At 38.1% G+C, this 70,703-nt stretch overlaps 1 protein-coding gene across 2 annotated transcripts; it reads left to right on the forward strand.

Annotated features, from left to right (window-relative positions):
* Nucleotides 1–30,317: 30,317 nt before the first annotated feature.
* Nucleotides 30,318–57,619, forward strand: AGTR1 (angiotensin II receptor type 1). 2 transcript variants are annotated; one of them, XM_065844791.2, is made up of 4 exons: nt 30,318–30,529; nt 36,119–36,236; nt 39,170–39,308; nt 51,037–57,619. In XM_065844791.2, exon 4 carries the CDS (start codon nt 51,058–51,060, stop codon nt 52,135–52,137), a length of 1,080 nt encoding a protein of 359 aa, XP_065700863.1. In that variant the 5' UTR covers nt 30,318–30,529; nt 36,119–36,236; nt 39,170–39,308; nt 51,037–51,057; the 3' UTR covers nt 52,138–57,619. The 2 variants fall into 2 exon arrangements, with proteins under 2 accessions (XP_065700863.1, XP_065700862.1); XM_065844790.2 differs by having other exon boundaries at nt 30,320–30,529; nt 51,005–57,619.
* The last annotated feature ends 13,084 nt before the right edge of the window (nt 57,620–70,703 follow it).

Genomic DNA, 70,703 nt, shown 5'->3' on the forward strand with positions numbered 1-70,703 from the left:
AGAATAACTTAATGAAATCTAGAGCAGAAAATTGACCAGATATACATACAGAGCTCAATGTCTACATAAGCATACCCACCTGCCACCCTTCGCATTTTCATGTTGCCAGGAACCAGCAACACTGCTGGCAATGCTGATATTTTTCCATATCACATTTTTCCTCTCATGAATTGATGCTTATAATTTCTCTCTAAGTAACCTTTAAAGGAAGAAGAAGAAAAGAGGAAAAAAAAAAAAAAAGAAAAAGGCAAAGTACCTGATCTATTAAGTTTCCATTATTCTAAACTTATAGAGGAACAAAACATAATTTTTGCCTTTAATATTAAACAAAACAAACTTTTAGTCCATTACAATGGTGTACTTGAGAGTCCAACCATCCCCTTACATCATTGCATCTGATTAAATACAACCTGATTTAAACAAATATGAGGGTTGGAACAGATCAAGATTAGCAAAACGTACTAAAAGCTCTGTGGAACTGAACTGGAAGTTGCATAGCCAAGAAGCAAGGAGAAATTAAACAAAAAAAAAAAAAAAAAAAAAAAAAAAAAAGAGACAGAATGACTTCAGTGATGAGTTTAAAAGAAATTGTCATATTTGCTAAATGACAGAAGTTAAGAGACCATCCACATAGATATTACAGTCTTCTAATTTTTCACTCCTAAAATAACAAGCATGCCCTTGCCATTATTAGTAAGGATACTGATGTTTTTCAGCATAATAACCAAAGTTTCATTAGATTTCACTGAAAAAAATTAATTACAAAAAACAGTAGCTCTCGAACACTGAACCAGTCTCACTGAATTCAAGTAAGGAAATAAGTAATTAACTCTTTAGGTTTCTCCAGATCAAGGGAGCCTTTCCATTACTTCAAAGGAAGCCAGATTTAACTTTCACAGACAGAGTTTAGGTGGAGGTTGGGCACTAAAATCCCCTAATACACACAGATGAGATGTGTCTTTTGTGTTTATACCAAACACGTTCCATAGAAACCACTCAGTGATTGCAAACTGTAGCACTAAGTAAATCTGGGGACACACACAGAAAACTAAAACCTAAAAAGAAAACCTTTTTTTCATAGGAAAAGAAACTAAATCATTAATTTGGTTCTAGTTTGGTAAACTACATCCAACAATAATTTTTTAAAATATCATATGTCTGAACAGTTCATTAGCTCATTGGCCAACATTTCACTGTGTTAACAAATTGATTCAGTTTTGGACACACTGCCTTCGAAGATAACAATGCCTTTACAAGTACTAAATCAGCTGTTACCACACAGCTAAGAGAGGATTTTCACCTCACTCTTATTCTGAGCTCAAGGTTCAAGTTGGGTCTCCCATTCTGTAGTTCAAGACTGTCTTGTTTACTGCTCTGGGATATTCTGGGGTAGATCCCCTTTTCCATGAAAAATAGATCATATAAATGACATAAAATCTATAGAAATTACCTGGAGATAAACAAACAAACAAACAAAACCAGTTTCGCTGAAAAAATACCACTGATCACACAAAGCCAACATTAACTTCTTACAAAAAAGAAATACTGTCTACCCTTATTTAGAAAGCATAGCTCACCAAGAATGCCTTTTCTAAATAACTAAGAGTAAGAGATCTCTTGGGCCGAGAAGGAAAACACATTATTTCGAAGTTGTCCGGGTCAGTGGAATATGGTTTTGGAAAGATGTCAACAGTGTAGGAAGAATGAAATCTTTCAGTCCCCTTTACATACTTCAGTATATTTAACTACGGTAGGCTAAACTTGCAATGCAAAAAACTTGTCGGGCGTTCTCTTTCCGAGTCATTTCTATTGGTTGTCTTTTTATTTTTTTTTTTTTTTTAATGTTTATGTCCCTCCCTGCAAGTGTTTCAATTCCACTATAAAAATTAGGTGTTGTTTCACAGACAAAGGATCCTAGTCAAAATAACTACAAAAACTCCTGGAAGAAGCACTTGAAGAGGCTATAAGTGCCAAACTTCCTCCTATTTCCATCCTCAGGGGGGAGCTGGCTGGACACACCGGGCTACAACTGTGTGACACTCCTCCACAAGAACCCCAACCTGAAGACCCTTATAGGATTATTGTGCATTACTCCATCAGTTTGCAAATCACTCTCTTCTTAAATGGGAGACTGGGGGCACGTGGCGTAGAAATCCATAAAGTAACCACGTGCTGAACAATTGTTTTTCTGTTAGCTGATGAACTACAACACTTCCATGGATACTTCTTAGTTTATTTTATAGATCTGTCACTAAAAGCAAAACCTCCACAAATAGATTTAGGTTGGTAACACGAGACAGTAAAGCACAAAGCCCAAGAGAACCAGATGCAATTTCATCTTTAAAACATCTCAGTTAACTTTATGGATTTTAGAATTTACTACTTGATTTTACTGCACAGCAACAAGGATTACGTGTGAAGGAAGAACTGTTTCATAGAAGTCTGAATGTATCTTTTGGTACCATTTGAACATTGTCTTTGTTTTAAGAAGAGTATTAGTAAAAAGGCAGATCATTATATGGAAACATGTATCACAGCAAGTAACTCTAACGATTCTGAACTGAGAAAGTCAAAGACATGTATGTTCAAAGGCCTCTCCACACTTAAATCCATTTAAAACTTTTGTAGAAACTACCTTAGCACATGCAAAGAACCCTTAAAAGGTCTCCTGGCCAGTAAATTATGTTGGCTGTACACTATTGACTACAGACAACTGTACCATATGACTGCAGAACAGAGTGCACCTCCTTGCCCTCTTTGTATCTATCTCATCTTTCCAAGGCTGGTATATAACTTTCACATACGTAAACCACTTCACATTCCAAATAAGCATACAGCTAGGGCTTTTCTTTGGCAACATGGATTTTGGCCAATGTAATGTTTACAGAACCAAGCATTTGAAAAGTTTTATTGCTGAATATATTCCCAGGAAGAAGGGAAACTTTAAACCATGCCTTGTACCAGAGCAGCAGTGAAGCTAAAACACCTGCCTCTGCTCCCTGACTTTTATTAGGCTGGCCTTATAAATCCAGGCCAAAGAACAGATAAGAGAGACTGGACCCATTATTTCAACATGTTTGTTAGCAACAACTTTTCATTATGATTTTTTTCTAGACCATCCATCAACTAAGAAAACCATTGGCAGCTGGTGGATGTACGCATATGTAGGAGAAAACCATTTAATGGATCACAAAATGGAGAGAACACAGTTCACAGAGACAAGAATTGGAATTTGCAGATCTACACAGAAATCCCCCCCACTCACACTGCTGACTGATAGCTGCAATACCCACGGCCTCCCTGCTCTCTTCACAAAGCATCAGACCACACATTCCCTGCCTTCAGATCTGACACAAAATGCAAGGTGTCAGACATGAGGAATTAGGAAAATAGAAGGTGTTTTTCTTTTTTTCCACAAAACAGCATGTGCAAAAAGTGACTAAAGCTATTTTTCATGCAGAAAACTCATGTTCCTGCTCCAAGGCACAGGGTCTCTAATACAGAAGTTCACTAAAATATATCTTGTTTAAAAAAAAAAAAAAAAGAGAAAGTAATGAAAAAACATTCCTTCACAATTCAATGCACAGTTCTAACTGAAGCCTTGTGAGATTTTCCTGTTTCAGGCAAGTAACCATTATGGAAAACAACAACACATCAAAAGGCAGCAATGTTGCAAACATCCTAAAAGAGTAACAGAAAACAAACATCCATCTTGGTCTGTACTGGAAAATGCTCAAGAACAACCTACAGCTTCAGCTCTGCAATAATTCATTTGGTACTTCTGTCAACAAGACCAAATTCTTGGTCCTATTGAAGTCAGTGACATAACTCCCATGTCACTACTCTGCACAAAGCTCTGTGACCCCAGTTTAGCTTGGGGATATTTATTTGAAAAAAGGTTTGAATGTTTCAAATGTACCTATTATCAATCAATAGGACATATCTATATTTCTCCTAAATGCAACATTTGGTATTAACCACATAAAATAAGAATAATTTACCCCTTATATCCATTCAGGAGCTAAATGGTTTGTCCTGGAAACACCAGTCTTATCGTGTTTTGGGGTAGAGAAGAAAGCCTTAAAATATTAGGTTCTGAATTGAATTTAGACACTTTCTGAAATAAAATCTTGCCTCCTTTACTGAATTTAGTGACCAATCCAGATATTTCTCTTGAAAGCTATTTTTCTCCTGCCCCAGACAGAGATAACAAGCATCCTGAATCATCCATTCATTTCTTCATTTTTCACACATTTAAACTTAAATCTTATAAGAGTTTAGCACTGACGCCAAGGGGAAATGACCATACAAGTCTGATTGTCAAAGAAAAAACATCACTTTAACTTTACAGTGTTCTCTGAGACCAAAGTCTCCTTCAGAGGCTTTGATAAAGGTCACAGGTTTCATTTAGAAATAGAAGATGTTTTAAATTTACAGTCTTAATTAAACGAGTGTGTTTCCCTTAATAATGCAGGGAAAAAAAAAAAAAACAAAACACCAACAACCTATCAGATTGTCTTCAGTGTATGAATTACCATATCTTGTACAATGAATAAAAATTAGCTATTGTTTTAGGATCCTGATAGCAACTAAGAAAGAGAGATCAGAGGCTGGGGCAGGAAGAAGTATTTTGCTTTACAATAGAAGCACAACAATAAATGAGTTCCTTAGCCTAATTAAAATGTCAAGCAACACTAAAGCTCTAATAAATATTACTGAAAACGAGAGTCTAGAATTTGGAGGGGATTAACCATTTTGTGATGCGATTAGTGCATTACATGCGTAAGGTGGTGTTTCGTGCACACAGACCAGCAGCAGGGCATCACCAGCCATAGTGTGGATTCCATCCTCCTGTCAGCTGGGAAGGACTGAAGTATCCCAGTTAGAATGGACCATTCGTAAGTTCTGTAAATTGATTAAACTTCTGCATCTTTCAAATAACAAGATTGCTTACCTAAAGGCTTTCTTTCACCCTTCACAACTTTCATCTGTTATGCCACTGTTCTGCACAGTTACACAGCACAAACACAGAATTTTACTATTTTCCATAGGTGGGTAGCGGCTGTACCACACTTAAGGTACCTACAATAGAACAAGAAATCCAAAGAACTTTAATTTCTTGCCCTTTTCCTAATAACATATATGCCTCGTACCTCTTTTAAAAGCAGTGCCGCCAGACAGCTTACATTATTCTTTCAATGCCATTGGTCCCATGGCTCTAAATCTTTATCTGCATCACTACACCCAAATATATTACTGACATTTAATACTTATGGGAAAGGAAAAAGCCACGACCTCTTCCATCAGGAAGTTGTTCATCACTGGATTTTATCCAAGGGGAATGTTAATGATGACACAGAAAAGTGCTTAACCATTTTTCATAAACATAAAAGGCATCTCCTGTTAAGGATATGTTTCTGGTTCACTGTGGGAAAAACACTAAGAGGTAACATATTAACCTCGGTTTGTTTGTATGAACTCTTATCTTCAAATGTGGACAAATGAGCTCCAAAATTATTCTACCTGACAGCTGAGGAACTGTTTCCACTTGTCTACCCAATACAAAAGTAAGATTTAAACTGATTAGGAGGATTGAACCAGATTCCTGTGCATATATTCTACTGCACTAACATACTCCACACAGCCACACTACAAGAAACTGTGGTGAAGAGCACACAAGCACATTCGCTGCATTTCCTCTGCCTTCTCCAGGACCTACAGCTCACCTTGGTTAGGAGTGCCCAAGGTCACATCTCCATTCCTTTCAGCATCTTAACAGGTACAGGCACTGGCCTCTGGCTTCCTCTCCATAACCTTCCTGAGGATGCCTAACATTTTGTTGGGGTTTTTTTGGCAGCTGCACATTGATACGGCGATTCATGGAACTGTAAACAATAGCTCAAAGACCTTTCCTGAGTTTTAACTGCCTGAGTTCAAGATCATGCAGGCATGTTCCCTCCACAACGCATTATCTGCAGTGCTTACACTGAAGCTTATCCACTGCCTTTTTGTCCACTCAGAGATTTGGATGGTTCCTCTCTATGTGCTCTAAGAGTCAACGAACTCAAAGCAGTGTTGTTGTAACACAGACACATTCAGGAATATCTGGTAAATGAATGGCAAAAATGGATAAAGTCAAGTCCAATGGGTTGTTCTGGTTAAAAACAAGAATTGTGTTCAGAATGATAATAGGCATTTATTTGGATTTTGTGATTCAGATTGGCAAACTAGGAATTTAAATGAAATACAGTCATTACTTTCATGTAGTAAGTGACTAAGACTTGCAGTCAACAGAATAAATTAGATTTGTTATGTCTAGAAGACACAGAAACCATAAAAATCAGTTATTTATTTCCTTCTATGAAATTTCAGGAGTGACATGAAGGCATTAGCCTGGAGAGGGAGAGACAAGACATCTGTTACTATTATACTCTTTATTTGGCTAGTGTTGGGAGAACTACAGTTCCCTTTTGCAACATCCATGGTGTTCTGTAAAAAAGTTAGCATCAGCTCCAGGGCTGCTTATGCAGCCAGTACCTACAGGTACCTTAGTCGCAATGTCCTGACTTCGGCCACACTTCTGCTGCACCACTAAAAGCAGCTTGGGCAGCTGTTCACACACAGCACAACTAAGTCCAAGTAGAGTCAAACATAGATCCCATGAGGTAGGTCTCCAGAAGCAAGGAGTCAAGCATGAAGAATGTGACCTATGATGTATTAGATCTGACAGCATTTTATATCTTCATCTCTGTGGCACCTATGCAGTTGGAAAGGTAGAGTTGGAGTGACCCCACCTGTGCCAGGAGTCAGCAGAACTGCAGGGACATCTTGATGCCCCAAGGTCGGGGTCCTCTTGTTTGTTGTTTTCTTTGAACAGCAAGCCTGCTCTCATACCAACCATGCTGAAGCACAGAGCAGAACCACAGAAGACACTCAATATCAATATTCTTCAAATAACTTAAAAAATAAAAACCTTTTGATCCATTTTGGAGATCTCTTGGTCTCCCTCTAGCACTTTCCTTTTGGTATCCATCTCTGATTAACAGGAAGCTGCTCTTTGAGTCATTTGTAATAAAAAATGGACCAAAACAAAATCTCCCCCTTTGCCATCCTGGAAATGAATTAATTTTGCACAACTTCAGAGCAATCAGCAATTTTATGGGTGTTAAATGAAGTTAAGTCCTTATTTACCAATGGAGCTGTTCACACAAATGAAGACAGATTACACAATAAAAATGTCAAAAGTTATAATCCTAAATAATGTCCAATTACCATTAGGTTTTACTGTTTCAGACCTATTCTGCAGAATGGTGGATACTGTTGTATTAAAATATATTTTAAATGTTTCACTTTATGAAATATTACTGATAGTGTCTCCTGTATTTCAGAATTGAATTATTTAGAAACTCATTAAATAAATCCGATAAATCAGATTCTAGCACAGCATGTAGTAGAATGGACTCCAGTCACTGGTATTTATGATGCTTTGTAATTGAAAGCAAACATGCCCTTCCCAATTCTTTTTATGAGCTGCTTTTATTAATAATTTTGTTTATATAAGTAGTAGCTGTTTATACAAACAGTAGCTCTCAGATTATATTAAAATGAATGTATGTATACATGTGGAAGGTGCATATAACAAGGTTTTTTATATATATATACACAAGTATATAAATATATATATATATATACACACACACACAATGCACCTAAATTTTTGGATTAACAGCTTTTTTCCACAGGTTGTTATGAGGTATGAATCTTTATTAATTCACTATTTAGTCTGTATAGCATAAAGCCAGTTTATCAGCCTTCTCAAACATAACAAGTTATTTTATTATTAATGTAAATCATTCACTCTGTGAGCTGCTGTGCATGTCTCCTTTCCCTGATTAGACACAGCCCCATGCAGTACTTTAGAGGCGAGAACAAATGTGTGAAGTGTGAAATATACATAATAGAACACAGATCTCACGTTCCTAACAGCTGTTTGGCAGTACAACGTGTGTATGTGACAGTAATGACAACATACTGCCCTCAGAGGTAATAAGACTCATATCTAGATGAGCACAGAAGATGCGTCATGGTTCCAGGGGCCCCAGGACAGACAACTTGCTGCACAAGACACATCACTTTGGGTTACCGGAAACCAGGGAGGAGACATTCCTACAAGGGACAGTGATTTCCCCACCCAGGTGGGAAAGCAGTATTGATTTATTGTATCACTACCAGAGCAGCATGGATAATGGTTAAAGCTGATGTAATAATATATTATTCCTTGCTGTTGTTAGGTACGAAAACGTAGGTCTAAAGCCCTGCTCTAGTCTCCTTTAGAGCAACAGCATATTTAATCCTACTTCAGTGAGTAAATAAATAAAACAATTAAAAATATAGCTTTTTTCTTTTACCAACAAGAAGCTGCTGTCATTGGTGACAAGGGAATAGGACAATGCAACAAAGTTGTGATGACTCTATCAGAGGAACCTTTGAGAGATTCTAGTGGAGCATGAGAGAACAAGACATCCACATAAAACCTACTGCCAGAAAGCCCAAAAGACACACCCAATATAGAAAGTGAGCAAGCATCAAGAAAGCTTTATTCATAGTTTCTATTATTCCTTCTCTCTGGTGAGCACTTTATGAAAACAATCCAGGTCACAGAAATTTACAAACACCATAAAGACCTATTAATCCACAGAAGTAATCAAACTCATTTGGGAGGAACCATGTTCTCCTCCAGGCAGACTTTGCATTTATTCCTGTTTTGTGAGAACCAACACCTGAGATGACAGGACAGGCACAGTTGCCCAATCCATCCAACAAGAAGGTCACATCCTAATATGCGACAGGGAAGGTGCTGCCTTGCTCAGCTCAGGGATGGGCCTCGCTGGCACTGCTCAGGGAAGGAGCAGTGTCTCATCCTCAAGGACTCCTTACCTCAGGTACCCCCAAGTCCCTTGTCTTGTGAGGGCAGATACAACGCAGAAGGCACCAACGATGGAGTGCAAGACGCGATACTCACCAAATGCATCTGATTCATGTTGCCTAACAAAATCATCAGGGAGCTACACAGCTCCTCAAATACAGAGGAGTTGATTACAGCTCTGAATCATCTCCTATTCTTAAATTTAAAATACTTTATAGCTTGAAGGAAGGAATCAATAATAACGGGGTTTGGGTTAGAAATTTAAAAAGGCATTTTGTCCTGTGTAACTTAAGGGAGGGTATTTGTCAGGTGACAAGTTATTACTTTCTGTTTCCAAGCAGAGGGAATAAAAACCAAGTGCAGACTAATATACATTTGTGCCCAGATAAACAACCTGAAAGTTTCTGGAGGGCCAACATGGCCAAAATATTTTTGTTATTAGCCACACATACATGCTGAATTTCTTGCAAAGTCAGTATTTGATTACACACAGACCAGTCCCTTAGTCCTCACTCATATAAACAGTCAACTAAAAACTATATTATTCTAACAGTAAAAATATAATGAACTCTTCAATAGCGACAGAACCTACATATAATATGCAGAAAAAACAACTGTTCATTTAAATAAATGGCAGACAAAAGTAATTCTTATCTTTCTTAGAGCTGTGCTCTCTTTCTACTTTCCGAGAACACCTTGCTGGTGTTTTGGTCTGATGAAAGTAAATTTGGGATACTGTAAATCTAGATAGTATTCAGTCATTTCTGATTTTTGTGAGAAATCAGAATAATTGATAAGAATCATGCTTTGAAAATTTGGACATTCTGTTCTTTATTTAGTAATATTCTGCTTTATTCTTCACCAATAATCTGCCAGTCAGCCATTGTATTTCAGGATGCCTAAATGGATTCTTAAGAAAGGAAAATTATATTGATATTTAGTGACAATAGGAGAAAGGAGTTCTCTTCAGTACAGGCTCTTGAGGGTGTGCATAGAAAGAACAGATTCAGAGAATTCTGAAAGGTTAAGAGTTTGACAAGTTAGGGGTTTTTTTAAAGTAGATATAATCTTATAAACCATTTGACCAGAATACAATGTGATTCACTTTGGTGTCCAGTGCCATAATTTAACCATTTACAAAGCTAATGTCTTGTAAAATTTGTATTTATCAACACTACTTAGATATGCATTAACTGTCATATTCAGACCATTTATACTTCAGGGCAACTGTCCTTCAGTCAGTGCAGCAAAATGTGCATAGACTAATAAAAACAACCAAAAGATTATTTAGCACACAGGATGTGGCAAGATGCAGTCAGGCAGGCACTTGTTATTCTGGTAGAAACTCACACAACACATTGTGATTTTCTGAAATCTAATTCCTGAAAGCAAGCATGGCCAAAGGAAACCACATGTGTTTCAGCTCAGGATCTTCTCCATGTAGGACAGTAAACACCACACAGTGCTTGCCTACAATACAAGAATATTTCACCATGCAAATGGAAATATTGGGAAGGAGATGGAAAAATAACATCAAAGTACCACACAGGGAAGAATGTAATGTAGATAAATTCTCTCTAATGTATATTTCTATGATTCCTGGATAGAAGATAATCTAATTCCCTAAATAAAAGTGATGAAAGGGACAAAACCAAAGGGACATGTGAAGCGGGCACAGAGCTCTGCTTCCATCTATGCTACACAACTCTCTCAGAAACCGTTTCCTGCAGCCACCTTGACACTAAGCAGAACGGCAAATTCCACCTTGAATTCTGAGACATGTATGGCTGTCCAAGCCATGTTAGCTCAGGCAAAGTCAAGACTCATAATGGTCAGATTTTGCTTTGTTTATTTTGAAACCCAACAAGTTAAAGGTCTGCTGGCAGGCGGACTCTCATCTCTCTAGAATGAGACTGCCTTGCTGCTGAAGGAGGAAAACCACAGTAAATGTTAATGAGACAAGCTAGGACAGACAGATAAATAACCAAAGCAGTCACCCAACATATTCTGCACCTAAAGAGCAGAAGGGGATCCAGAGAGAGGGAGGGAGCTTAAATGAAAATACTGAAGGTAACTGCAAGGAGGAAGAACCCAGGTGACCTGGAGTGAAGGCTTGAGTTTACAATGCAGCACATAGCTGTTTGCTAACACAACGTCCTGAGCCCTATGTTTTAAAAACACTGGTGATTAATTTGCAGCAAAACCTTCATTAAAAAAAAAAAAAAAAAAAAGGATAAATCATCAGATAAGAATGATTAATCACAGCAGTTACAAAAAGGGCAGAATTAAACAAGTACATATGTATGTATCCAAAGTTAACACCCATGTATGGTAGACTAACATATTAACACAAAATAACCTTAATAGATTGACAAGATGTTCTCTGTGTAAAGGACTGCAGAGAAACCTAATATTGAGTAATTCCATATGGAACAGATTTTCAGGAGATGTTGTGAAAGGTGCATCTTCCAAAAAATTCATCCCATAAGTGAGAAGTACTTTTGCCTGCCACTGATTACATCATTCCATCAGGACCAGAAGATTTAGAAATAGTCTGTGACGTACCACCTTCCACAGAAGTGATTCAGTTTTACAGTGTATCCAAATCCACATTCTGCAGAGACAGAATACTTCAATTGTAAGGAATCACACTCATTTCATTACTGAGGTTGAATATTAATTTTCTGAGGCTGAAGAACAAAAGACAGCAAACGCTGTTTATGTATTTCTAATCTTTAGCCCAACTCTCATTTATCAATATTAATCCCTTTGAATTTGCTACTATTTCTCAAAGCGGAACCGGTACCACTGAATCTCTTATTTGGCCCTTGACTCTTGCTGATGCTGCCATTGTCTGATACTGTAGCTATGACCACTGCGTACATTAACACAGTAAAAGAACAGAGTAAAAGAATAATACAACATATGTTTTGACAAAACAGTTGTGAATAAGAGGAATCTGCTACTTATTATGCAATAAACACCATAATTAAAAACAGATACGTGTGTGCCCTTTACCCATTTTAATTAGCAAACTGAGAAATACGCAGGACGTCAGAAAAAGGACAGACATTGATGGGGAGTTTTCTTGTCACTTACCGTAAAAAAAAAAAAACAGATGTGCACTTTGCCACATTTGAGAATTTTTTCACATGCAAACCAAGACACGGCAAGACTGTACTTCAACCTGCCTCAACTGTATTATTCAAAGTATTAAGTAAAACAAATGAGTATTTTGTCGATATTGAGATAGGATATGAAGTTCACTTCGACCAAACTGATCACAGGGCAACTTGGGAAAAGTTTTTCATTAAACACCCCACATTTTCAACACTTCAGATTTTCCCAAAGGACAAACTAGTTATTGGTTTTGTGCTTTTACCACTCCAGTAAATTCAAATAGAAAACCATCTTGTTTCTCTCTTTTCTCCATGATATCATATCTTGATCACTTAATTTCACAGTTATAACAAAAAAGTGACAAGAGAAATACCAGACCTTGTGCTTCATTTTGTTCACAGGCCATTTACACACATGCTTTGGAAAAGATGGTCATATGGGCATCTGCAGTTCTGTTTTCAGTTTTTATCTAACATTGCTCATCAGTGAAGACTGTAAAAAGCTGCTCACTCAATGTCAACTGTGTGCCAGCAACAGAGAAAGCACTTGAAGGTGTTAGACAAGTGACATTTCTCTTCATTAGCGTCATTGAAGGGGTCTTTTTACATTACCTAATCTGAAGCTTTAATTTTGGGAGAAATAGTTAAAGCCAGTACCATCAGTCTCTTAACATTCATTTAGAGTCATTAACAGCATATAGACTTTACAATAAACAATGAAAAATAAGACTTAAATGATGTCTCAATAGCCCTTCTCTATTAACATTTAGCAGTGTTGAGAAAAGAGGATCATTCCTCTATTAGCCCCATGAAGGCTCCAAGGGTTGATGGCCTTCCAGATGGCTGACTCTTGTCTAGCACTGCTAATAAGTTTGAATTTTTAGACAAAAACCTTCAAATTTTACTTTAGAACACAAGAAAAGCAATCCCACTTTGTATCTTTTTGTGAGTGCAAACAAGTGTGTAATAATAAGTGATTAATTGCTTCATTTCAAGTCAAAGTTAGCTACTCTCTGTGTGGAACCAACACTGCCTACTCCAGGAGGCAGCAATGAGGTGAGGTCCTTAAGCAGAGCATTAGTTATTCTACAGTTTGCTACCGCACGGCTCCCAACCCCCAAAGAGTACAAGAGCCAAACATCTCCAAAGAGCCAAAAGACATACGCAAACCTGACATCAAAGTTAGAAAGAAATCGCTTCCCTTTAAACTCTTATTTAGTTTTTGCAGCTTTTCCTCCTCAGAGGCTTTCAGTAATAATCTGAGCTTGTACATATCACTCATTTTACATGGACTTAAATTTTTTCTGGTCGAGTTAAAGGAAACTGCAGTTTTCTAATAACATTGCACTCTTTAAGAATGCTTGGAAAGAAAATGAAAAGGATAATAAATTAAAATAAAGCTAAAATACCTGTGATCTCATATACATACTCAGCTATCCAGATCCTATTCAGTCCAAGCTTCACTATGTATAAAGGGGTTAAAGAAAGTACATATTCTGACAAAGAGAGATCTCTAGCCGCTCAGAGACAAAGACTAATTAAGGATGGCATCTCTTTCACAGATGAGCCAAATTAAATTATTTAAAAAAAAAAAATCACAATGTCTGTTTCTTCACTAATAGAAAAACATGAACTATATTCTCTGGGAGAAACTGTGTTTAAGAAGTAAGTATATGTGCACACCATAATCTCCTTCATTCTTCATTCTTACAAATGGCTACAACATTAACTTCTGTTTCATTTCAGTCTTCCTTGTTTTCCTGCTCTCCCTGCCAGTGTTAGACACTGTTTTCTCTTTACCAGCACTGAGCCAGGTGGGAGCTCCCCAAGGCAAGGCTGATTACCACGGGTCACTTTGCCTTCCTGATGAGGGCAGAGCCCTTTCTCTGCAGTCCTAGAGGTCTTGAGACAACAGGTTGCCACTGAGACATTTCTGGTTGGAGGTTACAAGGACTGTGAACCAGACTTAACAAATACAGAGCAGCTAAAATCAAGACCATAATTTCTGCCAGCTTTTTTAATTTCGGTGTTCTCAGCCCAGCATCAGGTACTACATGACCTGCCTCTGTCTGCAATATCCAGACAGCCCAGGTTGCAAGGTCTTCAATATTGGAGCCGCATTTATAGTCTCCCAGTATACTAATGAGCCAAAAAACACTACAAACAAACAAATTATCATGCCAAGAAAGAGAGACCTACCAAACCGGCTTGTATCACCTCTTCCTACTTCAGCCTCTGCCTCCACCTCCAGTGTCAGGCATCTATCACAGGTGGGGCAGGTAGAGCTAACAGCACTCACAGCACCTCCTTAACCCCAAGTGGGCTGTATTTTTGTCAAAGCTTGATATTCAAGTCTTTTAAATCACCTACTATCCCCATCAATGACAATCACTGCAAGTGCCTTGAAGCCCTTTTCAAACTGATAAAGTCTTTCCAAGATCAACTTCAAGACTTGTGTTAGGGTAAGGGTGCAGAAATTAGCCACACTGACTCTGATTTGGGGAAAAAAGATGGCTATGCAGTTGAGAAAAAAAATAATCTGCTAACCAACCTGATATAAAATGGATCCAATTCTATATTGCTATATGCTTTAGGGAACTCTTACATTTCTTTTTAACAGGGAACATCCATATTAACCTTGAATAACACTGTATGCTCTGATCTCTCAAAGGCAGATGGGGCTTCTAAAGATAGGAAGAGACTGATTAGAATAACAAAATATACTTAAGCATCAATTTCCACCCTTGTGGGCTCTACAAAAGGCAACTGGCGGAAGCAAGTTACACATCTTAAGCTGCAGGCATCAAAATTAATTATTTTACACCAAAGCATGCCTCAAAAGGGACCACTGTAATTAGGATAATAAGCATTAATGCACATTGTGAATTTTATGTGGGTTTTTTTTTTTAAGTTTATAAATCCCTTTTGGACATAATTGTTTTGTTATTGTTGTATGAAATAAAAACACAAATGAGAAATTTAAAATCTTATTAAAATATACGCAGTTAAATACAGACTAAAGTGTATATAAACCTCCCACAATTTCAGACTTTATGGACAGTATCTATCATTCTACATCTTTAACTATATTAATTGCATGGATTTTAAGTACCATTAACATTCATTCAATATTGTTATTCCAGAAAGCTTCCAGCTAGGATTAGGACCTTTTGGAAACAAAATTTAATTTGCAGGGAAGATAATCATAACAATTTAATCTATCTCAATGTATTAAAAAGGAAAGGAAAAAATCAGCTGATACTGTTTTTAAACACTAGAGACCTGGCCCACAGCTTACAAATATTAAAACCATTCCCTCCATTGATGGCAGACTGCAGACCAGGCTATAAATGAGCTGGGGCTGCACTGGCGGTAGTTCACTATGTACTACACATTTATGGCTGCACGAGAGGTGTGAGCTAATGCACCTTTTCATACTCTCACCACCTCATTTGAGGCCCCAAAGAGAGGGAGCAGATGCTGAGGTGGGAGCAGACGGTGCATTGATTGCTTCTTTTAGGATTAGCATTAAAGTGTGTAATGTATAACATTTAACCCCCATGCTCACAAAACACCCTCTGCTCCTGCACCTTTCGATCAGCCACTAGCACACTGCACAACAATAGAAAAGAAGGATTTTGCCGTAAGCCAGAACATTTATAATCATTTGACTTTGTAGGAACAGCCTAGATTAATCTCACTCCTGTTTTTGAATGTGGTAGCTGTTTGCTTCTTAAAGTGCTACAAGGCAACATTACGTCGCTGTTGTCAGATACTATATTTATAATTACATCTCGGAATTATTTTATAAACCAATTTGTTAATATATAAAAGTTGTTGCTGGTAACAGGAAAATTTTTGAAGGGTAGTTCTGCATATGGTCACTATGAAATTCATGGGACTGTTTCTGAAATTTGGGGTTGTTAACCCTGGACTCCAAGCAATTTTTTCCAATTAATTTTTGTTTTCCTTCTTAATTTTCTCCAAAACTTTTATTGTCACAATATGTGCAATTTCCTCCCTCAGATCATTTCATATCATCACAATTAGCTTTAAAACAGCTATCGTTTTCCACTCAGAACTTGCTATGTTTTGGAAGTTAACAAAACAATGTTTTCCTTCTTTCGGATCTGTCATAAGGCCTAATAATTAACATCTGTGAAGCACTCCAATATCTTAGATACAGCCAAAGAAAGGGCTAGTAAATAGTTTTTATCACTGTGTGTGAATTTCTTCAGGAAGAATGAAGGGAAGGAAGTCTTCTACTAATTTCTTTCCAATATTCCTTTCTAATAGAAACATTGTATGGCATAAAATTTGGCAAAAAAGAATCAGTTTTGTTGCTAAGAACTGTGACATGTATTCATTGAAACATCCCCTTGAGAGAGAGGACATGCAGGCTGCAAGCGCTGCCTGAAAGAAGACAGGAAAATTCCACTGAGAATTTAATCTGCCATTTACCATTGCTGAAATAACGGCTGAAAAAAACAATCACACTAACTAATCACACTGTTAACATGTCTTTCCACATTCGTTTACACGATTCCTATCTGTGAGCTATTGCTGTACCCATCTTGGTTGTTTATACATATTACAGATATGCCTCTCAGGACACAAGGATTTATGTGATGCAAAGCTATAGGAAACCTTTTTGTTTATATCAGTGGGCTTTGGGTGAGACATCTGAGCCCACACAAGGACAGAACATGCACTTTAGCTGTCTCGAGCCAGCAACTACCAAGTCCTCATCTACAAAATATAAAAGGAAAACCTCACAAAGGTTAAGTTTCAGGATTAGTATCGCAATGACATAATCTATGGATGCAAAACCAACCTTGACAAGTTTACATGCTGCAGAACTAGAGTATTTCAATTAACTAATGGAAGTTTAAAACTTTTGTTGTTGTAACTTAAAAAAGACAACAGTGTGTGAAGACCTTCAGAAGACATATTTCATTCCACATGTACATGAGGGGAAAGAGGGAGGGGAAGCAAGCAACGCATTGGTGATTATATGACACTTATCAACATATGAGGATACAGGGAAGATAGATGTGACTGTGAAAATTTTGCTCAGCAAAACAAGCATGTTTAGATTTGTCCAAAATGAAAGGAGGGGACTGATTGCAGTAGTGTCTGGCTTATGGAAAGTCTCACATCATAAATGCTTTGGATAAATATCTGGTGGCCAAACCCTAACTTGTTCAGGACTTCACAGTAATCATTATATAGCAGACTTGCTTAGAAACAAAGTTTCTATTAACTTTGGTTTACTTTAGAACCTGTTTGTAGCCTACATACGGGATCCAGGTGTACCAGACTAGTTGAGAACTACAACCCTTGCTCTCACGTCTACCTGAAAGTACATGACTGCCAGTACCACAAAGAGAAAAACAACCTCTCAAACAGGTGAGAGACCTAAAAACCAGGACATGGCAAGTCCTGAGCATATCAAAATTATTGATAAATTTTAGGAAGCAGAAGTGACCCTACTATAGTAACAATGCTTATATTTCATTCTAAAATGGGTGACGACCATCCTCAGCACACACAGAATGTTAGTCATTATAACTTTATATATCTCCTAAATTCAAATGGACAGTACAAACCTACAAACACTGGCCCATAAACGCAAAGCAGAGGTAGCATTGCCATAGGGAAGAACGATGCTCCTATATAAAGCATTTTACAACACAAATCATCAGTACAGTGAAACCCCCAGACATTTACAAAAGAATATAATCAGTCTGTGTAAAATAATATACAATCCAGCTGCCTCTGATAGCAAACTGTACTTCCTACATGAGAAGACCTCAGTCACTTGGTGACTACCACACAGGTAAGAGGGCAAGCTGCCTAAAAACGCTAATAAAAAAATGCATTTTCCTACTGCATTCTCAAGACTCCTGATGAGTTACCAGTTCTTTTCTGGTCATCTCTCTTCTTGAATGCACGTCAATTTGCTACCTATCCTAGAAAACTGGCTTTTTCCACTCCTTCTTGGGTTACCTTTTGGAAACACAACTGCAATTTCTGTACTTAATCACTAGCTACATTTAAAATTTCGAGGAACATAATGGTTCTAATGCAATTACTTCTAAAAAACAATAGAGTAGTAACTTCAATACATTTCACTCATTTTACAAGATCTATCTGGATCACCACACCATCCGCGTGCTTGTGCACCATCAGAATGCTTTTCTTGTATTTGTTGTATTTAAGGAAAGAGTTTCATTACTTTTCTGCAGGTCAGCCCCAAGTCTTAATGACCACATGCCTTCCTGACAGGGTAAGTTTTCCAGACACACTATGAGCAGTATCAAACCTTTCTGAAGTTAGGTACAAGCTTACATTTACTCCAGCCACCTACACCTTTTTTTTTTTTTTCTTTAATTTATGTATTTCCCCACTCCAGAATTGACATTTCGTATGTTCACCTCTTACAAAGCCTGTTTCTTTCCAGTTGCTTGACTGCTTCTCTCTATAACCCAAGTTTTGCAGCTGTAGCTCCTCATCATCCAGCTGAAGTTCAGTCCATTCAATCCCCTTATGAGTTAGAGAATTTAACCCTGAAGAGGTCCTTCTGTTCTTCTGTGGCTGACAACAGTTACTCTCTTTAACAAATCCTAGTTGTGACTGATTTCGGCTTCTTATTTTCACTATCAGAATAGGCACTCACCGGCTTCCTCTCATTTTCCTTACTTGAGCTGTCTCAGTTCTTTGTTCACTCTTACCCCATTGGGTTAACATGTAGATAAAACATGATGTATCTCTAATCCAAATAGTTGGCAGCAAATTGGTAAACTGAGGCATAATTAAAATAAATAAATAAAATAAAAAAACCCACACAACAACAAAACAAGCCACCACTACTACAAGAACCTCCCACATTCTCTGTAAAGCAGCATGTAAAACAGTTAAAACCAAACAAAATTGGTGAGCTCCAGCCAGTAATGACAGGCATCCCAGAGACAACAAGGAAAAGCACAAAATACGTCAGGTGATGGCTCACACGTTTCTTCCACAGAGTCATGCCATAAGAGAAAAGAACATGGAGCATTGATGTCAATAAAGCCTTTGCATTTAAAGACATGAGAATTACACACCGATAGAATTTGAGAGTCTGAACAGGTAGGTATCTTTTCTAGAAATGTTTTGGTTTTCTGATGAGTTCTTTTTCCATTTATGCTTTATTCTTGATCCATTTCACTGCTTTTTTAATAAAATAACATTTTAAATAAAATCCTGTTGCTATTTGTTTCTGCCAATTTTGTTCTACTAAATTCAGTTTTGCCTGCAGCGGCATTTCAACTCTGACTTACAACTTTCACTAGTAAGGCCAATTGAATCTCAAGATATCACTTTCATTTAAGCTAAACAGAATTAAGAGCTTCCCTCAAAGCAGATCGGTTTCTTCTAAGCTGTATTTTAGGTGATACAGGCATGTAAAAAAAAAAAACAAAACCATAACACCAAACCAAAATAATGACAACAACAACAAACAACAACAAATAAGCAAAAAAAACAAGTTACAGATCAGAAAATATTCAATGTCATTCAACTACATTTGCAAGCACTGGGTCTTTTAACAAAAGTCTCCCAAGAAAGGTTCAAAATTAATCTTGGGAGATACCAGGGATAGACTACTGTAAGTAATAGGGAGATTTCAGCAACATAAAGTAGAAAAATGGCCATGGAGAGAAAAAATAATTTCTGATTTGCAGAGCCTCCTAATCAGGACTGCCTGATCTGTCTCTATGAATAAATAGGTATCCTAAGCTCTTACAAGGAGTTTAGGTTATCAACATTCTATTGCACTCAGCTGAACTAATTTTTACTATGAGTTTCCCCACTACTAACAAGCTATAGACACATATCACTAAAAACATGAAGAAAAACACTAAATAGTATTTCAGCTCTCTTATTTTACTCACATTATCTCTGTAACCTGTCTTTAGCAGAGAGACCCTGTGCCCAAGAAGGCTCATTGCCATTCAGCTGAAAAAAATAAGCCAGTTTCTTCTCATTTATTCTAATTTAATACATCTGGGAACCATCCAAAGACACCTGACACTGGTATTTGGGTTCCAATTTTCAACCTGATCAGCCCTACATTTTGGAATTAATTTACTCTATTTTCTCAGCAGATGATAAACACTTCAAAAAGTCATGTTAGAAACATGGGCCTTAATGCTCCTTTAAGATATCAGGGTACTATAAAAATAAAAGAAAACTAAGAGACTTTTTTTTCAATTGAGAATGCATAGAAACGGGCAAAATATCTGTTGGTGAATTTATGTTCTTCCTTCTCTTTCATTTCCTGATTATTGTAGGCTTTACTCCAACGCTAATGCTTTTTTGAAATAGCTCTTAACAACAAACAAACCAACCCTATGTTTTTACTTTCCTCAGAGTACACAAGCAGGAGGGATCCCAAAACAATGTGCAGAGGCAGACAAATTCTGTAAGACCTCCCTCAGTGAAGAAAGGGTCAGAGGTGCAAGGGCAGCAAAATCATGAGGAAGAAAAAGTAGACAAACACATTTAACAGAAGAGGAGAGGAAAAGGCAACAAAAGAGACGGACACGATCACTGCTAAACAGTGGAATATCCTTCACAAATACCAGGCAGGAAGCTGGTTGATGAAGGCTTCCTATCGAGATGACTATGGACAAAAGTTTGAGGAAAGCATGGCCAGGTCCTGCTTTGCCTCAGAGCAGCCTGCCCAAGAGCAACATTATCCTAATGCCCAGAGGGTGACCTCTGTGAGAATCCAGCGTCATTGACCGCTCCTGTCTGATCCCTGCTTCAGGCACAGCCCAAAGAGACAGGAGCAATGTGTCAAGTGTCTTTTCCCAGCTAGGAAAATCTCTCCTGGGGTGCTATTGGTAGTCTGGTAGAGAGAAGCAGATTCACACCTGGTGAACAACAGGAAACACAACTGGTACAGTCTGGCCCAACATTTTCTTAGTTTGAAACCTGCTGTATGCATACTATTCAGTAAGGCAAGAAGCATTCATGCTCTCATATCTGTGACTTTCTTAAATTCTGGATTCTCATAAGCGTCAAAGCTTGCAGGGAGAGTAAGACCTGCCAAATGTGTCAGATAGCTCTTGTCCGGCCAGCTTCTCCACATGCAGTTCTGGGGAGTTCATTACGGCTGAAACTTCTAAGTAAGTAAAAGCTCATCTTCCCACTACTAGGTTCTTCCAGTTCACTCCAAACTGGATCTGGCTTTTTGCTTAAACAGGCCTACAGAAATAAATAGGCAAACTAGAAAAGAAAATACAGTTCTGTGAGAGAACGGCATGTTTTGGCTCTAAACCAAACCAAATCAAAAACAAAAACCAACCAACCAAAATCCCAACAACAAAAACAAGCACACCAACAAAACAAACAAACAAACAAAACCCAAACCAAAACAAACAAAAAAACCAAACACAAAACCAGAACAAAATATACTTTGCCAATTTCATATTGGTCAGATATAAGACAAATCACCAAGAATGTTGCTGATTCTGTGAATTGATAAAGAGTTATTATATCACATAGCTACACTTTCCCGTATGGATTATCTTTATTTTGGCTTAATGTAATTAAACCAGAACAGACATTGTTTGCAGTCATCTTGACCTAATGCTGAAGTAAATCTCCTGCGGTTATAGCTCTCTGCTCAAAGCTTAAAATCTGAATACTGCAAAAGAAATAATAGTTCTGGAAAAATATGCAGAATCTTGATGCCTATAAATAGTTTATTGAAATACGGACAAAGACATGTACCTGGCACTTCCAAACAGAGGTTTAGACAGTAGTACCAGTTCACTAAGATTTGGATGTGCTTATGTTTTAGAGTTACATGCTGCAATGGGGAGGTTTTAAGCATGTTCTACACCAATTATTCAAAGCATTATACATTCCTTCAGTGGTACAACCCTGGCTCCAGCTGGGCTCTGTCATCTCTTGCTTCAGAAAACAGGTATCCAAATCCTTGCAAACTGGTCAGGAAAACACGCTCTGGGCTGAATATAAGCTGGGAATGACAGAAACACATTCTGTTTCCCAGACTGTTCTGAAAATTGACCTTAATAATCAAATGTGTTCATAAATACAACCTCACTGCCTGATTGCCTGTAGGAAGCACATATATTTTATCCAGTACATTTCTAAAAGGATTTATATGTCTTTGTGCTAATATTTTGATTTTAGCAACATTTCAACATGTTGACATCATCCATTAGATGTTTTCAACATCTAATGGTTGCTGTCACTGTATAACACAGACTGATCCTGACCCTTTATGCGTGGTTCAGAGCAGAAAATTAAGAACATTAGTCATTAGGACCAGAATTATCCTTCTAATCATAGTAGTCCAAGCTTCTGCTATAAAGGACAACCACATCAAGAACACAGATGAGTATTCTGGAGAAAACAAAAAAGACTGATTTATAACACATAGTATATTTTTTTAACACATGCTTATGTAAGCTTACAGAGAATATAGGTAAGTATATATAGACGTGTTTATATGTCTATACATTTGTGGTTTAGGCTTTAGAGAACTGTCATTCACCTTCTGCAATTCACATTTTCTAAAGATCAAAGCATTCTCAATGCTGCTACTATTTGGTGTTAAAAACTTAACAATATAAACCCCTTCAATAAAAAGACATTAAAGAAAAAAAAGCCTGATAACCATGCTATGATCCTCTGGTGGTTTGTTTCCTCATCCTCATATTTACGTAAGCTAAGCCAGCCCAGTGCAATAAACCAAACATCACAGTAAACAACCTAAAAATCATCTAAATTATGAACAAACTAACATGTTCCTACTGTTCATTAAGGTTGCCTAGGAACTAGTTCTACTCTTTTGAAAAACAGTCAATGTCTGGGTAAACAAGCGAGCCCCAAAACGTGCAGGGAAAACAGAAAACATCTGCAAGCTCTGACACCGGTGTGTCAGCGGCACACCCTGGCCTGGCCAGGCTGGCTGAGAGCGCTGAGGTGATGACTTACAAACAGGGATGACAGAAATTGCAGGTTCATCTAGATTTACAGGCTTTGGAGAAATAAATTTGTAAACACCAATACAACATACTGAGAAGCTGGCTTTTGTATTGCAAAAGCTGTTACAGCAAAGGCACTTTTTAAGCTATTCACAGGAGTCAAGAAAGTATAAGACCTTCAAAAAAGATGTTATTGATCCAAGGTGATTATTCAAAGTTCCTAATTTTATGCTACAGTCACATGCTGTTTAAACAAATCAAATATTTCACATGCACTGGAGCACTAAAAGGTAAATTCTCATTAGTGATCTTTGTACAACAATATAATCACTCTGAACTGATAAGTTGCTTCAATGAAGCAACTATGTGTTTTTTAAAGTAAAAATAGTTCTTAGTATTCATACTATTCTAAACAACATAGCACACTGTTGTATATTACATTTACCACAACATGTATAAGATTTTATACTATCGCCTTTCAAATCAATTCAGTTATTCTAGGCCAGTCTCTTCCAAACTTTCCCGTTCACAAGAGAGGCCAGCACATGGTTGCATATTAATTGCTTCTATTTTTGCTCTGCCAGGACATTACACTTAGTCCACATATAGCTGTGAGCAATGAAGAGTCAAGCTCTTTGGGTCTGCAGGCCATACACACCTTTTCAGTAGCATACTGGGTATTTTGATTGGATTTGGATTGAAGTGACAGATTTGCAAGGAAGAGTTATTTCTACAGTAGATCAGGTAGCACTCTATACTTGGAAACTTGCACCCATTTTCGACATCATCAAGCTGATGGGCATTGGAATCTAGCTGCTTTTTATCCTACATTATAAAATGTGTGCTCTTATTTATAATAACTTGATTAGGAAGTGCTAATTCTCAGACCATAGTGGTCTGTGGATAGCACTGCTCTGGGGCTCAGACAGTAGTGGGTTTGAATTTTCACTCTGCCATAAGCTTCCCAAGGATATCCAGAAAGCTACTGAGTGATTAAGTGGCCCAATTCCCCTGTTAAATGACAATAATGGTACTTCTGCCCTGTCCGTTTCATCCCACAGGAACTGGGCAGGGTTAGGTCAATGACAAATATATGCCTGGAACAACTGGGTGTTCAGCCACAACTACAATAATTATTATACTCACTCTTAACTGCTCTGAAGAGGCGGGAAAAAAGGATTATTTTGTGTAGAGAAGGAAAAGAAGCTGCTTAATACCTCTGTGTTAAAAATACCATCTTTTACTCTCCTGTTGGTTACATGTCTTTTTCAGAAACAGCAAACCCCCCTCCTAATTAGAAAATAGCATTTTCTTCAAGCGATCTGCACAGAGAGGAAAATCCATAATTTTGTGCTTCTGTTTAGATCAAAGAACACGGTAAATAATTTTAAGATGGTCTTATAGCTGTGATTCCTTGTAAATTTACAGAATTCCAGAAGCAAAAACTGACTTCTAAGTCTTTCCACAGTTAGACTGGAGACGAGAAATTTTTCACATAGTAATTATCACTGATAAGTCTGCACGCTCTCCATTAAATTTTAATCAAAATCATTAGGTTCAACAAGAAGCAGAGGCCAGCTCAAACACCAACTCTTCTTTCTCCATTTGTTCCAAATTACAAATGTGTTTTTATGAATACATACTGTATTTAAGTTTACCACAATGATAAGTCTTGTTTGTTGTTTTGAGAAAAGACATTTTAAAAATTACTAATTACACATTAGTCCAAATCCATTTTTCAGAGATGATTAAGCAATGCAAACAACGTCTTGCTTTACCATAACCACAGCCGTTTCCAGAAACTGATAGTTTTATGCTCAGTTAAAAATTAAATGGGATAGTTCTTAGGACCTATAAGAGCCTTAAATCATTAACGTGTCAACAGAAGGTGCCCAAACCATCATGTTCTACTGCACAATAAAAGAACCACATATACAGTAGTCACAGATTTTACACCGTAGATGTCTCTATTTCAATATTTAATATGCTCCTTTCAAATTTTAACTCCTAATTTTTATGTGAATCTTGCTTCAGATGAGATGAATTTACTCAAAGAAAGAGTAAATGAAGGGCTACAATGTGTTCCCTGACTAACAGTACTCAATTCAGTTCACACGTAGCATCACATATTGAGAATAAATCACACAGCCTTTCCAAACATACTTCATCACCATCATCCCTGCTTCCAGCTCTAAGGAATTTAAACATAATTCCTTTTACAGGAACACTTTTTTGGGTCAAATTCTGCCTTCGTATCACCTGAAACATGAATGATGCCACTTGCATGGCATTGTGTGGAGATCAGAGCTGAATCTGGAATCAGTGATAGAATGGGAGCCAAGCTTCACAGACTTTCAAATCACAATCGGCATTCACTGTCTTGCGCTGAATTTTGTAAAAATAGTCTTTTGAATGGCATGATGTGTGTAATATTTTATTTAAAGACATGTATCATTTTAGAAATACAGCATTTTGCTACCAGTTCCCAGAAAAAACATGGCTGCAATCTCACAGAACAGGTGAACATCCTTAGGCCAGATTTAAATGACTAAACCAAGCTAAATTATATATGTGCCTATGATTAAACACTCTTAAAGAGTAAATCTGTAAGTCTGAGGGGAAAAGGCTCATTTCCAAAAGCATACCAACATGTTTGATAAATAAAGGACCTCAAATACCTGCCTCCTCACCAACAGCATACTTTTACTCCAGCCTGACATTTCTTAGAGTCACTCAAAAGACAGATCTTCTTGGTCCTCCCTGCCCCAGTCAGGTGAAAGGCAGCACGAGCAGAACAAAAAGTTCCTTATCAAGAGTGGTCATCATTCATTTAAACAAACACCAGGTTTTTGACATGAACAAGAAAGACAAATGAGGAAGGTAAAGAAAAGGAAGGATACACAGGAAGAAAACACATCATGCTGTTAAATCCTCACTCCTGTCTGGTTTAATATTAAACTAAATAATGAGTCCAGCAAACCAGGGCCCATTTTACATCTAGTTTGGACACAGATATTTTGCTCACACAAAAAGACATCTATCTGCTTTTTGGAACTGCCAGCCCTGCAGCAGCTCCTGTGCCTATGCAGATGGAAATGCACACAAGCAACAAATCCAGTCTCCCTGTGCTTTCTCTCCACGTCCCGCACACCTACCCTGTGCCTGCACCTCAGGGGCAGAGGGCACCGAGTGCAACTCCACCAACCAAGAGGGCAGCCATGGAAATGAGTTGAGAATACAGTGAGTGTTCATTGAATCATACTGTATTTCAATGTTGCCATCTAGGATTTTTCAACCAAACTAATTCAATATCGTGAACTGTTAAGAAAGTCTCCTAAAGAAGTTGTTAAACTAATGATCTAGAAAAACCCAATCTAGATGTAAAAATAAGTACATAATTTCCCAATTTTATGAACTTTAGAAAATGAGGATGTCACACACTTCTCATGCAGTTCAGTTTCCTAAATTCACAGAAGTCAAACAAAAATTCTACTACTTCTCTATCAAAATACAACCAGTTAAACTTTGAAGTGTTGAGAAAATGCTGAAAATTCAAACATTGGCTTCCTTACAGTCTTCATATTTTCCAGCCTCCCTTTTGCTGTATGCTATCATGATTATAAAGGATACAATTAAAGCATACAAATAAAGCGAGACTAGAAGCTAAAGCATATATCTTCCTGGAAAGAGATTAAGTATCTTAATTATTCAAGGACCTCATCAGAAAAAAATAATAATAATGTAAATTTCCATAGCTCCGGAAATGTAGATCTTGTGAATATTAGCACCGCTGCTTCTCAGAAGTCTGCAAATGACCTACCTTCACTTGTCCCAAAAGACATTTCTCCCTCTCCTGCTCTCTTCTTCTCTCACATACACAAATACATCTTATTCTTATTCGAGTGTGCTAGCCTTCGCAAAACCTTCTCATCTCCCATGGTCCCACATAGAAAGAGGATGACAACAGTTATATACATTCCTATTCCTACAAGACAAGCTACTAACTTCGTTCCTACAGCTGAATAAGTTTGGAACCAAGAGGAGGACAATGAGAATTACAATGTTTACATTTTTTCAAAATTTTATTTCCTTAACGTTTTCCAGTAACTCTCAGTTGTAGTAGACACAAAGGAACACACTCTGAAACCACAGTTCATTGACCAAAGAGGACGAAAAAGTCTAAATAACAGATGTATTGACTTGGGATCAATTCTTGGTCCCCTTTCTCAGCTATGACTCAGGATATGACCGAAATACTCATTATAGCAGAAGGAGAGACTTTTGACAAGTACTACTAAAAAAGCATTTGTGAGTTTTCTTATCTTCAGGTAAGTCATCAGCATATCCAAATCACCTCGCTGTCAGGACATGTACAGGTTTCCAGTACAGCCAAAGACCTACCTCTGAATTACTAATTTTCTTCTAAGCAAACGCACAGCTATATTCTGTGTGCAAAAGTCCAATCTATTTCCTGAAAGAAGCAATAGTGGGAAAATGCATCAGAAACCCATACAAAAGAATACAACAAACAGAAGCAGCATGCCACAAATCTCACCTGTGATGCTTTCCTCAAGCTGGGCTCTATATGCCCAGGTACACAGGGATCTATGTGTGGAACATCAGCTTTCAATACAGAAAATAATTTTCTACTTCTCATACTTGCAGAAAAACAATCATGAAAATGTGAAGAAAACACAACCAGAAGGTTCAGATGTGAATCATTCCAAATGCATTACGTACTAAAAATCAGAGGCTTTTAAAGCCAATGTGATTTTGAGGTCTCAATGAAGATTTGTTTTAAGCAATTTATTCTCAATATAGTACCAGTGATTTTAATAAATATTACTATTAGAAGAGCTATCTATTTGATGTGATAGCAATCAAATTGCCCAGTCCAGACACCTTCTTAATGACAGCTACTTGCTCTAACACAAACGGTAGAATGACACCTGCTCCCTGAAGCCCTTTCTGCATTATAGACACCTCAATCAATCCTGGTGGGAAGAAGCATCTTTATTTACAGCAGCTCAATGAAAACACAATTTTAGTCATCAAGTCTATTATTCACTGGATGTTCCTGTAAATCACATTTCTATAGTGAGTACATGTTTCAGTGCCCATCATGTTACAATTCTGTTACCATGATTCCAGACACAAAACTGCTGGTAATGAGGAGATTTTCCCAAAATTACATGAAATTACATCTTCTCTTTCGTGCACACCCACCAGAGGAGGACAGAACTCAACAGACAGATGGAGACTCAAATTGAATTTTACATGCACCAATTAAAAAAGAAGTTTATTTTTTCATTTTATTCTAGTTTAAAATACAATTATCATCTACTTTCCCCACCCCTTTCCTGAAAAGAAGGGATGATGGAAGGTAATAAAAGGAACAGCTGATCCTGGGTCATGATTCACACATCCAGAGGCATGTTGTGATTCGAAGTAGACAGTGTTTGATGCTGGCATTGAGATTTGGCTCAGTATTAGGAGAACTAAAGACCAACAGCAGACAAATCACTGCAAGCATCACCTTACGGAGGTATTCTCCCCATCAGCTCCACCCAGCAGGTTTTACCATTGAACAGACTGAGGCAGAATTGTGGGATAACTGCCACATACAACGATACTCCGCGTCTTGTAATCAGTCACAAATGCACAAAGAATTGTTCAGATAGAATAAATGTTTCCCATATGCAAAGAACCCCAAGTAATACAGTCAACAACATATATGGGAATGAAAGAGCACACTGCTATAGCTGGCTTCAGGGACCGTAGAGGTCTGACTAGTACATACTAGCAAGTGGCTTACAGTCATGATAAATCTGTGAACATGCACATGCTTCGTCACTAGAACACATCTCAGCATGATCTCTTCAGAGAGGAAGCCAATGACAAACTCCCAAAGTGTGGTAGGAGGGTAGCACACGGCCAGTATAGACTGCTTTGGTCCTGACTGCTGTTCTGATGAAAATGCAGATGATTTTTCTTGACACGACATAAATAAGATCAGGGCAAGAGATTATGTTACAGGTGAATTAATGCCTCCATGTAACTCACTCAGGGCCTAACAGACACAGCCTGGAACAATTAAGTTCACGTAATGTGCCTCAGTTCTGCATTTCTATCTGAACTTCTGATTTAGCTAACAGACTTTCCAAAAACAAATTATAGGCAGACAAGACCTTGCTGATTGTAGATGTGCAGATGCTGAAAAGCAATTATTATTCCAGCTAAAGTTGTTATTACTGCAGAATCCAAATGTTTCATCTTCATTTGCCTTCTCCTATCACTAAGTAGATCCTAACTACTCTTAGCCACAATGAAGTTACGCTGCCAACCCTTGAAAGATATTATCATCCTAAATCATTATGTCTTCCTTAAGAAGACCTTAAAAACACACTAGGTGTATAAAATATTAGAAAGCAGTCTGCAGTTGTGAGGTTCCCATTAGGAGCATTAGCTCTGTCCATAACTATGGTCAGATGACTCTGAAATAAAACAACTTTTGAAATCCTGTTCTTGATGAGCATGACAATCTCAGAAATCCTGCATGAAAGGAAAAGAAGAAGGAAAGGGAAGGAAGAAAAAAAGGGAGAGAGGGAGAAAGAAGGAGAGAAAAAGAGAGACAGAGAAAGAGAGAAATAGAGAAACAAAGAGAGACCCTGATCCACAAAGTCCTTATTTTTAAGTCAGCCAGCAGCTACATGAAGAGCATACCTGCTAGGACATGTATTGCAGGGGAGTTTAACACGTTTTTCCTTCTGCCCTCTACTCCCAGAAAATAAAGTTTGACAGATTTACTACAGAAATTTTACATATATTGCAAGTTCACTAGTGATGATGTGAACATTTCAGTTGCGCTCACAGGCGACCCGGGGGATTCCTAGAGAAACTGGAAATGTTTATTCGTTTCTTGCGACCCCTACTTCAGAAAGCTGAAGGCAAAAGGAAGGAGAGGGCGTCCCACGCCCACCTCTGGCAGCCTGCGCTGCGCTGGCAGTCGCCCCCCCCCGAAGTTACACAGGTCCCTGGCTCTGCGCTGCCATGCCCAACGGCGGGACACACCGTCCTGCCCGTCACCCGCCCTGGGCTGCCCCTCGCTGCCGCTGGAGCCCTGCGGACCCGCCGCCTTCGCACCGGCAGCGGGCGGGGCGGCTCCGGCAGCGGGCGTGCCAGCCGCCGGGGAAGGGGGATGTAGAGAAGGGGGGAAGTAGGAGGGAGACGGGTCAGAGGGGTCCGTCCCGGGAGATGGGTGGAGAGAGACAGCGGGCGAGCTGGGCTGTGCTGCAACGCCCCTGCTATAAATGGAAGGGCCGCGCAGCGGAGCGGGAGGAGCGGTGCGGCCGGGAAAGGAGAGTGCGGGGAGCCCAGCCCAGCCGAGTCTGGTGCGGTGCCAGCGCCGTCGGGGCTGAGCCGCCCGCCCCAGCCGGGCTGCGGCCGCTCCGTGCCCCGAGGCCGGCCCTCCGCGGAGCCAGGTAAGGCGCGTCCCTCCGGCTGCCGCGGGCGCGGGGCGGCCCCTGAGCGCCCGGCCAGTTGCCGTGCCGCTTCTCCCTTAGCCCTCGGGAACACGCTGCCTGCCCCCGGGGCACGGCCGGCGCTTGTGGTTTGTCCTGCTGAATTCTTACTTTGTTAGATCAAGTTGGCTGAGGAAGGTTCCGTGCTGGACAAAAGGCAGGCACGGAAGCCCTGCTCTCTGGCTTGCCCTTCGAAGCGCGCTCGCTAAGCCCACACCCTGTATTTATTTTGGAGACAACTAAATGCCCTCCAGACTCCCAGCCACGCCGCGTGCGTGAGCTCTCATGTCTTGGCAGCAGCTGGAAGATAAAGCAAAGGCAGCCTGTGACAGCAGGCACAGCGCTGGGAACAGAAACATCTCACCAGCGAGGCTCTCCCCAACTGCCTTAGCGGCAGCGCAGTTACCCCTAGTCAAGATCAGATTTTAAACTCCTGATGTAAAGCAATTTAAAAACAAACAAAAAAACAGTAAAAGTGATGCTGATTATTTTTTTAGACTTTAAGCAAAGAGGTTACACCAGTTAGCAACTAGTATTGGTTTCATCAAAATTGTATAGCATACATGCTCCATAAGCAAACATCTCTTTTCTACAGAAAAAAAAAAAAAAAAAAAAATTGAGTGATCTGCAGCCAGAGATCAAATTTTAGTTACTAAAAGTTAAAAATGCTTCATCTTTCTTTCCCCGCTTTCCATCAGTCAGCTCCTAAACTTAGCTTTGACTCTCAAAAATGAAACTGGACTAGGGTTCCTCAACATGTTCAGGTGAAACCCTGTAACATACTTACTGTCCTTCCACACTGCATACACTAAAACACTTAAGATGCTATCACTTATTCACAGGCACACAAGCCCTGTATTTTTCTGAGCAAATCAACTTGCATATCAGTACCTAGATAAGTAAATCAAATCACAGTGCGTACAAGCAATAAATTTGCAGGATTCAGTTATGCCCATTTCTATATTTCTGCAAACCCCCTGGAATTAATGAGATGTATGGCAGTGACAGCAGGATTCTGTCCAGAGCAGCCAACAGTTCACTGTAAATTTCCATCACTTCTGTAATTTTGATTGTGTGGTATAGCATGTAACAGGCTACTAAATGGGCCCAGTGAACTTACCAACCTCAAAAAGGGATGAAGTGGGATTTGGTTTGTGGGGGTTTTTGTGTTAGTCTGGGGGTTCTGTTGTTGTTTTATTGTGGGGGGTTTTGTTTGGTTGGTTTTGGTTTCTTGTTGGGTTTTGGGGTGTTTGTTGTCTTTTTTTGTTTGTTTGTTTGTTTTGTTTTGGGTTTTTTGGGGTTTTTTTGACCAGGGAAGGGGAATAGGGGAGTGTTTTTTTCACTTGCATGAACCCACACCACTAACATGATTAGACTTTTGGCTGAGTAGGAGTGAGCATGGCCTGAAGCAGGTAATTACAATGGTGATGTAGATAGGCTTTTAGTTCTGTTTTACTGACAGAGGTATGTTTCACACTCCTGACTATGGCAGCCCATTTTGCTTGTTGTCACCATAATCTTTTAAATTACAGCATCTTTCAAAAATATGAAGTGCGTACAAGTTAAGCTTTCACTGATGTATTAAGAATTTTTACAATATGCCTTTCCAGCAGAAACATGGAATTTCTGTACACCTTTCCTCTCTACAGCTTCAGCTACATAGCAGAGAAAAGATCAGTTATGACTTTAGAGTCCTCCTTAGTTCATGTTGCTAAACTGAGAAAGCAAAGTGGTCCTATTTGGTTAAGAGAGGGAAGTCAACATCATTAAATTTGAGTACAGTTGGTTTCATTCTCCCTGTAGTTTTGTCAAAGCGCTAGATTGAAAGAGTGTTAATTCTTAACCTGGAGGAGAGCAGCAGTGGGCCAGTTTCCGATGGTGTGAGACGTCCTGCCTTCCTGCTCGGAAACAGCACCTTGCTTGGGTTGGACTGTGCGTGCAAATTGCAGCAGAAGTCTCTGGTTTAAAAGGCAGTAAATACCAGCCTGAAATGTCAGTATCCACAGCACTGCTGAAGTGAGAAGAGTGCTACCTTTGGGTTTAAAATGTCACAGCTCTACAACCTGCTTTTTACAGTCCACTTAGAACAAAAAGATGCATGAACTGTATTTGTGTTACCTGCTCAATGAATAATATCTTTAACTGTAATTAAATATCTGAAAATGTATCTCATTTCCCTTTGCTGTTCGTAAATACTATAAAATCAGAAGCTGAAAATAAATATGGTGATTTATTTACACTTTCTAGAATAATTCTGTTGAAATGTATGGACTGTGTTTGCAGACATATGTCTGCATATGCAGATGTGTCAGTTAATTCCCATTAAAAATTTTCATTCAGATAATGAGCACTCACTGCATTTTCCTACACTCCTAAGTTTTCTGCACTGTCATAGTTTTTTCTGCTGTATTTGTTAAAGGAACACATTTAGGTAGTCCTTTTCTCTGGCACTGCCTATGGTTCCTTACTACAGTTCCAGTAATTAATATGGCAGCCTGAAGTTCCATGAACTACATCTTTCATTACACTGTTCTAGTTAAACTCTTGTTTATGCAAAAGTGTAGTATGAGTTGAAAGTGTTTTAAGCTGTCATGAGTTACTCTGATTTGCTCACTACCTCTCCGTTCTCTCTGAACCTTCTTGAGGTCCAGAAACTACTAGTCTCACCAGGAGTGTTAATAATCTCTCCTGTGGCTACCATCACTCAAATTTTAGGGCACCTAATAATACTGTGAGAAGCATCCATTTGTTTCTGTGTGACTGACACAAATCTCTGTTCTCCACACTTCAAGTCTCCTTTTCTGCCTTGTTGAGTTCGTAGAAGATCACATTCTGCCTCGAGTTTGATAGAGAACATGGGCTATTTATGCATTATTTTAATCAAATACTATGTCTGAATCACATTTCATGGGTAACCTTGTCCTTTTTTAGTTGAATTTAATGGTTATCTTCCAGGAGACACCTCAATAAGAGGAGAAATAGACTAAAATTTAATTTGGTTGTGTTATGCCTAAAGCTGAGTTGTGGAAAAGAAGATTATCAAGATTCATCAGCATATGAATAGATCCACTTGGGCAGATTATTGATATGCCAAAGAAAGTAGCCAAAATCAGAGGAGGGTAGTGAGCAGCAAAGCAAAGCAAAATAAAGCCCTCACCTATTTGTGACATCAGTGTATCTCCTCTGGCACCCAAATGGCCACAAAAATGATCAGAGGTATGGAACAGCTCTGCTATGAGGACAGGCTGAGAGTTAGAGTTGCTCAGCCTGGGAAAGAGAAGGCTGTGGGGAGACCTTATTGCAGCTGTTCAGTATTTCAAAGGGCCACATAAGAAAGATGGAAACAGACCTTTTAGCAGGGCCTGTTACGATAAGACAAAGGGTAACGGTGTTAAACTACAGGAAGGGAGATTCAGGCTGGACATGAGGAAGAGGTTTTTTTTACACTGATGGTGATGAAATGCTGTCCCAGGTTGCCCAGAGAGGTGGTTGATGCCCTGTACCTGGAGACATCCCAGGCCAGGCTGGACGAGGCTCTGAGCAAACTGATCTGGGTGAAGATGTCCCTGCTCACGGCAGGGGGGTTGGACCAGATGATTCTACTAACATCAAGAGGGGTCTGAAAGTTTAAACAAAATTTCAACAGTTGTTTCCTTCGGTGTAACTAAGGGACTTGGGCAGTTAAGTGAAACTGCACAGGTTGAGTGAAGGACACTACTTATTTGATGGGCAATAGGATGAGATCTGTGCCAACAAATCATAGACCACAGAAGAAAAAGGGAAGTGAAATAAACACTGGCCTCACAGTTAATCTAGATTGAAATGCTAGTTAAAGAACAATTACACATCAGACCTCTTGCAAATTCTTAGATCCATTGATATGAAACCATCATTTCTGTCCAGAAAGAGGAAGGTAATCTCAGAATCCATTCAGAGTTGCAAGTCTGGTAAGACTGAAGAGTTTACAGCTGTGAGGTCTAGATCAGGTACAGCCTGACCACTACAGCCAAAAGCAGTCTGCTTGTATTGTAGGCTCTATTGCACGTGTAGCTAAATCTCTAGCTTTTGGGTAATCTTGTTTCAGGTTTTAAGCTTTATCTAGCTTAGTGCCGATATTTGTGCCTCATGCTCTCAGCTGAGCAACAATTGCATCGGAAGTGCAGTAGTTCAGATGTTGTATCCTAACATGTGTTCCTCTCAAATATTAGTTAACAATTTTGCAATATTCTTGGACAATTTGTCCTAAGGGAGACTGTGGTATTTTTAAGAAGTTAGCCTCTGCATTGTTAGGATCAGGTTTGAGGACTTACGTAAGAGAAAATTGCAGAGCATCGCAAATAAAGTTTTAGAAATCTCGTGGAATTCTGAAGAGAAAATGGAAGATGTGGATCATTTTTGAAGAGGGGGAAAGTAGAGGGAAGACTAAGTTTTTTCTTTTCACTATTTTAGGATTAGTTTCCAATATGCTAACAGGAGTAAACAGGTTGCTATTGCTGAGAATGGAACCGCAACTGCTTACCAAGACATGATGCATACAGGTTCTACTCCAGAACGTTACTGTTTTCCAGATAAATAAGAGAACAGTTCTGGAATTAAAATTTTATGCATATTTAAGATTTTGGCATATATACACAAGGTGAGTTCAGGTATATCAGAGAGTTTTGAGTAGGTGACAACGTGATTTACTCTTAGAGCTTAAAGGTATTCTAGACCTCATGTATGAGGTGCAAAGGCTGCAGCCTGCCAAACAGGAAGGCTCCAGCAAAGCTTTCATATATATAGCTGCTATTACACAGAAAGTTACTAATCACAGTATCATTTTCTGTCTCCTTGTTCTGGCCCTAAAAACCCTGCAGTGAAAAGCAAGCCAGTAAGAAGAAATATCGTGGCTAGCAAAAGCTAAGTCTCTTTCCATCAACAAATTTGTCTCCTAACATCACTTTCACCAATAGACAGTCATTGTATTCAGAGCACTCATGCCATGTTCTGTACCATCTTCTAAAACTTACCCTTTGCCAAAAAAAAAAAAAAGGCAGATGACACAGGTTCTCCTGGAGTGCATTTTGCACGTTTTAGGGAATTTCACAAATCTGACAAACAAGGGAACTTACGATACTTGAACATTATTTTTTCACCTAAGCTGTAGCAAACAAGTGAAAAGAAGTTATCTTGACTGTAAGTCCTAACAGCTGTGATTGTTTGAGGCAAAGCACATATGAAATAGAATGGCCGATCTAATCATTTATGGCCCTCACATAAAGAATGGATTACGCTAAAATTACTTTGAGCTTTCAAGTGAATTGCAACTAAGGGTAGGAAAATATCATGCTCCAAATAGCATGCTGTTAGTATTCTGTGTTGGACCATCATCTGAAAGAACTACAGATTTCGGGCTGTCAGGTGTCTTCTACAATTTTCATTCCATTTGTTTTTTGCTTGATAACAAAACTGTCCAGGTATCCACTATATAACAATGCTAACTAGTATGCTTGGTTACTATTTGGGGTGTTTATCTCCTTTTATTGTAGTTGAGTAGCATTTCTCTTATAGGCACAGAAAATTGGTAATAACTGAAGACGACCTCACAGCAGGAAAGTGAGATCAAATTGGGAATGCATCAGTGAGTGGCATGATTGAAGACAAGACAAGAAACAGGCTACAGCAAAAGGTAACTGGCATTATCTAAAGAAACTAGTACTGAATTTGGGCAAGGTCAATATTTGGACAGTATTTCACTATTTTAGATGAAAGCTGTAATTAGAGTTATGGACAGAACAAAGAATGATGTAAGCAAACACCTAATTTCAGCTAATTCACCTATTCCTTTCTTCTAGGTTATTCAAGTTTTTCAGTTACTGATAGATTGTTGGCTAGTGGAATCTAATAATCAGTAGAGGAAGTATAGGAACAGAAAATAAAGCAGTATTCCTGAGTCCTCTCAGTTTTCTGAAAATTGAGAGGGATTCACTGAAAGAGAGTACTGTGTCTCAGCATTTCTAGCTCAGAGGGACCCATGCAAATAGTAAAACATTCCAGAAAACCACTGAACAGCTGTACTTTTGTGTTGAGGGGCTTACACAAGGGAGAAAAATGTACTAGTTGACTTCCCTAAAAAATGTTCTGTTGGCAGTTATCCTCCATTTAACCCTGCTTTAGCATCAGCACAGCCTGGCCAGACCCTTTGCTTGAAGCAAGCAGCACACAGTGTGCAAAGATGCAGCCCAAGCTTGCTTATTGGGGAACCATGCACGCCCCTCCCAATCCAAGTTTATAGGCTTATGTTGCCCTTTCATCTTTTTATTAATAAAACCCTATTGGTTTTCATATTTTCTCTCCTTTGTCCCCTCACTCTTCTTACTCAAGCCTAAAAGTTTATACAATTTTACTTCCCCATGTGCCACAAGGTACATGGAGTGGTGGCAGACCAACTCTTGGGCTCCATCTCTGGCAGTTGCTTAGGATTTTCTCCCTCCTCAGGTTCTTCACTTAATGTACAACAATGAGAAAAGGAAAGCGTGGGACAGGAATTGGCATCTGTTTTCAAAGTGGATCTCTAGTTCCACTGTTAGATTTCTTCCTTCACTGTTTTCTTTTTAGCTTTGTTATTAGCAGCTTACCATAAGACAATTAGTTTTTCTTTTTCTCAAATCAGGTTTTATTCTCAGATATTTCTTCACCAATGTGCTACCTAAAAAGCACTTCAAAGGAAAGGGGTGCAAAAATATTTCGCATTTAAATACATTTTATGATGCTATTCCATGTTCTTAAACATACCGTCAAAAAAAGTCACGTCAGTACAGGACAGCCACACATCCAAGCATTTGCTCAGCTCAGTTGGTAATTTTCCTAGCACTAAAGTAAAACTTATGTGGCATCTTCTGGGGGGCACAGCGCTACCCTTTCTGAGCATCTGTGCAGTTCTGGTTGCTTGAAAACCAAGACTGAACTCTGTTGAGGATTCACAGGTTCACAGTGTCATAGCTTAGCTCACACTCTGGCCGTAACAGCCTTCATTGTTTTTCCACCTCTGTTGCTGGTTCTCTGTACCCACAAGGAACATCTGAAAGCCAGCAGTGTAAAGAGAGTTCACTAATGATTTTTATTTTTCAAAATAGAGTAATAAATTTTCCTTTGAAAAAAAAAAAAACCAAACACACAACAGGAAACAAGCTGTACAAATTTGACAGAACATCTATTTTGGTATCATTCTATTAAGTTTGCTGCCCTCTAGACAAAGCACCAAGGATCACAGTATCTTTTTTTTTTTTTTATGGGCGATAATACCTTTCACACTGACAGAGGTTAAGGTGTCTGTATTCAACCTTTCATTCTCTTTGATTAACCCATTAGGACCTCACTAGTCCAATTGACTTGTACAAAAATCGTAGATACATTACTTGTCGTGATATTTGGCTACTCGCATTTTCTTCTAGTCTTCATAATGATCTGCCCTTAACAGAAGTTTTGTGTGAGGGAAAACACAATTGGCCTCTATGTTTTCCACGTTATACTTACTAACAGTTACAATGATACTAACTTCCCCTTGGGCTTAGTTGCATTACCATTTTAAAAGATTATTTTGGTCTGAATAAACTCTTGTACTTTACCAGTTACTCCTACTGTTTTCTTTCCTTTCTGCCTTTGGTTCCCTTTTTCTGACCCTAATGAGGTATTCATTAAGAAGCCTCCATGCTGATCCTTTGCTTTTAATCTTTTAACTTTTCCCTCCAGGCTGTTCCTAACATTCTCATTTAAGGAAGAGAAGGCTTTTCTGAGGCCTATTGCCGTTGTGTGAGATTTTTCCCACTGTATGGATATCTAAATTAATTATGTAAAAGGAAAGTAATCAAGTGTGTCAATCAGACACAGTGAAACAAATCCTATTACGTATTGCTGGATTGTGACACATGGAAGACAAAGCTTGCTCCAAACAAAGGTGTTGAAATCCAACACCGTTTCCTTGCATGGAAATCCGCAATACACATGCTTTTGCTTCTCCAGTGAGACAGACACTATTTTTTCAATGTGAAGATAGAAGGAAAGAAAAAAGTTCAATGTGAGGTTTGTTTTCCCCAAAGCCATAACACAGAAATCACTATCCATGGTATTGGAAACATAGTGGTAATCTTCCACATCAGTTAGTTTAGTTAACGTGACAAACTTTAGTGATACCTGTGTGTCTCTGTTCACACAGATATGCTGCATCTGCATATGTGCTTGTTTTCAGCTAATGTTTTCATTACTCAAAGCAAAAGCTTCTATTGGTCACTTTAACCACTTTAGTGGTCGGTAAGAAACAGGGATGTGATTTTTTAAAAGGTTTTTAGAGAGGAAGTTCTTTTAGATATCAATGTGCAACATGAACTACTCCCAGCCAGCTTGTCTAATTTCCATTAGATTAGAAAGTGTAACACTTCTGTTTGACAGAGATCTCTCAATTTCTGGAGTATAAGCAGAGAATTTTACATGTTTCTTCTCTCTCCCACTTTTTGACAGATCAGTTGCATTGCAGATTAAAAAACAAAACAACTGTATTGCTCTGCACAATGCATTTCTAAAGCTTGTTATTTATTAGCTTACACCTGCCTTCTATGTTTGCAGAGGGAGAAAAGTAAAAATAAAAAGCACATCCTGCAGAAGAGACTGCGTATTATGCCTGTAGAGCTCTCTCTCATCATGGCTCCACCCTGGTGATTTAGCTTAACGGCAGAAAAATGTCCTTTTGAAGATTAACGTATAGGTAAGGTCTCACCTGAGAATGTTTCCATGCATGTCAAAATGTTACTGATTTGCTGCAGGTCTGGGAACAAATATATGTACGTAAGCTCTCTTGTAGCACCTTCCTTACTGTTTTACAAGAAAACACAGGAAGGCAGTTCCTTGTACTAGAAAAGTAGAAGTAATGTTATCTTGCAGAGTTCATTGCTGATCATAGCTCACTTTTAACTAAGGAAAGTTGCATACATAATGTTTGGCTCTGCATCTTCTAGCTTAGCAGAAAAAGAGTGACATGGCTGTGGGAGAGGAGGCAAACAGCACTGTGATCTCTGAATAAACTAAACTACCAGGCCAAAGCAAGGAAGTATCTGTTTGGACTAATCTGAAATTCCACAAAGAAGCCCTATCACCTCCCATCTTTTTAGACAAAATTATCAGCTGTGGCCCCTGCCCTTTCCTCCTGCAAATATCTTTGCCTAGAGGAAGCAACAGAAGTCTAATTAAAACCTTGCTTCCGGTAGTTTTGTACCAGGAGCACCACTGATTTTGAGTTACATCTTTCACAGTAAAGCTCTAAAACAAAAAAGCCAAAGAACTTGCACCTAGATTCAGAAAAAATCCTTCTCTTAGAGAAGCAGGTGATTTACTTCATGAGGCAACAGTTGCAGCTTTGACCTTTCCATTCCATTTTCTATTGTGATCTCTGTCAGTGACAGAAGATTCTGCATATTGTTGTTGGCCTGGCACTCGTGCATCAACCACTTCAGAACATTACCATTTCTAAATCAGATGCACAAAATCCCATTTTCTGCTAAATTATCAGCCACCACTAATATGACCAAGAGTTTAAACTTATGCAAATTTTACCTGTTTTTACCCATAGGCTGGTAAGTGTATATACAGTATCTGGACTTTCACAGAGCAGATGGTAATAACCGTCTTACAGCCAGTCCTAATCTGGATATACCTTTTTTTTTTTTCCTGCTTCACTATAATAATACTTGTTTTCCATCCATTAATGACACATGTAATTTTTCTTATTTTAATATTAATGGAATTCGAGACACGTTTTATCCTTTAACACATTTTTTTCTCCCTGAACCAAAAAGCAGAAGAGGCCTGGGTTTTGTGACACACTCTGTTTCATTTCAAACACATTACATTGCAGTACAGCTACCCATAATAAACCAAAAGATAAAGCCATTTGCCTTTCTCATTGGCTCACCTCAATAAAACCTGGAAGGGGGGAGAATCTTCACCATAGGAAGCAGAGGAGTCTGGAGAAGGGATCTGTGGACCCGTTGCTTCTTCACAGCTGCCTGTGGGAGTAGCAACATGTCCCTGTAGAAAAACAGCCTGTGTTGCAGAAATTGCTCTGGCCAACAACCGTGTTAAATGATGCACGTTTCTAATATTTTAGGCTTCAAATTAAAATACAACATGTTAGAGTTTTATATGCTGCAAAAACTGTGAGGAAGAGCCAATACGTACACATGTCCTCTCATGTCCTGGAGTCAGCAATAGAATAAGTCTGTGAGTAAGGAATCCCATTGAGACAGTAATATTTTTGGGGCTCAGTTGTACAAGCCATAGTCTACGTGACCAGTTGTTACTCTCAAGGGCCCAAAACATTATTTAGATCACAACTGTGAACGTCAGATGATGAATCCTGTAATGCAAATAACCACCTCTAAAGAGGCAAAGATTTCATTTGACCAGCTAAGATTTATGTAGCACTCCTAAGGTTACTAACCCTTGATTCCTTTCTGCTGTATAAAAATAATGTACATATGCTGTGAGTTTCATGGCATGTTTTAATGAAAGAGGGGCTAACGCTTCGTTTTCTACCAACACTGGTGCACCTAATTCATTAAAACCTTTATGTTTGGACTCCTTAGCACAACCCAGCCTTCTTTCCTTCACCCACCCAAAATATTTGTCTGCATCTTCATTATTGCCCATGCCCTTAATATCACACTGCTTTGAAAAGACACTATTCACACACCACCAAAACAGCAATAATCTCCATGAGATATTTCCTGCATTTGCCTGATTTCTTCTGTAGTGACCTCAGCAGGAGTTGCATCATCCCCTCCAGTGGGGGAAGGTTTCCAAAAGCGTGGCTGAGTTTCAAGAGCTTTGTAAAGTCTACGTGATAAAAACACATGGTAACTAAGTGCTTTTCTAAGTTAGCAAAAGCAATGTTGTTTTTCAACAGTCTGTGCCTTTTGCAGCAGCACCCTAAAGCACCATCCTTTCAGATATTTTAGGTAACAGAAATGCATCATTTCTGCTGCAGGATCTTTGATATTTGTAGACTCCACACTTTCCTGTTTTCAAGAAACTGGAAAGATAAAAAGCTCAGAGTGGGACAGTGTTGCATTGAAAGGCTAGCCCCAGCATTGCTACAAGGCAAGTTTCTTGATGCCTCAGTGAAACTAGAGAAGGAGCAAGTGGCTGAAGTACAGACAGGTGAGCCAGTTTGCTCACAGAATGAGACCATGCCAAGAAGAAAAGAAATCCAGAGAACTTGCTTTTCCTTGAGCACTGGAGATTATCTCATTTTGATAATCACACTGACACCTTTTACAGTAGTTTTGACTTTCCAAGTGGGCATAAAAAACTAAAGATCCTCAGAGTTCTGTAAAGGGTGTTTACTTTCAAGTACTGTTTCTACTTGTCAGAGCCAGGTCTGACCTCAGCAATTCTTGGCACAATTGGGACCTCCAAGATGCATCTAGAGCTGAAACTATTGTCTTTATGAATTCAGATATTGGTAAAACCCAGCAAAGCAACAAGCTAATTGCCTAGATGACATTGTGCTGCTCAGAACATCATTTCTTGCAGTATAAAAGAAAGATTCTGTGTTGCATTTAGAGCAGTTTGTGGAAGTAGCCTTGATTCCCCCAAAAAGGCCACTCCCAGGTGACAGCTACATTCTGCTGGACCAGTGAAACCATTGACTAATACCGACAAGATCTAAACAGTGAAACTAAGAAATCTTTAAGTGTTGGATGCACAATGACATTCACTCCAGCAAGAAATAAGAATGACCAGAGACCAATGATACTCAAAACAGCATGGAAAATGTCATGTAAGCCTTTACTAAGCTTGACAACACAGTAATACAACACAGTATTTCCCCTGTGAGCTGGGAAAGAAGAACAGTAGTTATTGCTATTTTCATATACTTACATAGGCACCCACAAGCTTCAGTGAAGATGACCACATAACCTTAAATACAGATTGATAGGTGCATGAAATATTCAGTAGGTCAAATTGCAATCTTATATATGATCTGAAAGGAGGTAAGACACCTCACACAGTGTATCTGGTCTCTGTTCTGTCAGAAGAGGCACGATTTCGGATAGGTTTTTTTTTCTTTCTTGCCTCTCCACAGCCTCTTTAATACCAAGCTGAAATATAGACCTAGATCAAGCATAGAATTAATGTAAATTCCCTTACTCAGGTTGAAGGAGCTCACAGTAGAAGCTCATGGTCCATTCCCGTTGGAAATAATGTTGCCAACAGAAATTTTAGGTGTGTGGTTGAGTATCCAGATAGGATGTGCACTCCTGTGTAATGAAAAAAATACTTTAATAAAACTTCTTATTCCATGGAACTGAGCTATCAGAAGAGAAACTTAAAATTCATCAAGTTATTTCACTTGCACTTAACAAACCTAAATTTGATTTCTATCTTTTATTAAAAATGATCACATGGGGCACACTATATTTTATATAGGCAATTCCATCTGCAATAAAGGAAATGTGTTAATCCATTCATTTACTATCACTCAGAGAAAGTAACTGTGCTGCATGTAACCTTTCACAGTTCAAACTAATCTCACTTTTATTCGTTCTGGGACTTGATGGCTTAATTCCTGTTAACTGTTGACTCTTTTGGGTACTTTTAAATACTCTAAAGATACTACATAACCAGGCATCAAACCTGAAGTTACAAATGTGCAGTAAGCTGTATATTAATAATAAAACTGTACTTTATGTTGTGTTGCCTTCTTTTCACGTCAATGCTGAAAACCCTAGAAATTCTGGTCCTACCTTGATCTGAAATAGATTTGTTTTTCTTTCCTAGTATCTAATGTGCAGTAAGTGGCATTGTGAGCTATATGAGCAGATGACATGTCCCTGAGAAGCAGACTTCACATTAGCCTGCTGATTATTGATCATTTTTATTTCCTAGGAGAGCATCATTCTTCCTTTTCGGTAAAGCCAATGGCCAAAACAGAGGTGCAAAAATGCGTGCTGGATTGATGGTGGTAGCTAATGTGCTCAAAGTCTTAATATGTCTAAGTGTCTTCAGCCTCTTTTACAGAAAGAGGCAATTCTTTACCCTGTGGTATAAACAAGAAGAGTGACTTCCTCCTGCTATAACACTTAACTTTTTGTATTTAAAAACTAATTCAGCTATAGGTTTAATAACCTAGATAAGGAAAACCTTCATTCTTGGCAAGACAGCACAGCTGAGGTGACTGGGACAAAGATAGATCACATGAAGATTCACTTTTCAGACATCTTCTCTGAAGCTTAATTTTTTCTGTTTAGTTTTAGAAGTACTGAACTAGGAGTATGGAGCTAGAGATATATTTTACTTTGTTTACTTAATTATCTTTTCAGTTTTAAGTTACTGACATGCAAATAATTTTATATTCATCTCTCTTAAGGATATATAATACCTGAAACATACTAAGCACTAGAGAGTTTGCAACACAGTTTGTGCAGCCCTGATCAAAGAAAGAAAACAGATTGTTCTGATGGATAAACATGAAAGAAGGAGACCAGAAAATTATGTGAAAAATCTAAGATATCTGGAGTATTGGGTACACTGTCAAGCCAGAATCAGTGCTCTCTAAAACCAACACCTCCCTGATCTTCCCCAAGAGAAACGCACTAAAAATTGATAATCCTTCAGTGTTTTGAGTCCAGTTTTGTATTTATTGGACCCAAGAATGTTTTTCCTCCCCTTAACAGCAGAGAAAACAAAATTATGTGTGCATAGAGGAAAAGCCCTCAGAAAACAATATTTACTGTTAAACCTAAATCTAGAGGATTGGAAAAAAGAAAACTACAAGCTAAAATACTGAACTTATTCTCAAGTCAAAGATTTTTGGCTAACCGTAAAGAGTACTCTGTGGGTCAATCAGTCAACAACCTTTTATACCAAAAAAAAACCCCAAAGCCAAAAAATCCACACCACTCTAATGATGGCCACACTAGCGTTCACTAAACCATTAAGTTCTAGTGAGGTTGAGAAACTCTAGTGAAGTTGAGCAATCCTTCCTTGGCACTAACATCTGCAAGTAAAATTTTATAGCAATATGTTCATCAGGATTTCCAAAACAAAACCAAAAACAAACCAACAAACAACAACCACCACCACCATCACAAAACAAAACCAACAACAACCACACACAACCAGACAACATAAAAAACTCCACACATAAACAGGGAAGGAATTGGTAGAGTTAACTTTGGCTGAAGAGCTAAGTAGCATGAAGAAATATTTCCGATATTTCTGGACTCTGTAAGTAAAATGAGAGTAAATCGAAAAATTAGTCCGAACTTTCACTGCTGCTGCAACTGCCAGATTTATAACTGTGACATTAGTTCAGTGTAGGCTGTTAAAAAGAGGATGCAGAAAATGTGTCATGTATTACACTATAGTATTATTAAGCATTTAATGTCCAAAAAAAAAAAAAACCCTTGGAAAATTTTATTCGTCACAGGCCCATAAATCAGTGTTTTACTGATGGCCTTTCACTTATGCCAATTTTTGCCACATCTATTTCTAACACAAAGTCCTTGAATGTGCAAATGAAAGATTAGTTTTCTTTACTCTGTGTTTTACATCTAGCCAACTGCTTGCTAGTTTTCCATCTCTAGATATCGCTTCTATTCTCTATAAACGCTCCTGTTTTTAGCAGCTTCAAGATATGCTTGTACCCAAACATCCCGTAAGTGCAGAGAGATACAATGACACCGTGTAACCCGTTTGACATATATATAGGACATGACACTCATTATTTCTACTTATCTAGCACAAGACATAGTTAATATCTTTTTTTTTGTTCTACTTGCTCATCTACTAATTTAAATAAAATAAATATCACTGTAACACTAGCGACTGTTCTTCTCCATCTGGATTGAAAGCTGTTTGCCCTTAACTAGCATTAGAAAACTATTTAGGTAAAAAAATAACTTGAAACAGAGTAACATCATCACGTACTGACACTGTCCAAAGGGGTAATGACAAACTTAGGTGTATTGGTAAAAGGGGGGGCGGAGATAAATTTGTTAGCAATGCTTACATTTTCAAATGGTGAAATTGTTTACCATTCACAAACTACGTATAGCATTTGTGGTCTAAAAATCATCATTTGGGTAACCAAAAATGTGTAGGCTCACATTACCCTTCAGGTTCCACACATTCCTTAAATAACTTACAACAAAACAAAAATTCTGAAGTGGTATTTTCAACAATAATTATCCTTTTCCAAAAAGGAAAATATATGTTTGACTGAAGTTAACCTAGAATTACCTGGAATTACTTTCGAGAATGGCTGATATTTGGAAAAATAATTGCACAATTAACAACATGCCGAGTTAGTTTTAAAATAATCTTTTAGTCTAATGAGTAGATGTCACTATTTTTCCATCTGCATTTTTAAAGTAAACTATACATTTAGTCTCCCCTTAAAAATATTCTTTTTAATTTGGCTCAGAAATCTTACAGAGTTTAAGCTGCATATGTCTTTGAAAAAATAAAATATCAGGATCTTGATCCATTACTTCAAAAGTGCAAGGATTGGACTGAAGGTTAGAAAAAAACTGGAATGTACTAGAGTAAAGGAAATTAGACATAAGCTACCAGATATTAAAACAGACTTAAAACATTTCACTCTGGTGCATTATACTTTACATAAGTGCAGAAGTGCAGTGACAGGTATTTTGCCTTGTGTTTGTGTCTTAAATAATCTTGCTCCGGCAGGGGGATTGGACTAGATGATCTCTTGAGGTCCCTTCCAATCTGTGATTCTGTGAAGGGGATATTTTGGAAACTGATGGCACTTGAATATAAAACAAAGCAATTCTTGTGTTTTAAAGTAGGAAATACAGACCTCTAGTGGTCGAAATATATACTACGAGTGAAACTTCAATTTAAATGTCACTATACTGGACTGTGTTACTTTCCTTTTCCTTTATATTTTCCTCCCCACCATCAGTCAAAAAATCACACACACCCTCAATTCCACTGTTCAGTCATTCCACAAACATTGATTTTTCCCAGAGGAAAAAGTCCTTTCATTTGTCCTTTTCTCACATAAATTTTTTGACTGAAACTGAGTACAGCTGAAAGATACTTGGGAAGCAAGGGGAAAATTAATGAGAGCAGTCTATGAAAACAAACAGAAGAGAGATGTTCATTCTTTTCAGAACAAACCATGAAGCCATCACATAGAAGGACAGACTCTTTTGAAGTATGCTGGAGGAAGTAAATACAGAGATGTTCTTACAGAGAAGGTCAGAGTACATAAATAGTTCACATTTACAAGGCAGCAATAACTGGTCCTCTGCTAGCACAAAACAAGTAATAAGCAGTTTAGAATTTTGGTGTTATAGAAGAACCAGATCCTAGAAAGATTATATGCAGCTGATAATGCAGCTATATAGAGCCAGCACAAAGGAAGCAGCCCAGCTTCAGTTCTTGCAAGGGGAAGGCACAGAGAATCCATGTATAGGTTAGAGAATTAAAAAGATAAATACTTCAAAATAACATAATTTAAAAATAAATAAATAAAGGCAAACACACCACAAAATTAATAGCAATTTCAACAGACTGGCAGTTGCTTTATGAAAGACTGACCAGGAGGACAGCTATTCAACACAAATGCACAGGCCAGTCCTGCAGGTTCCGTTTGATCTCATGTCAGACCATCTCCTGATCCAAAATTGCAAAAGTGACAGCCAGGCTGACAGTAACTAATACAGATCTTCTGAAGCTTGCTCTGTTCTTGGCGCTCATGAACTGATGTACAGACAGTGTTCTGGTCCTGTGCTGTTTATAGCAGTTCCATTTCGGTAATATTATGATTTGCTATTTACCTTGAAGTCAGATGCTGACTTCTGTGGAAGATGGTGGCAGCGATGAGAGGAGTTTGAATTGCGTGCCTTTACTTATGCAAGTGTTTGCATTTCTTGCACCCTCCACAATTCACCTATCAAGTCTGGACTAAAAATACTGAGGAGAGCTGTGAGTTGGGAATACAGACTGTTAGAAGGAAGAGCAGAAATAAGAGCTAGGAGAAAGGTGAACCTATGGGTTCACAGTGGTACTGCTCAGGAACTCCCAGAAAGCAGAGAAGATGCTGAAGTAGGCATATCAAGTAGAAGAAATTATATTGTTTTAAGGCAATGAGGATAAGGGGTTTGTTCTGCTGGATAGGAAAAAAAAAAAGTCTGTGAAATAAAGCACGTGGAAAGTGTTGCTAGTTTCTCAGCAATTAGAAAAAGCCAACAGAAGAAGTAAGGAAAGGGGAGGAACTCTCAAGTTACAGGAGAAAAGCTTATGCCACCAGAAAGAAACATAGCTAATATGTTGAACATATTGTTCCAAAAATTTTTCAGCCTCTCTTCTCCCTGTGCGATAATTTTTACATAAAAATAGAATGCGTGATCCTTTTAAACATGGAAATATCTTGTCATTTGTGAGAACAGCAAATAATCTACCTACCATCAGAAGAAAAAAAAACCTCATATTACCTGACAGTGGGGTGACTGCACTATGGCAGATTGGTCAGCATGTGTTTATTTAGTCTTTGTCAAAGCAAATGTCAAAACCATTTTTGTTTAAAATATCACTTGTGACACCTGCTTTCCTATTTATAGCTGATGAAGTTCTCGTAGGAAGCCACAGTCAGTGCTGTCTTATCTTTCAGAAGACAAAGTGCTGTTTACCTTGCGTGGGCTTGGCTTTCCTTGTTGTTTCCACAGGCAGTTTAATTAGAATGCATGTTCACCCGACAGAAACAATGAATGGAGTGGTAAATAATAGTTGGTAGAACAGTCTGAAGCGTTTCATTATCAGTGACTTATTATAATCATTGTAATTTAAAAAGATAAAAGGTCGAACAAGACAGTAACATACAACAGGAGTTTGCTGCTCACCAGATAATTTGCTTGAGATTGATGTTGCCACACTATTCACAGTCCCATAAATTCAATCCTCTTAGAAAAAGCTCTTTGTATATCAGCCTTAAAATGATCTAATTATCATTGTGTTAAGTCATTTGACATCCTTTAAATGGAATTACGAATGTGTACAATTTCAATACTTGCATTTAACTGGCCAGTGGTTTAACCTGCTCTGGCAGCATAAAGCTGTACCAGCCATCTATTTCCATGGAAGGTTTTTAAACAATCTATTGTACCTCCTACATAGAGGTATCTGCTTTGCATAAAATGTAGATAACCACAATCCTGGGACAAGCAGGTGAACTGTGGCAAGTGAGAACAACAGCAAAAAATGACAGCAGTACAGAAAAGAAATCATTGCCTGTCAGGAGTTCCCACCACCGCAGCTGCCGTCTCACCGCTCAGCACTGCCATGGGCCCCTGCCTTCCAGAACGAATTGCTTTCTTCTCCCATGTTGAAGCTTTTCCTAATGCTCTAAAATTACAGATGTCCTCAAGGCAGCAGATCTGCCTGAGGCTAGCTCTGGAACTTTAAAGTTTCCAGGAAATTTTAAAATTCAGTTTGGGATTAGCAATGTCTGTGCTTCAGGTGCAAGGTTCTTATGAGGTTCATTCTCACAGCAACATTCAAACTGTTTTCAGATATACCTATAGCAATCCATATCTATTTGCCCAAAAGCAAAAACGTGTTTCTGCTTCCTTTTAATTTACTGAAATAGTGATGATCCCTTTCTTTATTAATTATAGTTGCTTAGTACAATTTTAAACTGATACCAAACACATCCTTTGCACAGTTCCATTGACTTCAGTGTTACACCAAAACCTTTAATTCCAGAAGGGTTACAGTCTTACATGGGTAAACTGGAATATCATACTATTTCTTGACCAAATTCCTGATTCTTCATGGGAGTTATTCTGCCCAAACAATCCAAAATAAGCTCAGGTAATTTAGCGCCTTAGCCTGATGCAAGTTTCCAAACTAATTTTTTTTTTTTTAAACACATCTCTGAAAATGTGGTATAATCATTATTATACTTTCTTGAAAGTACATATGCTATGAATTACATCATCTAAAGCTACTACTGGCATGAAAAGGTACAGGCCACCATATGGGTAGAAAAGGGAAATTAAGCAACAAAACAAGGAAATACAGAACACAGAGGAGTGAATGAAGTGACCATGAGAAAGTGCCTCAGCACCAACCACTGCACAGAAACCACCCCACCGAAGCAGGATTATTCACCTTCAGCTACATTTGTCTCAGCCACTGAGCCTGCCAGTCCGTACACACAGAGCAGGACGTGTTTACCAGATAGTACCACCAATTGGTTAATCTAGTCACGGAGAAAGGGCTTGCTGAGCCTTAACTGGGCCTTGATTTAACTTACTGCAAGTCTGACTTGAGGTAGTGATTTTCTTAGTACAGTCTTCACTACAGTTTCTTACTGCTAAGTTTCAGACTGTAATCTCAGTGAGTAAGTGAGCAACAACCACGATAACAAATAGACCGCCCAGCACCAGCATAGAGCTGGGACAAGGCAAACATTGCCAGACCTTGATGCTGCAGAACCTACTATCACTTATTGTCACATCTCCTTGGGCGCTTTCACAACCAAGGGATGAGATAAGAGGATTTCTTTATCTTGAAATCTTTTTATTGTTGTTCTCCCTGTCCTATGGATAGTGTGACCTTCCATAGAGCCAAACACCCTATATTCTCTGATGTGGCACATTTTGAAAGCCAAGGGGTTTTGCTCAGGACATATCACAGTGCCAAACACCACAAAAAGTGAGCAACCACCTCCATAACAACATAGCTCATTGTTTCTGAAATGACAGGTATTTTTCTATCTTTTTCTGAATGCATCTCTACTGCTCAAGGTCTTAGGCTGTGTATATTTAACTACATAAAAGTGACTTACATTTATAAGGGGTTTATTTTATTTTTAAAGCCAATGTATTTCACTTGGTCTGTGTTTCAGGCAGCACAGGTTGGGTTTGACTGACGGCTGTCAGGATCCTGCAGACAGCAATAAACACTACTCTGTGATAATTACTACCCTTTTTTTTTAATCTCTACTATTTTTTGGAAGACTGTCTATTTGTAGAGCCTTGAAACAATTTAGTATCAAAGTCACTCACAGTTACTATCAGCTTGCTGAAGTTCTAAGTCACTTTTTTTCCCTCATTAGTAGTTAGATACCAAGGGGGTGGGTAGGTAACTTCTGAATATTTAAGGTATTTACAGCAAAACAGAACGCTAGATTGTGTGTGTCTTCATTTATGTTAAAAAGCATCTAACAATGTTCAACCAGCTTGTAACATTTTTAACTCTGTTTTAATCTGCAAAGTCTGTACGGAAATAGAGAAAACACCTAAAAATAGCTTATTTTTAAATTCAAAGACATTGACACATTGTGTTAGACACAAAAACTTGTCATTTAACTGAAACTTTTGAACAATTAAATCTGTCATGAATAATATTTTCTTCCTCTTTCCCCCCCAGATGTGAATTTTGTATTTTCTCCCTGAAACTAGGGTACAGCTGAGGAGATCGAGATGGTCCCAAATTACTCTATTGAAGAAACAATTAAAAGAATCCATGTGGACTGTCCTGTTTCAGGCAGGCACAGTTACATCTACGTTATGGTTCCAACTGTTTACAGCATCATCTTTATCATAGGCATATTCGGGAACAGCCTGGTTGTTCTTGTCATTTACTGCTACATGAAATTAAAAACAGTAGCCAGCATCTTTCTTCTAAACCTGGCACTGGCTGACTTGTGTTTTTTAATAACTCTGCCGCTCTGGGCAGCCTACACAGCCATGGAGTACCAGTGGCCTTTCGGCAACTGCTTGTGCAAGCTGGCGTCGGCAGGGATAAGCTTCAACCTGTACGCCAGCGTGTTCCTCCTCACGTGCCTCAGCATCGACCGGTACCTGGCCATCGTGCATCCCGTCAAGTCCCGCATTCGACGCACCACGTTTGTTGCCAGAATGACTTGCATTGCCATCTGGCTCCTTGCCGGTGTCGCCAGTTTGCCCGTCATCATTCACCGTAATATATTCTTTGCTGAGAACCTGAACATGACAATCTGCGGATTGCGGTATGACAACAATAACACAACGCTCCGGGTCGGGTTAGGCTTATCCAAAAATTTGCTGGGCTTTTTAATTCCTTTTCTGATCATATTAACAAGCTACACCTTAATTTGGAAGACCCTGAAGAAGGCATATCAAATTCAAAAAAATAAACCCAGAAATGATGATATTTTTAAGATGATTGTGGCAATAGTATTTTTCTTCTTCTTTTCCTGGATTCCTCATCAAGTGTTCACTTTCCTGGATGTATTAATTCAACTACATGTAATAACAGACTGCAAAATCAATGATATTGTGGATACGGCTATGCCCTTCACCATTTGCATCGCTTACTTTAACAACTGTTTGAATCCCTTTTTTTATGTTTTTTTTGGAAAAAACTTTAAAAAGTACTTTCTTCAGCTAATAAAATACATTCCACCAAATGTCAGTGCACATCCAAGCCTAACAACAAAAATGAGCTCTCTCTCATATCGGCCACCAGAAAATATACGCTTGGCCACTAAAAAGACTGCTGGGTCTTTCGATGCAGAGTGATGCACTTTGTAATTCACTGGTTTTGAACAACCCTGTGAATGAAGCAGCAAGAATGACAAAACTCATCTGCAGTCCTGAAAGTCACGGCTTACTGTTCATTGCAGAAACATTAGATCACCTCAGAGAAATCACACCGTAAAGGTTTGGGAGTCACCTTTTATTCTACACTGTTGAAGAGGACTGCTTGGCTTTTGTTTAGTTTGTCTTTACTGAAAGCAACATAAATAGTGGACAGGCACGTCGGAGTCTCCATCAGCATCCTGCCGTTTACTCAAAACTACAACAGAAGGGTAGAGAAAGCTCCTAATTTAAGTTCAGAGATCTTTGTAAAGGAAGAGCTTGTATAAATTCGATGAATTAAGAACGACCTGTTTCACATTAACATGAGCTATTCCAAATTGTGTTCAAGGAGTTGATGAAGCTACACTGCTTGTTTTGTTGGTGTTTTTTTAAATGACACAAATGTCATATCATATTTATAATATATTTTCAAATATATACTATATATAGAGAGGCCCAATTTTAAATTCAAATGGAAATTTATGGTACTTGAAATTGGTCTCATTCTGATTTATGCTACTATTTTTCATTTTTTAAATGGCAATTTTTTCATAATAATATATGCAATAAAATGCAGATTTATTTATTAAATATAGAAGAAATATATTTTTAGATTTATATTCCTACTCATAGATTTCAAACATTGCTTCATAATGTACGCTTATATCCCAGTGGGTATTTTTATAGTAGTTTTGAAAGAAAAAGTACATACACCCCAACAAAAATGGGGTTCATTCAACCTTTTCTCATGATACGCCACATGGATTTTGAAGAATATTACTTATAAGAATATTACTTATGGAGTGGTTTGACTCCATAGTGACTAAAAATAAAATTCTGTATTTGAAAACATGAATTTGGGGGCAGAGGTGATCAGAAAACTTCAAACTATTTTTGTATAACCAGTGTACTCAGTGAGAGAAATTACCAACTAATCAAACCCACTCAATTTTCCAAATTCCTGGATGTTTAATAAACTTATGTTCTGATAAGCAAAAACGTGACAATGCTTATATTACAGTTTAAGTAATAATGCTTTTAGTCACATCACAAAACATCTGAGACCAAAATCTACTCTTGGCTTTTTACAGAATTTCTGTCCATTTATACAAAACTAAAGCCTAAACTATACACTCCCCATATAACCTTTTTTTCTGTATATGGAGCCAATTCAAATCTATGCTAGCATAAATCAGAACAAAAGTCAGGCTCAAACTCTCCGTACAAATGAGGCGGGAAAGGTGATAAGCACTCTAAGAAGTTTAAACCAATGATTTCCTCATATGTCCTTTTTACCTCAAATAATGAACTCCAGAAAATATTTACTCTTGATTCACACTCATTTATTGTCTTCAAAGAGAAATGAGATCATAAGTACTTTTTGACATAGCAAAACTCAAGAAAAATTCCAAAACTTTACAGACATCTTGTAGACAATTCTATCACCCTTGAAAATATGCAATATTCGTAATCTTCAGAAATATACCTCTAATGTGGTTTTGTGTCAGAAAGCAAGTGGTTGGATTATCTGTATTTTCTGATTAGCAGTCTCTCCCATATATGCAAATAACATTTTAAATTGTGTTTTACTTTAGGAAATTATTTTAATGTAAAACAACAACAAAATATATTTCTGTAGTTTAACACTTTAAGAAAAAACAGGACTACAACCAGGTTTGGGAACCTCGTGCCTCTTCCTTCTCTTTCATTCCCTTATTTTAATGCAAGTTTCTTCAGTTTTGCCTTTGTTCCCATTTTGCAGCTGGAAGAACAATCTCTACTTACATACGCCACAACACACTGTGAGGATTCACTAAAACTTTTAAAGCTGTATGTTTTTAAAAAATCCTCTTTCATTAAAGGTTGAAGTTAATTTAATTGCAAGATAGTATCTCAAAATTTGAAACCGAGTGTGTCCTTTAAAGACAGTTAAATTATTCCTATTACACACAATGGTTTATATTTAGTTTATATCTATCCTTGCATGTGCATGAGAGACAGGGATTTGTTAAAACCAAATATGGCAATAATCCCATGCATTATAAATGTAGTAGCAGTGCCTCAGCACTGGGTAAACTGAGGAGGGGTCCCTACTGAGGTGCAGGTAGGAGATGGGCAGAGTATGTACTTGCCAACAGAGGAGGAGGGAGTAAGATTTGGCTCCATGTGACTTCGCCTTCTTTGGCAAACACTGGGTTAAGCCATCTCAATTTGGTATCAAAATAAGAAGTTGCTATGTATGTTTAAGAACAAACTCCCACTATCTTAAAGGACACAAAGATAATTGAGATGCAGTAGTATGCTGTTATTTAAAAAGAAGTATCCAGAGTGCTTTTCATTCTCAGGCTGACCAAAAGAAAATACTTGACAAACTCTTAGTCTGTCCCTGTACTCTCCTGGTGTGAGGAACTCAAGCCAGTGTTACTGGGGACAGGATACAGCCAGCCCTAAATACAAGGATCACTACTCCAAATCTATCACTATTATATTCTGTTGATTTGTTTGAATGGTTTCCTTCTGCTGGCAGAATAATTACTAAATTACATTATGTTTGACATGCACATGCATAATATTTATTTCTTTTTATTATGCAATAGTATTTTATATGACTCATGTTTCATGCTCTGCTCTCTACTTACCCATTATATGCTTGTCCTAAATCATACTATATAATCTGCACTGGTTAGCCTAAATTCCAACAAAAAAATTACAGATATAATAGGGATTAATTTGACTTGTTGGCTTCACAATTTCCTCATGTTTACATTGTTAATCAAAATGTTGCAGAGTACAAGGCAAAAAGTCCTTTACTTTACTAGAACTACTATTTAGGTGATAGTTTTCATCATCTGCTTGAAACTGTGACAGCAGCAGAGAATATAGTAGGATTCCCAGGTTTGGTTTAGTTTTCTTTGTATGGCTTCAGCAGTGATTTATCTTACTGACCACCTTTTAAACTATGCTGAAGTGCAAGTGTTCCCAGGGAGAAATTTGCAATGGAAAGGAAAAACAAGTACTTGGGAAGGGGCAGAAGATGGCCTAAAGCAGGAATCTGCTGATTTTGGAAATACTTAGTGTTAAATGTAAATACTTAATTTTATTTTTGCAACAAATTAAAAAAACAAAAACAAAAAACCACCACACACACACGCGCAAAAACAAACAAACCAAAAGAACACAAACAAACCCCCACAACCACAAACCAACACTAAGAATAAATCTCTCAGTTAAGTAGTAAAACCTAGAAAGTTCTGAGAGGCTCTTAAGTTTCTTCATAGTGTCCTGCTCAGTTTGGAACATATCAAACCATTTTTAGCGTGCTCACAAGGTCAGGGTCTCCAGCTCTGCTCTTCTACATCACATTACAGGCTTGGCCAGACCATCATCCCACCAGCTTGTGCAAAGTGATGAGGCTGTTCTATCAATCATCGAGTCCATCTCAACAGCGACCTCACTACCAAGGCTGAACTAACAAATCTTCAATGTTAATGACAGAGCTGTCAAGCTCATTGTCACTGGCGAGTTCTGCAGATGTGGCGGGACACTCACGAAATAGGTATGGATCACATTTGAGAAGAGCGCTGTGCGATCTTTTTTAGCAGAGTAGCTCCATGGTCTGCAGCTTTAAAAGTACTTGGTAAATTAAGTAACAAAAACTAGATATTATTTTATTTTAAATGTTTTTGTGCAGTCATAAATTGTGAAGTGCTGAATGTTAATATTCTCTGTTTCAATAGAAATAGTTATATATTGTAGAAGTTTACTACTATAAGAACTTTTATTGTCTGAAGTATTACTAAAAACATACACGCTATCAATAGATGTCTTTGTGAAAGCCATCTCCACTGCTGTATTAATCCACCCAAAGCAAAGAGAGATGTTTCTCTGTTACTGTAAGTGCTACACTATTATTGGTATATCTATAGCTATATCTCTTAGGCAATATCATCCTTACCAAATTATTTCTATGTAATGCTGTAATATTTTAAACCACCCTTTCTCATTCCTTTTAATCCAAAGTCTAACCCAGCTCCCTCTAAATTCTTGAGAAGAACAGGCTGTGTCTGCACTTCAGAGTGGAAAGGCTACGGGGCAAGCTCCAAAATCACATGTAGAACAGCAGTTCAGTAACTCACTTGTGTTTCCCAGAACTGGCTAAACTAATAAAGTTTCCTTGGAATGGATACTTAACAAATTGGTAATTTTCCTATATACAGATTAGAGTTTAAAGCAGAATTTCGGCCTAACTTTTTAGGAGCTAAATTAAATTATAGGTACAGATTTACCCAGAATATTATATCAAATACAGGATCACATTACATTATGAATAATGGCCTTGAAAAGCTAGACTGACACTGCCTGTAGCCGAGTATTCAATGTAAACACATCCACTTATTTAGAATAAGCTTTGGTGTCTCTAAGGAGCACCACATTGTACAGTGGCTTCAGTGGAAACAGGACCAGGTTGCAGCATAAGAGAGGACTGGTGCCTTTTTCTTTTTCCAAAAAAAATAGAATGGATCACATTTTTCCAATTCAAATTCAAATAAAACTGAATTTAATCTTGAATATCCCTAGTAAACTGTACTTCATACTCTGTTTCATACTGTCACACACTGGAAAAAAAAAAAGTCAAGAACAGTTAAAAGCTGGGTCTATGAAATTCTTATAGCTTATCTACTTGAATAACTTATTTTTATGTATTTTAGATATTCCTCAGCTTCATCTATTGGTAGTGCTGTGAGGCTACAGTCAAGCACAGGCCCTGGTACAGGAGAAGGTCATGGACACAGAGACATATGATCCCTTGGATCTTTACAGCCTAATCAGAGGGTGAAAAATTGTTCAAATAGGGTAGAAAGCAAAGACCGTTGCTAAACAAATAAAAAACCCACATAGATATTTCACCCTGCTATTAAATAAAAAAAAAAAAAAAATTTAAAAAAACTTTTAAAAAGAAGTGGGTCAAAAAGCTTCTCTCTCATAAGAAAGCAAAGAGTAGAAAAGAAAACACTGAAAGGTTTTACGTTATAAGCAAGAAACAATTTACACATATACACAAACAGACTTTCAAGCATCTGCAACTAATATTCTCAAGTAAATGTAAACTCAGCCATTGTTATGAAATTGGGTAACCAGAAATGTAGTCAATGGATGTATATAAGATATTAGCAGCCAGTTTTTCACTATTGACATGTTGGGGTTTTTTTTCCCCCCACAAAAAAAGTTGAATTATGCATTAGAAAACCATCAGATAGTTATATGCCCAGGAAAAGAAGACTATGTACTCCATATAAACTTCCATGAGCTTTACCTACCTAGCTCGAACTCCTCCTCATGCTTAGTTGATCACAAGATATACAAATACACCAAAAAAAAACAACACAGAAACCAAAACAAAAATAAAATAACTTCACAAAAACATAACATATTATAGTAGTGCCATGCATATTTAATTTTGCTGAACAGCTATGAAATAAAGTATCTAAAATAAGGTTTTTTTTCACAAGTTTTTATTTGCATAAGAAGTTTTTTTTAAGCATTTACGAAGATTCAGTTTTGCACTGTAAAAAAAAAAATCTCCAAGCATGTTAAAAATTTGCAGACCCAACGCCCTTTTTCTGTGTAATAGCACTGATAAAGTGAGGCAATGTGTATGATTTTCAGGATATCTACATTTATTTATGACCGGTCTTAGAAAGGTGATATGTAATTTTACCTACTAAAGAACTGTTAATGTTGCACCTGGGTTTTGTGATATGATTCCTCTAGACAGAAAAGTAAAGAAGCAGGCAAAAAAGCATTGTTTACTAGACTGTACCCTACAATGCACTGTATACATGTTAAATCCAGCAAAACGATATTTCTAGTATTTAATTTCTCTGCTTATCTCTGATAGCTCTCGGTACTGTCACCTGTAATTTTTACATGAGCATAGGCAGTGGATATGCACAGCTTGTTTCAGAAAAATTTATCACGTCAGACAGGTTTCTGTCTAACATAACTGCAAAAAAGTAAACACTTTTCACAGAAGCATCAGCATCAGACTGGTTGTATCTTTAAATAGTAAAATATTAAAAAATAAAAAATACTTTAAATAAGTGTTGGTTTAAGTTAATCTTCACACCACATGATTAGATTGTTTCTTCAACCTACAAGTAACTGTGCTTTTAGCTTTAACTCCCAACACAGGTAGAAGGAGAAGGACAAGAACACTGGATTCTAAATGAAAATGAACATTATCTGTACAGCTCATACCCCAGAAATTCTGAAGTTGCACATAATTTTGTTTTGATGAACAAGGTTTGTAACTCAACTTACTCTTAATTAAAGAAAACTGTAAATGTTTACTGGAAAAATACATCGTATTTATTGCTCAAGTCTAGACAATATTCTACCAAGGGATACAGTCCTATGGTTGTATTACTTATGTTCTCTTTAAGTATCTAACTTCAGTTTTCTTGTGAGACTCACCAATAATGTGTGTATCATATGTTTGGAGAGCTTCATGGATCAGTGCCAAAACATCAACGTTCATTACTGTGACCCACAAGTACGTGTTGGATTTAAATGTGGAACTGCATCCAGATACTGTCGAGACACTAGAAAATTACACAGCACACTAAAAAACACCCCCCCCCCCAAAAAAAAAAAAAAACAACAAACAACAACAACAACAACAAAAAAAAAAAAAAACCACAACAAAAACAAAAGCCACAAACAACCATGTAAAGGCATATTCCAATTTTGACCTCTTACTTCCAGTCCAAAAGACAACTGTAAACTTCACATGCAAGATAAAATTTTCCTTACACTTCACTGCTTATCTTGGAGCTGTTTAAAGGCTAAGTTTTCTGCTAATTCAAATATTTTGACAAAGTTATCCCATGACAGAACATGCCTTTATCCCTCCTGTGACACCATTTGATTGATGATCTACCTATGTCACAGGAGCAGCTGATCGACACTGCAGATCTCCGTAAGTTCCAGCTACAAGCTGATTATCGCACCCAAGATTCACACTTGCACAGAATATTAGTGTGCTCAGCACACACAGAATCCAATTTCACTTAACTGCAGAGTAAATTTATGCCTCTGGCTCAATACAGCCATTGAGGTAGGTATCAGGAACATCCCTAAATTTCACCTTCAATTAAATACTTGCGGTGCCTGCAGTATTGCCTTTACTGATAATATAAAACACTGACTGCCATCCAGCATATACCATGTATGTGCCACAGCTGCCCTCCAGTGTGCTGCAAATATGCACTGAAATACACCATGGCTTGTTTTTATTTGGCAAAGCCTTGTATTTAATTAACCATGTTTGTTTTTTCTCTACTATATAGTCTCCTCCTAACCCACAGAGAATATTTCATGCATAGCTGTTAAATTCACTGTAACAGTGGAGAAGAACACATGGACAATACTAAGGGTGTGCTCCATAACTGTGTTAATCCCACATTGTTTTCAAATGTATGTTTTTACAAAAAAAACCCCAACAACAAAGGAATCTAAGACTTTCTATGTATGCTTTAAATTGGGGTAATGTTTGATGTCCCAAAAGCACAGTGCCATCCTCTCAGGAGGTCTCTACCAAATTTGAAAACAAACAAACATTCTTATGTACACATTTTGAATCACAATGTAAACATTTTTAAATTTAAACTAGATTTCTAGTCTACTATTCATTCTGCTGACTGTGCATTTGACAGGATTTTGCTGGCAGTCAGTATTTCGTTCTCCTTCAGAGGGGCCTCTAACTAACAGGAGATAAATATTTTTTTTAAACACAGGTAAAAAATTTAAAAAATGCACAGAACAAGAAATGTTTGAAGACAAGTCAATGCAGATGTGGTTCCTTGAACTGCATTACACATGATTCCTTTCATTACATTGAAAACGGGTGGATTTCAAACTGAGAGCCTATCTAAAAGGCAGAAGTTGTCTGGAGGCCCAATATTACCTCAGGCTGTTTGACAGGTATAAATCTTGAGGCATCAGAGGAATCAAAATTGTAAACATGTATTTAAGTATACCTTAAACCCTTTGATAGCCTACATTTAGGTTTTAAAATTTTGCCTTGGAGTAGCAAGCATGGCCATTGATTTAGAGAAGTCAAAGCAGTTCTGCAAACATTGGCCATAAGCCTGTCCCAGTTGTTCCTGTGACAAACATTGCAGTTTCAACCACGTTCCTAAGATTTCTGAGGTGCGGTACTGAAACATATTCTATTTCCACCTAGAATAGTATTGCTGTATGGACAAGATCATAATTGCTAGCCTGTTAAATGAGAGTTCACATTTTTAAGACTGTGGGAAATAAAAGGAAAATAATATGCAATCACCTGCAATGCTCAATATCAAATAGCTTTAGGAATATGTGGAGTGATACCACGGCATACAAAAGTAATTCTTCAAACAACCATGAACACTGGTTGAATCCTGTTCACACCGGCATCAGCTGGAATTTTACTATTGGGTTGAATAAAAAGACAACACTCAGTTCTAAGAAGTCTTGCATGCTACCATTAATTTTAGAAATGGTGCAAAACCAGCACCTGAACAATAATTTTATATCCTCTTGTATAGAAATGAAAACATAGCATGAAGCCACAAGAAAACTACTTGCGTCATGATGGCATATACACCATGCAATCAGCTGGGCGGTTCAACACAGAACAGATCAAGTCAAAATGATGGAACCAAGCATTTGATGCATCTGCTTGTAAAGGTTGTTTTAAATACAAACAAGACAATCTAGAAAATACAAAAAAATCCTGAAATACTTTGTTTCTTTATATTATGAGGCAACTCACTAGCCATCTTTTTTTTTTTTTTCTTTTTTAGTGCACAGAACTCCTTTGTAGCAGATATTAATTGGAAAATTAACGTGATGTTATTCTGCCTCACTACCAGAGAGTTTGAAGTCATTTGCATTAAAAGCACGTACAGTGTTGCTTAGTAACAGAGACACTGGAATAAAGCCATAAATTGGGAGGAGGAAGATGAGGCGGGAGGAAATCATAGCAGCATAAAAACTTTTATTGGCACTTAAGCGTATTTTTCCCTGATTGAAGCAGAATTCATGAAACAATTACAACCCCATGACAAAGGCTGGTAATGATTAGCCCTTAAGAACTACTGTTATTTTCTGACACTTAAGAAGTTGGGTTTGTTTATTTTGGGAAAGGAAACATCAAATCTTCTTTGGACTATCCAAAACTGAAGACACAGATTAGCACCAGCTAATTATCCAGCACCAGTATTTCACTGAAACTTCCACTGTAGAATAGCAAACGTACGTAATAATTTTCAATTGTAATTAATTCTTGTCACCCAGGCAGAGTTTTTAAAGCAGTAATACACACTTCAGTAGCCAGTACTTACATTATGCTGCACAACAGTGGAAAATATACAATCCAATTATAGCAAGGGAATTATTGAAGAAAGAAAGAATTGTGAAACAATTTTAATATATTCAGTCAGAAATATTCACAGAAAGATAAATGTTATAAAAAGAAGAATCACTATTGTAATAAAGTCAAGTCTACATGAAATCTTTCAGGCATTTCAGCAACATTTGTACTGTGATGTAAACAAAGATGCACCTTTCTCACAGTAGCTAGAAATTACTTCTACTCAGTCACGGAATGCAGAAGGTTTTTTGTTTTAAAGGCCATACAATGAGGTTTGCATAGAACAGAAAGCTTTTACAACTCTATCTAGCAGGGACAAAAACAAGGCCTTCTGACGTGATATTCTCTATGTTAGCAGCATCTTGGCTTTGATTTTATCACGTTATTTCAGTAAACTTTGAAAGGTCCATTCCTAAGTCTATCATTTAAAAAAATTGCTCAAAGCTTTAGACAGACAACAGCTTACTCAAAACATCACTTCAGAGCCCACCATCAGCACGGAACCATAAAGCAAGGCAAAAAACACAGAGTCCGCACCCAGCCAGCCGAGCAGGTCAAACAGGTAAGTATTGCAGCCACTTTCTCTGCCCAGGAGAAGAGGTGAGCACCTTGTCCCTGTGCTTGTGCCCCCAGTTTCTAGAAGACACAGGGTTTTCCTGTTCTGCTCTTCCAAGTGAGAGCATAGAGGTGTTTGGAGCTGGTGGGCACAGAGCCCCACCAGAGCAGGGAGCTCTAGCATTTCTCTGTCCTCCTCCAATCCACATTTGCACTGTTTCCCCTGCTTCATTGTTGACCTCCTTGTTACGTCTAACCCTAAATTGAAATGTTGTGCAGACAAGGGAGGTAAGTCCATGCATTTGCTCTGTAAATTTATTTGTATATTTATGGTGCTGGATAAACAACAGTAAAATAAGCTCACATTTACTTAAGAAACTCAGAAGCAAAGCAGTATGTATTTTGAGCCATTATAAAAGTATTTATATAAAAAGATAATTTCTTATTGCAAAAATATCTGAGCTTACCTCAGAACCTACCCAGTCATAGCATGAACCTTTGAAGATTCCACTTTACAAAGACCCCGCCGCCATTTAAATATCCTATTTGATGTATAATAATTTTTAAACCTTTTCTGTCATCTCAAGAATAGGAAAGACAGAAGTGCTAAAACCACTTCTCTGCAAGAATTATCATATGCCACATGAAATGTGCATCTAGAAGCAAAGATGGAAAGTAATACAGAAATACAAAGTATGAGAGAAGTACTAAGATTAGACTCAGGCTAACCCTGTTTCTTTTTATGCATATAGTCTGCCATTTGCTAGAATACATTTTCTTTCAGGCAGCTGTTTCAAGACTGAAAAAAACCATAATATAATCTTTTGACTACAGCCCTTGAAAATAGCTACTTACTTTACTACATCATACCCATCAACCCAGTATTAAGTGCATCCACAAACTTGCAACAAATTTCATTTAAAAAGTTTCACTGACAAATTGTTGAACACTCTCCAGTTCACCAAATTTTCCAAGAAATACAAATCTCCATTAAAAAAATGCTGCTGGGAAAGACAATTCTCTGCAAAGTTAGATACACAAATAAACATAAATCAAGCTAAGACATCACCCCATGTGATTTCCTGAGGGAGAATACCCCGCAGGATTTCCCAAGCTGGGAACAAAACGATAATAGACAATCTGTGAATTAATACTCAAATCCAAACACAAGCACTTTATACACCAGAAAAATCACTTTTATCCCCTAAACCTTTTTTTTTTAAAATGTAAGCACTGTTATTTATCAGCTCCCTAGTGAAAAATATTTGTGGTTTTCTTTTAAAAAATGATGAAGCAAAACAGATGCTGCAGTGCAGAGAGCACAGCAAAACAAGGAGCAGTCGTTGGCTTGCTCTCCAGTGTGCCATCCCCATTATCTGCAATCATGCAAGACCTCATTAGCCCATGTGCTGAGCCAGGATGCAGCCCCGCTGCCTTGGGAGCTGCACACGTGCGATTGAGATCAGGATTTGGCCGCATACTTTATTTCCCGGCCCAACAAGCATAATCCTTGCGATATGAATTCTTACAGATGCACAGACAAGCTGGGCCACAGCGTAACTTAACTGCTGGCAGAGTTCACATTCCCTGTGTCGGACACAACTCACAGATACCATGTTCGCGTTTTCATCAGGACACTGACCAATAAAACATGAGATGAGAGCATCTGTTCACTTATCAGCTAGCACAAAGGCCAAGGAGCTCTTTGTAATTCTGTCACGTCAAAGCCCACCAAACCATCACCTTACCTCAGAAAGCAGCAGCCCTCTCACTGTCAGGCAGGCAGTGAAGCTGTGGCATTATTCCTGCAGGCTGGAGCAAGCCCCAGCTGAGGGTAAGGCAGTAACACCAGTCCCCAGCACAAAGAGCTCATCTCCAAGGCAGTAACACCAATCTTTTGCTCCCTCCAGCACAATGAGTTTGTTTTCCATCCATCACAGGGCTCACTGAGATCCCAGACCAAATGGGGGTGCCCAGCCACAGAGAAGCAGCTGGTGCTGCACCCTCCCACCCAGCTCCTGACAGGCCTCTGTCGCAGGGCACACACCAGACTGCAGCCTGGCTCCCAAGGGAGCCTTCTCACTGTCCTGAGGGCACTTATGGGCCCTAACGACCCTGACGAGCATCACCTGGGACCTCTCAGCCCTACCCTTGGCTCAGGAGCCCATTTCAGCCCAGCTGGAGGACACTGGTCCCTAGCCTGCACCTGTCTCTACAGCTCTGCCTGGCTGCCTTAGTCTGTATCTGACCCTGAACCCCCCTCATCAGGCACAATCCTGAATGAAGAAAGCCAAGAGGTTTGAATTTAGTCTCCTAGTGGTCTCTGGGGCCAAGAACTGGCCATAGTGGAGACCGGGATATAAAAGTTTTCCACACAAGCTTACCTAACATGAGTGCTGCATCTTACGTGAATCGTTCGTCAAAGTTCATAACAGGGAATTGCCTTGGCTAGTACTGCAAAAGTAATTTTAGTCACATCTAGCTGCTTTTTAAGATTCAGTCTCACCTGAGGGCAAGTCTGAGTTTAAATGATTTAAGATAAACCAAAGGCAACTTGTCAGGTGGACTGTCCAGGTTTGAGATGAAGAGCTAAGAACAAAAAAGTAAATAGAAGGTTTCATTTCTATGATTTAGAGAACTTCAGATGTTCTTTTTAAACAAACAGCTTTTTTTTCCTCAACACTGGGCTACTTCATAACAACATGATCACATTTTTCCTAAAATGTTTTTATGAATGTGCAATTTGGGACAAATGAGGGGAAAAAAGGCAAGTAAGTACCTGAAATAGTATTAATGCAACTTAAAAACCCAAAACCAAACCAAAACAACAACCCACAAACTTGTAAGATTATATAGCCCCCTGTAATAATCTGCAAAGAGCTCCATACAGTTGCATCCTTGTGACTGCATGGGATTGTAGCCTAAGCCAGCACTTCTCAAAATGTGGTCGCTGAGAAGCAGATTCTTTCCTCCAAGTTTCCAGATGCTAAACTGCATTAAAAGAAATATAACATACATTAAACCCTCTTTCCATGTAGGTAATTGCTGCTGTAATGCTAGAAAATCATGAAAGGAATGAAGGTCAGCACAATTCCTGAATGGGTGGAAACAGACTCCACAAGGCAATCTTTCTACAGCCATGTGGCCTAGCCCAGAAACAAGCTTAAGAACTCCTGATGCAAGTCTATTTGAAATGCAGACTTTTTATTTTTTTTTAATGCTTTGTGCTTGTCATGTTGTTTATATACGCTTCCGTGCTTTTGTCTGCATTCTTCCAGTCTCCCAGCCTTCTGCCTGACTGCAGTTCCTCTGGGCAGAGTGAATTATAAAAGAAAAATTGTATAAATCAAAAGTTCCTGTAGATTACACTGTAGGGGAAAAAAATATAAAGAAACATAATGCTCTCACCACCTAACTCTCAATTATAGAAAAATAACATCAGTGAGAAAATTACTACTTTCATAATTATTCCTCTCAATAACTGTTTTTTGAAATCCTGTGAAAAGCTCTCAGAGTGCATTTTAAACTTTGAAGCACTGAAGTAGATCAAAGTACTTGTACGTTTATTCTGTCTTATTAAGGAAGTGGTACAGTATTTGAGAGCTACAGGCAATATGAATTATGTGAAACTTGTAGGATCCTAACAGCAATAAACTTGAAGCAGTATGTGTCTTGATATATTTAAACACAAAATAAGAATCTAATGCTGCCAGTTAAATGGATTGTAGTGTTTTTTTCTCCTCGGGCCAAGCATGCAGTGTTTTAGACATGGTTTTAGGACATGGTTAAATAGATTAGATCACCTCTGGAACACAGACTTTCATCAGGAGCATGTGTATTGCTACATACACTACCACCATCTTCATTACAAAATATTTTTATGGGTGGGAATAAATCAGAGGCAGGGTTAACAGATAACAGTATCTTCTCTAACAGAGAGAACAACTGCAGAGAGATTAAGAACACCTTTTGTCTGTCATTCACTGCCTCAAACAATGAGTCCATCAGCATATCTGTTTCTTATAAGGCATGGCTACATTTGCTAGAGCTATATCTGGAAAGAATGTGACCTCTTAGTGTTTCTGGCCCAGCCTGTGCAATGAAAAACTCTTAGAGAAGCGAAATATCCAGGAAGATGTTTTGCCTGAAAGCACAAGTTCATCCTCCGAAGTGACATCTACCCTTCGCTTTGTCAATTTTCCAACAACAGCTGCTAGTTATCTGTCATATTAATATGCTTTCAATATAGCGTGCTTGAAGCAGCTGGACCAACTTGAAATCAATTCGAAAAACATGTTTCTAGAGAAAGGCAAAGGAAATGACCTGTAACATTGTAGACACAATATGTTCCACATGAGAGCTCCATCAGTTGAGTTTTTACCAACTCAGTTGCTTTATTATCATTCAAGGTCTCCAGTTTTCATTGTGCTGTTGTTAATAGGTCTGGGATGCCTCTGATTTCCAATCTGTCTTCCCAATTTTTTCTGCAGTTCTTTGGTCCCAGAGAAGCAGCAGCAGTAAAACAGCCGTTTAAGCGAACTGCTCCACCACGCATTCCTGCACATCTGCAGTGGAGTGAAATGACTAAACCAGGAGTTGGTTATCTAGAAGGTAAGAAGAATAAGCAAGCAGGTATCTCCTTTCTTTTGTGGCTATGAAGAGACAAGAACGATCCTCAAGGAGTAAGTGCTACCAAATGGTTCAAAAGAAATGTTTTCTCTTCCAAGCAACTTCCAAGTAAAACGTGACTGATCTTCCTTGTAACAAAGTGATACCCCTCCCACCCACGCACCACTCGTTTCATCAGAATTTAATGAAATACCACAGTTAGAAAGACCACAGTTTTAACTGGTTTGGATATGGTCACATCTTAGAATGTGACGAAAAAGAAAGTTGATTAAAAGATCATTCTCTAATCTTTCATTCTGCATAAAACTCTTAACTTGAACCAGAATTATTTCCAGTAAGCCAAACTAGTCACTTCTGTTTCATGAACTTTGAGGCTAAGAAGGTAAATCTGAAAACAAACAAACATTTTCGCTAGAAGTACTATATTTTTTCACTTTCATAAAGAAACATACACATGCCTTTAAATAGGTATTTGATAAAGTACATACTGCAGGCACATTGCTCATTTTACTGACAGGAAAGTTCTAAGTCTGAGCAATTGTCTCACTTCTGCCAGACCACACAATGGAAACACAGAGCATGTTACAGCAACCTCTAATACATGAGTTTCCACAGGCATGTTAACAGTTACTCCGAATTTGCAGAAAAACCTGCAGCAAGTTTGCATCAGGACTTAAACCATGATAGCAAATCTGTGTTGCTTTGCCTGGGTCAAACAGCCTCATAAGCTCAAGAGCCTGAAATACGAGGTAACACTGTTCCATGCTCACTTTATTGGTGCAGAGGGTTTCTATGGGTTTGGAAATGTCACCATCCCAACAGACTCCTAAAAACACTACCAGGATAAAGTATGAACGATAACTCACCTTGAAGACATTTGAGGGCTTTCCATCTGTAAAAACTCTTCAAAAGTCTATAATTCCACTCCTCTATAAAATATCATGGAGTTCTGCACTGAAGTACCAATGAATCCTTGTCAGATTTTTCATTCAAAATGGAAATCAAAGAACAGCAATAGGATAAGGAGAATCAGATTATTTTCCCTTGGACCTACGTGCACTTTCAGAAGTGCTGTTAGTCAAACCCCTCACCTACAAATTACATTGCCACTGAGTATATAACAGCCCTTGCCTATATATCAGAAGAACTGTCGATCTTAAACATAAATAAATAAAATAACTTTAAAAATTAAAATCCAAATATTCTATTTTCCATTAATACATTATTTTAACATGTTTTTTAAAAAATTCAACTCTGCACTTCCAAGTTTAAATCAAATGTTAACTGCTTGTAAAGTAAGTAATAAAAAATGGACTCTCCTTTAATCTTAAATACCTCCATATTTAGCATGATTTGGCAGGCTTATTCTGAGACTGCATAAACCTCTCAAGGATACTTTTCATGCCTGCTAAATGTAAGAATGGTCTGTCTCATATAACGTACACCCCACAGGCTCGCTCCACGCGGATCACTCATGAAGAACAGGGCTTTCCATTAGCACAAGCTGAAGCATCAGTCTAAAGACTTTAAAATGGCCAGAGGGAATGAGGAAAGTTTCTGCATCTCAGTGGTATTTGGATATGACTGACAAGCTTACTACTGTATTTTAATTCTATTATTTAGCCCTGACAAAACATCTCAGTTCAAGCTCCAGAAGCTTGTTATGCAGTGAGGGGGAGGCATTGAACATCACAACCTGTTCTTATTTTCCTGGAAGGAATAACAATTACCAGTTTCTTCAACATGTGGGAAGTTCCAGCAATTCACCTAATTCAGAAAAATAGGCTCAGAGAAAGGCAGCATAAAGAAAGCAAAAATATTTAATTAAAAACTAAGTATGCATCAGAAAAAAGCAAAATCCCAAACTTCACATACTCTCTTGTAAGCCTTCTAGTGAGAAAGCAAAGTCAAATATGAACAACAGAATGAACAAACCAAAAGGCAACTTTGCTTAGGCAGGAAAATCTTTGGGAGCAAAAGAGGAAAAAATTCCCCAACCCTTCTACGGGCACTCTGATACATAATAGTAAAGAACAGCTAATGACAGCAGGGAAGGAACTTCATTTTTCCCTATGAAATATCTCAAGGTAAGAATATTATGGATTTTTACAGGGAAAAAATAGATTTTATATTCCACATTTATATATATATATATATATAGGTATACACTTTATTTTTTCAATCTTGAACCAGGTCCTCCAATGATATTTGCAACAAACCGGCAGCTGAGCTGCTGCATTAAATGTGACATGCTGGCTGCAGAATACAGCACAGGGCCTTGGGATGCCTTCTCTACCACTTCCATGAAGCACTACAGCAACATTTCCACATCAAAATATATCTTTTTTTGAGAAAATGTTTTAAATAATTCACAGAAAATGTAAGGGTTTCAGGTAGCTGTGATGTTTCAGGAGGTGGGGGATCAAAGCGTGGTCTCTCTCTCCTTCTCCTTCACCGCTTCCCAGCAGATCTGATTTCAGGGTTGGAAACTGAGAAGTTCAGAGAAATGTAAGTAAGAAGCTGATAAATTAGTAGCAAAAAGCCTCTGTCTAAAACTGGACCTGCGTGATCCCAGCATTTTGAATACCTGAATTACAAACTAGAGTTTTAAAAACCATTTCCAATCAAATTGGTAAAAAGAATACTGTTTCAATTACGCTCTATCAAACAAAACAATTGAAATTAAACGTCCAGACTTGCATGAGTGTAATACAGCAGAATCTGGACACTAAATTTAAAGCAGCTATCTTATCTCTGATGCCTAAACATTACCATGTGTACAGACAAAAATATTTCCCAAGAATGTTGTTAGCTTATGTTCTGCAGCTTGCTTTTTTGCTTTGTCAAGGTCTTTTTCATGCACACTAGCAGAGATGTGTCCAGCTGAACTAATTTCCAGATGAATTACAGAAACTGAGGTTGGACTATGGCTACATGATAAAAATGTTCGCACTCAGTATGTTTTCCTTTGTTCTGTGAAGCCTACTGTTTACTGGAAAATAGTAAATTATTCATTTCTTGAGAAGTCCAGTTTTATCTTTAGTCATTTACTTTCTTGTATGAATAAAAGAAACTTTTCATATAGACAAAAATCCATACCTCAGTCATATTTGGTTGCACACATTGCAGTGGCATAAATTTCATTTCTTGTTATTTTTTCCCTGTGATGTCTCAGAAATAGCTGATGTACTTGATTAAATCAGGCAGGTTCTCCTCTCAGTTCAAACTTCACTTACACATTCACAGAGGAACAAAGAGTGCCAAGAATAATTCATTCAGCTTAATTTGCTACCCCATATTCTTATGATGAGTGAGCTCTCACTGTGGTTTTTGCAATTAGTGTGTTCTGATAATGGTGTCCAAGTATAGATTATTACTCCAGTTAATCGCTTCAGGAAGAAGCCAGAGAATTAGTTGAAGTTCTCCTTGATCATAGTGGAGTTCTACTTTCTTCTGCAGCTTGTGAATTTGGGTTACTTCAATAAATGTGATCTGAGAAAGTTTACTCATTTATAGCCTTGTTTTTCTGAAACAGCAGAACTCTCTGAACTTTGCCCAGGTATAACAGCAGTTGATAGAACCTGCCCCAGCAAGAGCACCAGATTTCAAAATAATTCAGAGTTGAAGTTACTAAGCTTCAAACTTTATCAGCTCTATGGATGGAAAGCAAACTATATAGGAGAAGAAGAAGGTTCATGATTTACATCATCCATGAAGGCCATCACATACAAAAAGCTAAACAGAACAGTAAATTATCCAGCAATCTGTAAAAAGAAATTTCAGTTAGGCTTAAGTGTAGAATCAAGCTGCTCAGTCCATGCTCTTCCTTGAACCTTTCTTTCTAAAGATTTTTTAGGCATCCTGGAGTCCCTTGTTATCTATCTCCTGTCTTTACTCCCACTCA

This window comes from Patagioenas fasciata, chromosome 9 (assembly GCF_037038585.1).
Source record: "Patagioenas fasciata isolate bPatFas1 chromosome 9, bPatFas1.hap1, whole genome shotgun sequence".
NCBI lineage: Eukaryota > Metazoa > Chordata > Aves > Columbiformes > Columbidae > Patagioenas > Patagioenas fasciata.

Excerpts from the sequence above, each read along its gene's own strand:
- AGTR1 (XM_065844791.2), top strand. The coding sequence starts at position 51,058 with ATGGTCCCAAATTACTCTATTGAAGAAACAATTAAAAGAATCCATGTG.